Source organism: Artemia franciscana, chromosome 8 (genome assembly GCF_032884065.1).
Source record: "Artemia franciscana chromosome 8, ASM3288406v1, whole genome shotgun sequence".
Lineage (NCBI taxonomy): Eukaryota > Metazoa > Arthropoda > Branchiopoda > Anostraca > Artemiidae > Artemia > Artemia franciscana.
In genome coordinates this window covers 14326470-14398558 of record NC_088870.1, presented here as the reverse complement: position 1 = coordinate 14398558, position 72089 = coordinate 14326470, and the positions used below count along the sequence as shown (strand labels likewise).

At 33.7% G+C, this 72089-nt stretch overlaps 1 protein-coding gene across 1 annotated transcript; it reads left to right on the top strand.

Annotated features, from left to right (window-relative positions):
- Positions 1–20048: 20048 nt before the first annotated feature.
- On the top strand, positions 20049–40740 carry LOC136030626 (uncharacterized). Its single transcript, XM_065709694.1, has 5 exons — positions 20049–20145; positions 26931–27251; positions 35435–35580; positions 37168–37340; positions 40599–40740. The coding sequence occupies exons 1-5, from the start codon at positions 20049–20051 to the stop codon at positions 40738–40740; spliced, it is 879 nt and encodes a 292-aa protein (XP_065565766.1).
- Positions 40741–72089: the final 31349 nt, after the last annotated feature.

Here is a 72089-nt window from a genome sequence, read left to right as displayed (position 1 = left end):
AAGCGTGCCAAAGCTGGTAAAATTAATTTCAAATCATAGTTGAAATCGTGCATGTAAACCGGTAGAAACTATTGCTGCTTAACGTTTAAACTATAATATTTTTATACGGCCCCCGAAAGTTATTCCCGCCAACCGATTGAATTTCTTAAATGATCGTAGTCACAGACTGACATTTCCTCAATAAACACAACAAATTTCGTCTTGCAAACCCAACATATATCTCTATTTTTATTACCATTTCCTCCTCTGGTGATAGAGCTATTGAATAACTCCATGTTTTGCAGCTGTGATATTGACTTATTAAGTGTTTAAATAAGTGCTACCATGGCTGCCCCAACACAACTTTCTTAACACAATGTCTCAGATATCTCTACCAATTGCATGGAATCATTCGAGTCTCTTTGCCAGTGGGCAAAAGAGACATGAATGGTTTCTTGTTACTTAACACGATTCGAGTCTGATGGATCACACAAGTCCATGAGTTTTACCTCATTTCTAACACCAACTTGTCGCTCTGCATGAGCAAATTCTAAAAATTCTTGAACTGCAATACAGCATCGCTGTCTGAAACCATTTTCACTGAGTTGTAACCATGACGCTTACAGTACTTTAAGTGATGATAGAATCTTAATTCTGTGTAGAATCTAGATAGACACATTTGAAAATTGTAGCGTGAAGTTTGCTTCATCCCCCAACTCAAAACCCACTAGTATGGTTTTAAGGAAAGTAGTGTCCAATTGCAACAGAGTCTTTGGAAGGCTCATAAAGAAGCCATACCCAGTGTTTTACCAATTGAATGGACGGGGCAACAGAGTCTTTGGCAGGTTCATAAAGAAGTCATACCAAGTATTTTACCAATTGAATGGACGGGGCCACTAATAAAAATATTACTCCCTTTTTATCTTTAAGTTCCCCCTCTTCATGCTTCGTGTCATACTCTTAAACTGAAACCCCAATCTTTAAGTGCTCAAAAACGTCTATCCCCTTAAGTGTTACAGGATAATAACCCTTTACACAGTTAAATTCTACTGTAGGTAACTCTGTTCCCTCCCCACCCCTATTAACTGCAAAATTGTCTAACAGTGCTTTATTCACACCTTGATTCACTTCATGTTTATCCCCTGCGACGAGAACTGATTACTTGAAGCACTCTAAGCCTGTATCGAAACAGAGGGTGTTGTCCACGTATACTACCAATTAAATAAAAATTATATTTTACACTCACCTTCCCAGCCACGTCTATTAAAACAAATTTTCTCTTAAATATCGTTATATCTACATCTAACTTTTCTACAAACAAAACTTTTGACCAGAATTACACCCAACATTTAGAGGAATTGAAGGTCCGGTATCATGGTTTCTTGGGGCAGAGGTGCTTGCATTTTCGCCTTGCTTGGTGGGTACAGGCAGTGCAGGCCCTGAAGTTCCGGTATTCTTGCCTTGGGATTAGGGGCGGAACGGCCGGCATTCTTGGCATACATAATGACTTTTGGTCTTAAAGCCTCCGAGGGTATTTAGCGAAATTTGTTCTTATCTTAATGCGTGGTTGGACCAGGTCGTATCCTTGCCCTCTTTTGTAGAGAATACTCCTTCTGGCTGGGGTTTGCCTTTAATAGAATTTGCCTTTTCTATGAAACGAAATATATACCTTATTTGATTACTTTTTAGTATTAGTTTTTATAATAATGGACATATACGGATAACCTTATTTCTTCTTATTCCTCAGAAGAAGCCCTATTGATCCTCCTAACCACCTCAGCGTGTCTCAAAAGAGTCCTGTAATGATGTGGAACTACAAAAGGCAAATGATTCCCAAACCTTTTGCTCTGAGAGAAATTTAAACTTTAATAGGGTTTAAAGGGAGGTAAACCAAAAATGGAATGTTTAGCAGAACAGTTTTAATTAGTAAATATCAAAGACCCCAAGTATTTCCTCGTGCTTTATTCTCTCTATAATAAGTGATAGTAGAAGAAAACAGTATATTTTTCATTTGAGTTATAAAAGTTATATACAAAATCCTATAAATTTAATAAGCGAAATTTTTCTGAAAAAAATAAATTCAAATCTAATAAATCACCCCCTATGTCCTCATATCTTTGGTATATGCTTACTTCCCCCCTCTTTATCCTTGTCCAAAAGATATCGTCAAACTGCCTTCCAGATTAAATCGTCAACATTTTATATAAGTAATTAAGCTAAGAAAATGTTTTTTCGGCCGGTGAAGACAAACATAAAAATCACGAAAGGTAAAGAAAAAAAGTTAAAAATTGGCCTAATTCTGCTGCCTGAGAATTTTAGTGAAGATGAATTGCCCCAATTTATACTAATTTCTTTGAAGAACGATAGAATAAGCCTAGTATATGCTTCCAAACAGCTTCCTATGAGAAGTTTGTTGTCCTTTCTCTGATTGGTTCATTTTTCTAACCTAACCCCTATTCAAGATAGCAAAATGTGGCTAAAGCAGAATTTTTTTTATTGGATTTAACCGACTTTTTTTTATGAGAAATATGTATAATAATAGACTAAGCTAGAGGAAAAAGGCTACAATGTCATTAAACTTACACTCTGTCTCTTATGGTTATTTATGACCCCATTAAGATGGGGGAGAGGGGCTCTTTAATATAATTCACTATTATTGTCAAAAAGCGACACTTGTTTGCTATTTTTAGTTACAGTAAGGAAAGAATCATATCCACACCCTCATTTAATGACTTTATAAAACACATTTATGTAAATATATTGCACTAGAATTCAATTTGTTTTGGCTGATACTTTCCTGATAAAGCTGCTGTTACTGAAGTGAGTCTTTCGTCCATTTAATGAACTGTAAATATGGTACCTGTCCTACAGTAATTATGGCCTAAACTGAAATATACCCTAAGTATGAGGAATAATAATTAACTTGGCTTACACAAATCTGTAAGCTTATAGAATTTTAGGGTGTTGATGGAATGTGCTTGAAACCAATTTCATAGAAGTCATGGATCTATCAGTAAAGAATATTTTGAAGTAATAAAAATAAGATAAATGTATCACTGCAAGAATTTTGTAATAGCAGAAAGGAGGGGATTTTTAGTTACTATTCTAATATAGAGATTTATAGTAAGTTAACTTTGGGTATATACACCTTTTTTTTAGTTGGGGAAGGGGGGTATTTAGAAAGAGAATTACCAGTTACTATCATTCAGACATATCCATTTTTTAACTTGAGTTGTGTGAGTCTCAGAATAAAATACAAGACAGATGGGACAGTTCGTTCAGTACCAGTTTTTACACCCCTCATAGACAATAGAAAACTACTCGGTTCCCGTTAGAACATAAGCGGATCATTTGACGCTACTCTTTCCTGAAAATAGTGGTACTCGCAAAAGGTCTGTTTGGTAACAATTATGGAAACCTTTATTTTGATGGGCTCACGTTGGTTTTTATAACACTGTCTATTATGTAGTACTCGAACCCTATAACATAACAGCCATAGAAATTATGATTCGGCGTCACCCTGAAGGTTTCTTCCTACACTCTTAGGTTTTTTAATTATAAAATCTATAGAAATCTGGACTTGGCAGGGACTATAAAGGTTCCCTACACCCTGAGCCTTTTAATCATAACAATCAAGGAAATCCTGCTTTGGCAGGCCTTGAAGGTTTTTTAAAGAACATCCAAAGAAACTTCGATTTGGCCAGCTCTCGTAAGTGTTTTGAACACTCTATTAGGTAATTTAGACATGTGTCGTTTAGAAAACCCTCTCTATAACATAAATGTCACGTACATCTTATAGAAAACATTCCCTATTACGTAAAAGGTACCTGCGTCTTGCTCTGAGGGAGCCGTCTTTAAACCTTCTTCGTCATCTTAGGTTATTAAAGGAAGAAAAGAGCAGTGGCTATGGGTCTTAGAAAAACCATTGAGGGGATACTACTTAAATATACCTAACTTAAGAATTAACTTACATAACGAACTTCTATATTCGTATATTCTAATTATATGTATGAGGGGTCTCATCCCCTGGCCAATACGTTGGTCTATACGCTAAAGTCCAAACTTTATTCCAATTTTTTTAAGAATGACCCCTGAGCTACAAAGGGTTTAATTAGAATAAATAGCTCATTTGAAAGTACTAAGAAAATTTTGCGTAGAGGAGGAGGTATTGTCGAGGTGGTGAACCCCCCTCATATACATAATAATTTCCTTAAAAAAAACTAGAACTTTTAATTTCTGTTAGAATGAGCCCCTTGTGATATTCTATGACCCTTGGGTCGTATTATCGCCCCAGTGAAGAAAAAACAAAACAGAAAACAAATAAACACTCATCTGTGATCTTTCTTCTGGCAGAAAATACATAATTTCACATTTTTGCAGATAGGAGCTTGAAACCTCTACAATAGAGTTATCTAATACGTTGAATCTGATTGTTTAATTCTCATTAATACTATTTGACTTTTAGGGGGTGTTTTCTTCTGTCCAATAATAATACAATTATTCTCAGGCTCATAACTTTTGATTGGTAGGATAAGATTTGATATAACCTATATCTTTAAAATAAGCATAAAAATTTGATTTACTTGATGTATCTACTGGTATTAAAATTCCATTTTTTGGAGATTGTCTAGGTGTATTAATGTTTATATTATACAGCCTGATTAACTGTTTCTGGAATTAGTTTAACAAAAATTAAAAGAATTCTTTTCACCAAGATAAAAAAAATATCTGTTGGTTTATCTTGCGTCTGGAAAAACCCTAGGGCAGGGAAGCTCTTCCTAATAAGTTTTGTCTTTTCCGTATGCAGGATAAAAACTCTATCCAAGCTTTGCAAGGTCACTTCACAGACCCCCCTGAAACTTCATGCACATTTTGTATGTGCCACTAATGATGGCTGATTACTTTGAGATTACTTTGAAATTGATTTGAGATTAATGACTACTTCGAACGTTTCAGTATGAACCAGATGTTTAACTAATTAGAACCCATTTTCCAACAAAAATACATATTTTATGTTTGTAATATCGAAAGCTTAGCGAAATTTCATTCTATAGAAAGAGTTAGGACCATAGGCAAACTATTTAGGATCAATACTGTTATTTTTCTGTCAACTACTATTCATAGCTTAGTTTTAGTATAAATGATTCGGTGTTAAAACAAAAATGACAAGGTCTTCTATTAGAAAAAAAGGAATTTTTCATCGGGCATATATCTGTTATAAATTAATGGCCTGAGGTAAGTTCCATTACGGAACCAGGGATCACTTTTTATTTTCAAGCACATCCTAACGTTGCCTTTTCACCAATATCAGTGAAGAAACCTTTTTGTTAATTGCAAATGTGAACACAAAACGTCCCTCCGCCCATAACAACAAAAACTAGTTTGTAAACCTGGTCAGCCTTTAACAGAGCTTAGATATACAATACATTTATGAAGACTCATGTCTTGCCCATGAGAAGCTTTTGGTACAGAACTCTATAACATCATAGGCGGGAGCGTAATTTTGTTTTGGTTCCAACCGGCATAATTTTCACATAACAATGGATCACAGCTTTACGATTCTATTCAGGACGTCAGTCCAATTGCTCTAACCTTTAAATTCAGACTGCCAGTTTCTTGTCTCAAGCAGCTAGGCTCGTCACCACGCACTGTGTCCCAAAAATAAATCGAGTCTTCATAACAGTATTGCATATATAAGCTGTGGCCTTTATTGACTTCTTATATACGGATGGACGTAAGAGAAATTACATTGTTATAAATAGAAAAATATTGCTCTTAGTTTCATGTTTCGTCGCAGTTGGGGCTGTTATTGGCTTTACTAGATATGGTGAAAGTAAAATTTATGTTAAAGTTACCAAGACAACTGATTTTTGCTCTAAACCATGAATTATATAGTCTGCAATTAATCAGGGCTCGAGAGTTTCTGAATATCCATCTTGCAGGTGATGGCCCCCCGAGGTCAGATAAAGTTATAATTTTTACTTTTTTTGGTGATTTGACGAAGCAGAATACGAAAGAAAGGTTTTTTGAGCCGCTAAAGCGGACACTTTCTTCGGTTGCCATACAATATTATTACTGCAAAATTGCAAATTTTGGGCAGTGCCTTAGATTGGGCAGATCCATGCACTGGAATAGAATATTCGGTCCAAAACTGTCATTTATGGGAAAACTATATGAACTATATAAAATTATATAGAAAACTATATAAATATGAACCGTATTCAGTTTTTAACATTTCTAAGCCCCGTTCAACAAGACAAAAACACTTATGAAGAAAAACAAAATAGAATTTGTCCTTTAGCGATTTGTCCCTCCCTGGAATAATCAAAACCTAAGAGTGGGGGCTTCTACTCTCTTAAGAAGTAATTCGAAAGCAGTAATGAAACTTTCAGGAATGAATTCACATTTAAAATTATGCCGGTTAAGGTTTTTCCAAGCTCTTGTCTCAATATCTTCCCTATTTGTAAAGCTTTGAAAATTGTATAGGCCACAGGCCTATACAAATCGAATAATACATTCTCAAACATTGGAATAGCACGTTTTTCTTTGATCTGGGTTTGATTCTCTTTTCTTTTACGGTAAAAAATGAAACCGTAATTTCAAGAAAATAGCCAACTACGGGGACATGTCAAACGAAAAAAGTGTCAAAATACTAGCCTACAAATCTTCAAACTTTAACAAATGGCATTTTTTCCTGAAAAAAATGCTCAAGGTGTTACAATGATAGTTGACTAACAAAACGAGATACTTAGTAAAATATTTAGCGAATTAAAACCAATTTTCCCACAAAAATTGTATATTTAAAGTATATATATATATATATATATATATATATATATATATATATATTATATATATATATATATATATATATATATATATATATATATATATATATATATATATATATATATATATATATATATATATATATACATATATCCAACAGAGGAGACTAACGCTTCAACCCTCATTTAAAATCTCAACCTTCAACCCTCATTTTCTACATTGAAGTTTAATGCTATTATAATAATTCCTTTAGAAGCCAAATTTTCCCTGAAAAAATTTACTGTGCGATACCTAGCAGATGTCCTGGCTTTTGCATTTTATATAATTGGATCATATAGATCCATATTTTTTTTTAAATCTGTAATCGACTCCAGGATCATATTTTTTTTACTTTCTTCAAGACTGGCTCTTCAAATTCCCCCCTCCTTCCCCGAAAAAATTCCTGGTGGTTCTCATTATTCTCCCTCTCCACCTTTTGTGCCAGAAAGCATTGAAGAATATTCTTTTGTGTTGCAAAGAAGAATATTGCCTATAATGAGAGCAGCACTGTCGTCCTTCATTATCAATTTTAGAGAAATCTCTCAGAAATATTCTTCTTGAGGTTCAATTCTCTTTTATTAAAGCAATCATGTAGACAAGATAGAGCAGGGCTCAGGACTTATTACAAAAAACTAGATTTTTTTGAATTTCCTAGGAACTTCCTCTGCAAGTTACAAAACAATATACTAAATTATTTCCCCCCCCCCTAGAAAAATGGATATGAACCTGCATGAATGAAGCATTACTACTTCAAGAAAGCAGCATGAAACACTTGGAAATTATTTAAATTGATCTTGGAAATAGAGAACAAAATTGACCCTGTGGCACCATTGTAGTAAAGAGCAACTCATCAAAAGAGTAAAGATAAAATTTTAATAGCTTATTGGTAATGCAACAGTCTGTTCTATTTTTTACGAATTCTGGGGTGATCATTGCAAGTCGGAGATCGTGAAAAATCATAAGAGGGCTCATTAGAATAGAAATAAAAGGTTAAAGTAACGGTTCCAGGTGAAGATGAAGATAAGATAGCAGTATTGCGTTAACTGCACGAAAGTAAAAATCTTAGTCAAAAGGGCTTACGGCCTAAATGCCTGCAAATAATATTTTTTTTTTTAACGACCAGTCAGTCGATGACCATTTAATGATCTATTTCCCCCTCCAAAAAAAAATAAATTAGTAGTCCTTACAATTTTGTGATGTTGATTCAATACATCGTTTTGATGTAAACACTTTTTGACTTTTATTTTGGTTTGTATTAGGGACTTTAGAATTTTTCTAAAAGCTCTTTTAAAGGTTCAAATCAGCTAGTATTCCTAGAATCATGACTAATTTTTCTGATATATCCATCTCCACCCACGTATGTTAAAGGACCCTGAACTTAGATGAGGTTCGACCATATTTAACATTTTTCCAATATTTTCAAGTTTCTTAGGTTTTATCTATTTATGTATATATATATATATATATATATATATATATATATATATATATATATAATATATATATAATATATATATTATATATATATATATATATATATTAATAATATATATATATATATATATATATATATATATATATATATATATATATATATATATATATATATATATATATAGACATTTCAGCATCCAAGACCCTTAGCTGAAGGCTTACAGCACCTTGCAATTGAATATTCAGAAAAATCAAATTTTAATGAAGGTGACATACCTTGCGTATATATATATATATATATATATATATATATATATATATATATATATATATATATAGAAATTTCAGCATCCAAGACCCTTAGCTGAAGGCTTACAGCACCTTGCATTGAATATTCAGAAAAAATCAAATTTAATGAAGGTGACATACCTTGCATGCTAACTATTTTTCTATTTGCCTCTTAAGGTGTTGATCGTACAAAACCAGAGTTTGTGAATAGTTTAAGAGATTGTCTGGGTGACAAAGGCCTCTTGTTATTAGAACGATAAAGTATAATATAGTATACTTAATTATAACTTTAAAATGGTGATGTATTAGCTAAAATGAAATTACATTAGTTCTGTGAACTGTTAAAGACAGAAAGGGCTAGAAGCAGGATTGACATAGAACAAGTGAAAAAAAAATTAAAATAAATAGGCCGACCCGAGAAAATGAGAGTAATTGTCAGCCAGTGGACAGATAAGAAGCGAAAATGAAAGAGGAAGATATTTAGTCTGAGACTCCAACCCAGCCTTCATCAGAATTGATAAAAAGAAGAAATATTATTGTTCGAATTAACTTTAACAGAGCAGAAGAAAGACTGAATCAAACCAAACTAAAAACAAAGCCAGAATAATTGAAAGACTATTCATAAATTACATTTGACGAAAATTCTCTGCTTAGTGATTGACTTAGCATTTCCACAGTCCTAATTTTTCATTAAAAGTATGGACTGATGATTTTAAATTAAGCTGAAGAAATTTTTTTATTTGAATCCTTTAATTTTAAGTTATTGTAAATTAGATTTATAAGAATGTCTGCAGATTCTCTATTTAAAGCAAGGTCACTATTTAGGGATTTTTTCTTATATTTTATTTCCCTCCTAAAATAATGTGAAAAGCCATTTGCTTCAAAAATTAGAGTTGCCTCATCAAAAACAAACTACATGACCTGAAGTTTCAACAATGTGGAGGACCAAAGCATAATCAGTATCCTCATTTTACTTTAACTGTCAAATCTCAAAGAAATCTTGCATTCAAGCCGTCTTTTTTCCAGCGAGCCGGAATTTTCCTTCCCCGTTCTCTTGGGAAATAGCCCAACGGAATATTACCATTCCGCCCTGCGGAATATTTACCTTTTTTTACCCTTATGTAATTCCGTGGTTATCCTTAGAAGAATATTGAAATTTCTACTCTCCTGTTTAAGTCAGGGGTAATCTAAAACAAATTTTATTCTAGTTTAGCGGCCCTTGTGTTTCAGCAGATGTTTTGAAAAATCTCATATACATACTGAATTCGCTCTGAGGGAAAGACAATGGGAAAATGGAGGTAGAAATTGACGTATAATGCTCAGGGCCGTATCCAGGACTTTTATTTAGGGTGGGTGGGGGAGGGGGTTGATTCGGATCACACACATCCTTCTGAGTCGGAATCTAAATTTGACGAAAAGGAACCAGATTTGCAAGCATATTCTGTTAAATACAGACTAAATGACTTTGAAAGTGACTGAATGTTCCACTCTTATGATCAAGTGCTTAGTTAATCAAAGTTATCAGCGTGTTACAAACCTCTTTTCTAATTGCATTCAGTACTTTTATGAATAAATGATAAATGAATTGTGTATTATATGAGAAATATGGCTGATTACAGCTATTTAAAAATGCAAGAATGTTAGGGTAACAATTCGTTGGTTTAAATGTGGAAAAAAAAATGACTAATATGATTTTACTCCCAAATAATAATAGATTTGGTTTATTTTTACTATCCACTTTTTTATGAAATGGATGTCCAAAACCAGGCACTGTCCAATTGCTCTGGGATTACCCTAGGCACAAGATTACCAAAGGGAGAAACTAGACATTTGATTAAATTGATGAAACTCTAGATGAGGAGGCATCACCTTTTTTAAGCCTAGGAAGTTTCAGAATGATAACAAATTTCATTAAAAGCTGTGAGCAATCTTTGAAAAGAAATTCACAACTGGTTTTGTAGCAACAGTGAAGCTCTAAAATAACGATTCTGCCTGGTACTTACCTTGTAAACCTGTCGTTATTGCTGCTTCTGGAATGAAAACTATTATTAGAATTAACAGCAAGAGTATATTTCAATTAAAAAAATGTGGGGAAATTTTAAAAAAGCTGAAAACGCTGAGAGTCTCCCTTTTTTTGTTTGCTAAAATCCAATCTTAATGCCATATCTGGAGTATAAAGGTTTGAAACCATACAAGTTCTACCACTGAAATTTTCAAAATTGACAATCCTCACACTCCGGCTTTTAAAAACCCCCTCTTGATTATTGCCCTACCCTGTATTTGCGAGTGGAAAGCAAAAGAAGCTTTTGAAAAAAAACTACCAAGTAAAAAAATTCATGCGAATACAAAGCTGATTCGTTAACGATAGAAACTATTTCTTTTTCATTTCGATACTAAAAATTATTGGATATTACTAGATGGTGGTTGATACCCGAACGTGTCTTCTTTTACTTTCTCTTTTCCCCCAGCACTAGCCGGTAGCTGGAACATAAAAAAGGCACTAGAATGGATAACCTCTGAGGTTCTCGGTATTAGCGTGTTATTTTCTCCACCTCATAAAGGTTTGCATTAAATGATTATTAACATTTATATATAAATGTTAGATAGCATACTTCAGTCGAAATTTCCAAATGAAAATTCGATACACATTATACTATCACATTATCCTTATAGAAATTTGTTTTCTTCAGAAATCTTTAAGCCTATAAAGCGTTGGTTATTTCCCAATACCTCTAAATGTTCAAATTCTTTCTGAATTTTGTATTCCTAGACTAGAGATTACATCCTATTAAAATTTATCTCCAGTCAAAGTAAAAACTATTTCTAATCTTAGAACTGAGACATAAATTCAGCGACTTTTTATCCTCCTCATTCACCCATTGAAAAAATGAAAAATCTGACCAGGTACGACGGAAAATATTTTACCAATAGAGGAGGGGGTCTAAAATCAGCACTTGTTCAAACTTATTCTTGTGCCTTGGGTTGAGTCTTGTAAAACAAGGCTTAATTTAAATACAGGTGAGTTATATTAGGGTAAAGTTAAAAGAGGATTGATTGAAACGGGGGTCCAGTTGAACGAGGGATTAGTTAAATGGGGTTGAGTTGTAGCAAGTCAAACAAGGGATCACTTAAATTGGTTGAATTGAAAGGGGTCGGTTGAGTTTTTTCGTAAAGTTAAACGAGGATTCCGTCAGAATTGGCTTGAGTTGTACAGAAGTCTAGCCGCACGATTGCTCAATTAAATAGTGTTGAGTTGCACGTTGGTCCAGTTAAATGAGGGTTCAGTTGCACGCTGATTCAGCTTAATGGGGCTTGATTTGCACGGAAGCTTAGTTATATAAATTCAGTTACACCCACAAACCTTTTGCAATGTAATAACGTCATTGGACCACTTTCATGTTTTTGTGGTCTTTAAATGCATTGGAATATGACGCTATTTATATGGATAATGTTTTTCCCATTAATAAAGCCTCTAAAGTAAAGTCAAATGGTACACATCCTGCCTATGACCCACCAAATATTGACATTTCCAACCAATCAGAAATGTGCTCCATGCTTGAAATCACGGTTCTAAGCCGTGCTGAACTTTGATGAGGTTAGGCATAAAAATTTGTCTTTTCTCATAAAAAAAAATATAAAAAAAATTTCGAAAAAGAAGTTTTCATAAGATAAAAAAAGCAATATTAAACTTAAAATCAGCAGATATAAAAACGTATAATAATTCGAACTCAAAACGACCAGCAATTGCTTTCAAAGAATAATTGAAACCCAAAACGAACAGAAATTAAATAAACAATCAAAGCAAACAAACATACAACAGGGAGTAATATAAATGAATGAATAAATCATAAGACGAGTGAAACGTAAGTTGAAAATTCAAATCAACCTTAAAACAGAAAAAATAAATACATACATGGGTTTTGTTCCTACCCCCTTCAGCAACTGTAAAAGTTTAAAGCCTACTATGCCATTGGTGCTTTCCTCAATAAATAACCTTATATATAATTTAATAAAAAAAGTTTTTTAACCGAAAGTAAGAAGCGATATTAAAACTTATAACGAACAAAAATTACTTCGTAGATGAAAGGGGCTGGTCCCTCCTCAACGCCCAGCTCTTTACGCTAAAGTTTGAAACTTTCTCTCAACTCTACTTCTTAAAACAGTAAAAAAAACTTTAACGTAAAGAGCGGGGCGTTGAAGAAGGACCAGCCCCTTTCATATAAAAAGTAATTTCTGTTCGTTTTATGTTTTAATTTTGCTCCTTACTTTCAGTTTAAAAACTTGTTTTTTTTAATTTAATTTCTGAACGTTTTTGAATTAATGCATTTTTTTATTTTTGCTCTCCGCAGATAAATAATTAAAACAAAATTTGCATATTTATTTTTTTGACTAAATGGCTTTCTCATAGTTTTGATCGAATGATTTTGGGAAAAAAAGCGGTGGAGGAGGCCTAGTCCCCCCCCCCAGTTTTTTGGTTACTTAAAAAGGCAACTAGAACACTTAATTTTTTTAAAACGTTTTTATTAGTTAAAGATATAGGTAACTTAAGAATTAGCTTACGTAAAGAACTTTTGTATTCGTATGTTCTTATTACGTAAATGAGGGGGTTTACCCCCTCAGCAATACCTCACTCTTTACAACAAAGCTTAAATTTTGTCCCAATTCCTTAAGAATGACCCCTGAATCACAACGGCTGTAGAATAAATAATTGAAATTACTAAAAATACTTTAGCGTAAAGAGTGAGGTATTGAGGAGGGGACGAATCCCCTCATATGCGTAGTAATTTTTGTTCTTTTTAATGTTGCTCCTTACTTTCAGATGAAAAAGCTTTTTCATATTTATTTTTTATTGTTTTTTCAATAATGCTAGAAAATCCTGCGCTCCCTTCATGGAAATTTTCTTCCCCCATGACAAATTACTCCATGGAAAGTGTTCCCGAAATATCCCCCTATTCTCAACTACTCCCTCCCCCCCAAAAAAAAACAAAAAAATATCTCTGAAAATGTCTGTACACTTCCCAATAACCATTACTATATGAAAGGACAGGTCAATGTTTGTAACTTGTAGCCCCTCCCACGGGGACTGTGGGGGAGTAAGTCGTCCTCAAAGACATAGTTATAAGGTTTTTCGACTATGCTGAATAAAATGGCTATCTGACACTTGGGCCTTGCGGTTTTTTTCATCCAAGGAGGAAAAGCTGTTTGACTTTTGAATATTTTGCACAAGATGGCTATTCCAAAATTTTTTGAAGTAAATAAACGGTCATCTAATAAATAATTTGTTTAAATCAATGAATCAACAGAGGATGTAGTTCTTTGATTATAACAATATCACCAGAAAGCATTGAAAGGATAAACAACGAATAGGATCAAAGCCAGATTTTTGAATAAGCATACTATTTGAAAACTTATTTCATTTTTGACTTTGGTAGCTATCAATTTAGTATAGTTTTGAACAATGGAATTTAGGAAAAACTCAGGTTTTCTTTTTTACTGCACCCGCCTCTCCCCCTGAAATAGTCCTGAATACGGCCCTGTCTTCGGTTCCCAATTTTATCACTAAGAAATTATATCAAATTAATCTGTAATACCATACCAAGGAATACTTCTGGAAAAATAATTATCGGGAAAAAAAAATTTGTAATAAGAAAATATTTTGTATTAGAATAATTTAATTATATTTTTAAAAGGATATGGTTTCGATCAGCCACAATCTTCTTTAGCACTCCCCCCTCCCCAATGAAAAACATTTTATACAGTTTCTTTCTTATATAAATTAAGAATTATTAAAACTTCTGAAACAAGTGAGACTTATATATCTAGCTTGTCCTTGCTAATGAACAATTTAAAACAAAATGGTAATTATATCAAAATTATCTCAAAATTTAGATCGAATCCATTGGGGGAAAAGGAGTAAGGGGAGAGGGGTGCAGACTACACTCTGATCTGTTTTGACTCTTAAAAAGGAACTAGAGCTTTCTACTCCAAATCAAACGAACCTAATTTAGAGTTTATCTGACAACTCCTTCCATAAAACCATATATGCCCCTGGGCATAACTTACAACCCAAACCCTCGGGATCGGAGGGGTTATCTCAACCTTGTTGGCATTGTTATATTGCCTTTGAATTATTTTGGACAACAAGGCTATTTCAATATTTTAGTCGGCTGCAGTTGGGGAAAAGAGGACGTGGAAGACGGCTAGTTGCCACCCGATCCCTTTTGACTCTAAAAAAAGAACTATTTTGGTATAGCTTTTAATCCTTGCCCTAGGGTTCTAGGGGATTGTGTCAAATCTGGAGGCATTGCTATTTAGTCTCTGTACTACTTAGGACAAAATTGATATGCCAAAATTTCGATCAAAGGTATTTAGAAAAAATAGGGCATGGATATATTTGCCCCCCGATCACTTCTGACATTTAAGAAGGTAACAAAACTTTCAGTTTTCAATCAAATTAGCCTCTTTCAAAGTTTCTTATGGCTACCTTTTCCATAAAACCTTATATGCCCCTGAGCATAACTGACAATCTTTGTCCCCTGCAGTGGTGGATCTAGGGGGCGAAGACCCCTCCCCCCTGACTAAGTTGTGAATTTGTGGTTGGGACCACTTGCTCTGGTTTGGGTTGGTATGAAAATTATTTGTTTTTGTAATTGGTTTTTAATAGTTTGTTTTTAATAAGTTTTTTGATTATTAAGAGTTTTGAAACAAGGTTTTAGTTATTTTGTGCGGTCTCTGTTGGACTCTACTAAAGACGCACACCGCAAAAGTTTTAAATTAAACTTAGGTTTATAGGCTCATCAAAAGAATATGTCCGTATTAAAACAAAAACCAACCGGGAGGTGAAAAATCTTCATTTTGTAATAACAAGGAGGGAAAATTTAAAATCCTAACTTTTCTAAGCTGTCGAAATGAAATTTCATGATTGCGCTGTGACAACGGTGCTGAAAAGCAAACTATTTACTTCTTTTTACTGTCATAAATTTTTTTTCGAGTCTTGCTATGGCACTGAAGTGAGGAAATTAACATCATTACTATTTTGGCTGTCTGTTTTACTTGTTGTTTTTTGTTGTTGTTTTTTTGCAACACGGGGGGTCGGCTCAACTTTGTTGTTTTTGGGGGATTTGCATAGTATGAAGTAAATGTATGAGAAGTGCAAATTTTTTAATTAAAGTTTTGGATTTCCTTGAGCAAATAGTGCCCACTTTACTGCTTATTTTCATGTAATTAAAGCTTTGTATTATATGACGTATCACCTCCTCTGTTCATCTTAAAACCATAAAATAAAGGCCAAACTCTTTAGAACTTCAGTAAAGGTTTGTTTAAGTATATACTTTAAACTAAGTATATGAGTCGAAATTCTCCTTGAAAGGTCGGAGTAATCATTTAAGAAGAATAGATTTTCGAGAATTTTTTTTATAAAAGAAGGCAAACAATTATGTCTTTTTTTTCTAGATGGTATAGATAGGTCTCTGAAATCTTAGGTAGAATCAGTGGAATGGCATCGATTTTTTTCAAACATTTACAAATAAAATATTGATAGATAGTGGAAATTCAATCAAATTGAGGCAACCACGGAAACGGAATGCAACTACAGTATTACTTCAGAATTTCTCACTTTCTTATTTCCAACCATACACAAAATATAATTGTATTTTTATATAGGGGTTGCATATATTTGTCCAAAAAAGTTTGTACACTGCTATATATATCGCTAAAGATTTTTATACTTATTTTTATACATCTAATCAAATCTCTACGATTAGTTGTTTATAGATCAAAATTTTTACATGACAATTCTCTTTCTTAATGCTTAATCCGAGTGAAATTTCAATTTTTTTTGTGCTTAACTTCCATATTGAGATTTAAACGTTTGAATTGAATATCTGAAAGTCTCTAGATCAAAACAAAATTAATTAGAAATCTCCACAGTTTGAAACCCTGAAAATTATGTCACCAATCTATACCTAGACGTTCACCAAAATATTGAGGTAGACATCGAATGTGTAATAAATAGATATGGTGGGAGTGGAAATTGAGAAATAGACTTTTCCTTATAAAATTGTGATATCTGCAATTGAAGCGAAATATATCAGACTTTAAAAAGCGGAAATATACGCTAATCTGTTATGAAAAGTAAAATTTTGAATAGTAAATTTTGAAAATTTTTTGAGAAAACGGTGATTATTTATTGCTTTATTGCCTAGAGTTAAAAAACTTGTTTTAAATGTCTCATGTGCATTTCAATCTCTTCGTTCTGTAAATTCTTGTTACTCCCTTAAGAGAACTAGTATTTAATGTTTAATATACCTTTTACGAATACAAAAGTTGTATCTTATCCTTATCCCCTACTCTTCATTGCTATCATAGTTACTAGGCGATGCCACAAAGTAAGGTGACATGCTAAAGGATTTGACCTATGCAATTGGTCAGAAAGAGTGCAAGACCCCAAGAAATGGTTCAAGACCCTTTTTTTACAATAAGAAGCTTAACTCATTCGCTATAGTGGTCAGAGGTACATAGGCAAAATAACATGCAGTAAATATTAAATATCATCTTTTCTTTATAGACGATGAACGGCTGTTTTTAAATACAGGGTATTTATAACTTACTATTTGTGTTTCAATATTTTTATACTATTTTAGTTTCAACAGATTTATTAGAAATTTAACCCTCACTAGATTTTAGATTAAATTTACGAATATTTCCACTAACTATCTACGACACATAATTGTCGACATCCTTTTGAAATTGCGGGCATTTCTTTGTTTGTAGTTTATTGAATTAACCTATTATGCCCCCGCCCCAAAGAAAATTCTGGATCCGCCTCTGGTCCCCTAGCTCCAATGTGTTTTGTCAACGCCGAATGCATTTTATATAAACTTTGGACTATTTTGAACAAAATTGCGGTCTAAACATTCTGGTCGGATGTATTTATTGAAAAAAAGGGAGAGGAGCTGATGCCCTTCAATCTATTTCGACTCTTCAGGTAGGAAACTGGAAATTTGAATTTCCACTCAATTAAGTCTCCTCGAAGGTTTATATGACCACCCCTCCAATAGAAACCATATTTTCCTGGGGCATATCTTACAACCCATGCCCCCCAGGCTCTGGGTGGCCGTTTCAACTCCAGAGGCATTGTTATATAATAAATGAACAATTTTGAACAAAATGGCTATGTAAAAACTTTGATAGCCCTTTTTGACGCCCTTCAGTCACTTTTAACTTCTTAAGTCACTAGAATATCCGACGTCCAATCGAATGAGCCCCCTTCAAAATATTGTTTGACCACCACTTGAATATGAAGTACCTCTGAGGAGATAAATAATAAAACGTTGATGTCTAGCATTAACTCTGATTTTCAAGTTACCATAATATTCAAACCTTAGGGACTTTGTCTCCTTAGAACCTATTTTCAAACCTATTCTAAAACCTGTAACTGGCAAAACCTCTAAAATTTCATTCATATTGCTCACATTTTCATCTAGGATGCTTAAATCATCAGCATAATCTAAATCCAGGAGATTTTTTCCTCTAATTTGATTTTGTGGTCTTCCATTGCCTTTCCTGTGCTTTTTATGACAAAATCCATCAAACTGGTCCATATAAAGGGCGATAAACTACAAAACCAGCTGCTGGCCTCATTTCCTACCCTAACTGCAATGTTATTCTCGTACATAGCACTATTGACCAATATATTTGTCTGATATACCATATAACGGTAAAACCTTTGCTTAAGCTCTTCTATCAACAGAATCAAACGCTTGCTCATAATCTATAAGACTGAGGACCAAGTTTGTCTGCTATCTCAGGCTCTTCTCGACTATTAATCTAGAAAAGAAAATTTGATCGAAACATCCTCTACCTTTTCTTAGAACCTCGCTATTCTTCTCTTAAACTTTGTCTACAGCATCTATTAGTCTAAGAAATATCATATTGCTAAGTAATTTGCTACCTACAGACACCAGATTAATTCCTCGACAATTATCAAACTCACTCTTATCGCCTTTATTATACAGCGGTTTAATTAAAGTTTTTCTAAAATCATATTTATTATCTTCAGCAGCTTATTTTTAACATCAGGGCCACCATATTTAAGAAACTTAAATACAAAAATATCAGCACCTGCAGTCTTGTTATTTTATAATCCTTTTAGTACTGTCGCTAACTCTTCCTCACAAAACAAATCTTCCTTCACGTCCAAATTGTCACAAACTTTTCATTTTCCTCTATATCTTCCTGTAACACTATCTCCATTCAAACAATTCTCAAAATGTTCTGCCTATCTTTCTTTGACCCTTTCCTTATTACTAATTGTGGCCCAGTTATTATCTTTAACTGGTATAATTCCAGACTGACTACTCCCTTTCAGTTTATTTATATACCAGTACAATATTTTATTACATTATTCCTTCTAACTACATATTTGCGATCCTCGACAATTTTATCCATGGCCTCGAATTCATATCTTTGTAATTCATATTTTAAATCTTTCTCCACTTTCTTTACATCACTTTTGTTTTTATACGATATATCACTCAGATAATTCTTTTGCAAGACTTTCCTCCTGTTAATCATACAATAGACTTTTTCACTATTATTCCTAGCTGTGGCCCTAACTCTCTTCCCATAGACACCATTAACAACTTCACAAATTGTTTTCTTATAGTTATTCCATACATCTTCCACATTTTCTAGATCTAAACACTTGAGTTTAGCATTAAACTGCTCATGCAAAGTAATTCTAAAATTCTCATCGTGCTGGTCTTTACTTTTAACATCAATAATAGCACCCTCATTCACTCTATTATCTTATATTGATCCTGCTAGTCTTCACTTTACAAAAACATAATCAATATGGTTTGCTGTCTTGCCATCACGTTATTACCATGTTAACTCATTGGTCATTTTATGACCAAACACCGTATAGGTTATAACCAGATTGTCATACCCACAAAATTGTAACAGTCTTTAGCCGTTGCTATTTTTCGTTCCTACACCAAACTTACCTAGGTCAACATAGCATCTATCTCTATTTCTACCAACCATGGTGCTAAAATCTCCTAATAAAAACACTATATTTATACTTGAGAACCTGTCTATTTGCTCCTTTAACTGTAGGAAAATTTCATATGGATCACTAGTATCTCCGTTGGCCGGCTCTTCACTGGCATATACTACTATAACTGATCTTCTGAATTCTTTAGTCGTAAAATAAGTGATTAGTATTCTTATATTAATGCGTTCCCAGCCTAAACAAGACTTAACAGCTTCCTTATTTATCAAAAGCTCTAGTCCCTATCCATGTGCCCGATCCTTCCTGCAAGAGTAAATAAATTCTATATCATCTAATTTCTTATAGAATAACAGTTATAGAAACGATTTTATTTGCACAATCTCTCGTAGTCATTAGACTAAATGGTGCTTGTGCTTACAAATAAAGGATTGAATCAAACGACGAAACAATCAGAAAACAAATAGGATTAAATAGACAATTGTTATACTTTGATACAAAGAAATGGATGAATGAGTTGGAAAAACGATCTATGTGTGAAGGAGGTGATGGTAATCTGTCAATGTTCTTCGACCCAGTACTTCGATGTTTCACTAAAACTGGTGGTAGTATCGATCTGTGTTGATCACTTCTGAGAAGATATTGGCCAAATTCAAGGATCAAACTTAGACGATGCTCTTGAAGAGAGGGAATTTGTAAAGTGGATAATGCTAACTTATATTTAGTAAAAGCATCACAGAATATTACTTTGACTGCTCTTTTTTGTATTGACTCAAGCTAGTCACTTTGGTAAATAGTGTTATTGACTTGTGGGCCCCATACGGGACATGCATACTCTAAAATTGGTCAGATGTAAGTGAGATAGGCTATGCTTAGTTGTGCCACTGAGAAACCAAATCGACGCATTAGAACAAGTGTCCGCAGTGCACTATTTGCCTTTTTGAGAATTGTATTGACTGAAGCCTGAAGGAGCAGTCGATGATAAACTTGACACCAAGCACTACTGCCGAAGATTCACTAGGATAAGGAAGAAGAGGACAAACAAAGTCTCTCTTCAGGGGATTAAAGCGAAGTATTTTAGTCTTTCCTTCGTTGATTTGGAAGCTGTTCGCAGTATATAGTTGTTGATTATTTCGTTACAGAATTGGGGAACAGCCTCAGACTTTTCAACAATGTACTTCAGTAGGACTAACAAGTCGTCTACATACTTAAATCTTTCTTCATAGCCGTAAAGGATGAAATTTATCACTGCCAAAAACAGTAGACTAGCAAGCTTAGTACCTTTTGGGGCTCCGCATGTAAGCTTGACCCATTCGGAGTCGGTATCTCCTGGGAAAAGACTGTAAACGCAAGGTGATAGCAGGCTTGTAAGAAATTGTTCACTAATAGGAGAATATGTTTGTGCGCACCCATGGTGCGTAGATTTGCGATAGCAACGAAGTATATCTCGGTGAACCTAAATTTTATCTCAGCATAGAATCAAGGTACTAAATAAACCTTATGATTACATTCTATTGGTTCTCAATCAAACTAAATGTGGCCTAGGAAGGCTATACTCAAACTTGGTATAGACAGTGAATTCATTAGTCTTCTATTTGAGCTTTGTTTAAATTTAACTGGAGGCAATGTTCAACTGCAAGCAGTAGCTATGAAACAGACAAAGCAACATCGTTCACTTGTACGTTCCCTAGCTTGCAAAAAGAAAAGAAAATATTTTTAAATAGAACGAGATTTTCAAGCGGGTTGTCATTTTTTTTCGTTGTTACTGCAAATAATCATGGGATTTGTGATTACTATTCTTAGATGATTACACTATTCTTTAGATGAATAAACCCTATAGATTGACACCAATTAACTCACTGTTTCACAAACAGAGCATTTTAAAGATAATCTTGATAAATCAAAAAGTTGTTAGTATTAAGAAGTACTTGTTACTTTTAAGATAAAACATATTAATATTATGAAAAAAACTTACTACCATTATAAAAAAAACTTATCATCATTAATAAAAAACCGTGTTACTAATAAGAATAAAAATTTGTTACCACAAGAAAAAATTTACTTTCTTCGAGAAACTTGCTAATGTTTAAAAGATTTTTGTTATTATTAAGAAGAACGTTTACTATTATCCCAAAAAAATTTTCTAATCTTAAAAAGATTTGTTAGTATTAAGAAAAACTTGTTACAATTAAGAGAAACAACTTGTTACTATTATCTAAATCATGCCAATCTAAACAAAAACGTTTTGCTATTAGGAGAAAACTTGTTACTGTTAAATGAAAAAACTTGCAAGTATTAAGACCAAACATGTTACTGCTAACAATAATTTTTAGTATTAACAAAAGACTTGTTGCTATTCAGAAAACCCTGTCATTACAAGAAATTTTTGTTAGTTTTAAAATTAATTTGTCACAATTAAGAAAAAAACTTTTACTATTATGAACAAACTTGCTAATGCTATAAAACACTTTTTGGAAATATGAAACACATGTTACTATTTAAAGACAATCTTGTTACTATCCTGAAAAAAACTTGTCGCTATTTAGAAAAAATGTTTTTATCAAGAACAAAATATAATTATGACTCGTTACTATTAGAAAAAATTTGTTACTATTGAGAAAAACTTGTTATCGTTAAGAAACAACTTTTACTATTGTCAAAAAACTTGCTAATCATAGAAACAAAAATTGGTATTAAGAAAAACACATTGTATAGCAGAAAAAAAGTTGTTACTATTCAGAAAAACCTTTTGGCATTATGAAGAACATATTACTTCTAAGAGAAATACTTGTTACTACTATCGAAATCATGCTAATCAAAAAAAAACTTGTTGCAATTCGAAAAAGTTTTTACCGTTCAGGAAAAACGTTTTAGTATTAAGCTAAATTTGTTACTCCTAAGAAAATTATTTTAGTTTTAAGAGAAAACTTGTTGCTATGAAAAAAGACCCTGTTACTTCTAAAAAAAATTTAGCATTAAGAGAAACTTATTAACATTAAGGAAAAATTTTTGTTATTATAAAAAAAACTTTTCTCTGTTATAATTTTGTTTGGCATTGTGAGAAATATTCGACAATTAAGAGATAAACTTGTTACTACTAGAAAAAAATACTTTTATAAGAAAGAATTATTAGTATTAATAACAAACTTGTTTCTATTGAGAAAAAATGTTTTTATCAAGAGCAAAATGTTATTATTCCTTGTTAGCATTAGAGAAAATTTGTTAGCATTAAGAAAACTCGTTACCACTAAGAATAAACTTTTACTATTATCGAAAAAACCTGGTAATCTTAGAAAAAAAATTCTCAGTATCAATAAAAACTTGTTACTTCTAATATGAAAACTTGTTATTATTATTGAAATCTTGCTGATCTTAAAAAACGTATTGCTTTTAGTAAAAAACTTGTTACTATTCATAAGAACCTTTTTTACAACGAAAAAAATTTGTTAGCATTAAGAAAGACTTCTTGTTATTATGAAAAAACTTCTTAGCGTTATAAAAAACTTTTCAGTATTATGAAAAACTTCTTACTATTAAGGGATAAATTAGTTACTATTAATAAAAAAAATTATTGCTATTATTAGGAAAAATTTATTGGTACTAGTAAAAAAAAACTGGTTGCTATTAGGGAAAATATTTCTTATTATTACTTGTTACCATTAGAAAAAAACTTGTGAGTATTAAGTAAAGCTTGTTACCATTAAGAAAAAAACCGTTACTATTATCAAAAAGCATTTAGTATTTGCTAATCGGAAAAAACATATTACAACTAAAAAATAAATTGCTATTGAGAAAAACGTTATTACTTTGGCGATTGACAAATTAAGAGCTAGTTGAAATAATATCAAATTGATCATTCCACATATATTCACAAATCAACGATTGCTAAAGGTAAACGCCTATACACCGATTCACTCTTTTATAAATGGTGAAAAAATTTCAAAACTTGCGTTGGCATTCTTAAAAAATGCTAGTGTCTTAGGATAAAGGACCACTTTCATTCCTTCTATGTAAAGTAAATGGAATTCCAATCTGCAATTTATCCTTTGATAAATCCTAAGGGACCCTATACAAATTGACGATTTAATCCTTGGATCGAGATTCACAATTATATGAAAATGGTATAACCGAAGAAGTGTTTGCAAAAGCTCATGGTATCATTGTATTGGATTTGCCCGGTACTCAAGATATGAGTATTTTCCAGACGGGCACGGTACGTTTAAAGTGCACCTTGGCAGAACCATTGGAAGAGAGTATTGCATCAATCTCACTAAATCAATTTGGAGCTTATTGGGAAATTATCCCTGATGGTAGTGTTTTATTGGACTTGGCATAATCCAAAGAAATCTATCAATCAATATAGTCAAATTCGATCCTTGCACGTCCAATTACAAATCTTATTGCATACCCTCGGATTTCCTAGAGCTTATTCATAATGGCAACAATAGCTTTATCATTTGTTAACAGTAGTCCATCAGCTTTAAAGACGGGGCATTGTCTATGAATCTTTCAAACAGCGAAGAATATTACATTTTTTGATCGTCTTGGGACTATGCATGCTACACGCCTCACATTAAAAAATGGAAGCGGAAAATTGGAAGCGAGTACAAAATGAACCAAAACCTCAACACTATTATGCACTATTATACACTATTATATAGATTCCGTACACTATTATATTTTATCTTTCGATGTTGAAGATATACTTAAAGTGAATTTCTTAGCATTTATGGTGGCAATCTTCGATTGAACGATTTCTAGTTGAAAATACTTTTTTCTATCTGAATAATATAAATTGTAGTGCCCTAAGGGTGAAATACATTAAAAAGTTCGTGAATTCGTTTATTAATAAAACTTGTATGTACAGAGCTCCCCTGTTCGTTGGATTTTTTTCTTCCTCATATAGGTAATTGTCGGAAACAATTAGTAATGGTTGCTCAATAGGATTCAACTTGTATTCATCTTGGCCAGCAAAGTCAAGGCCAAATTTTCTCCAATATAATCTACCTTCATTTTTAATATATATGTTATTGTAAAATTCATAATATATAATTCACGTTTTTCAATTTGTTTATTTGAATCAATTTTACACACGGAATTTTCATATGAAGAATCACTTTCTGTAACGGCCAAATTAAAACCAGTAGGTTTATAGTCACAGTAGTCGATATCTTCACAGTGATGTCGTGAAAACCAGACTGTCTTATTATTCCAACAATTGAACCTTAGAGCAGGTTTTTCCTTCCAAAAAAATTAAAACCACGACGATGCCAGTCTCTTAAAAATAAACTGAAATCACGTTTAGGGTTTTCATGCAATAATGCCAGGGTAAGTATTTTCCCATTGATTACATTTATCGCAGTGACAATTGGAGCATAGGATACCTCTAGTGCAGGAATCACAAACATCTTCAAGACAGGAATTACATTTCTTAATTTACATTTCGTGTCATCTATGCAATTTACATGGATTGAATAATCTACACTTTTCATTATAGTCATCAATAATAGTACAAATCTAAGAGAATGGCCATCTGCTCAATGTTTAGAAACACAATGGACATGTGTAAAAAATTTTAAATGTTGACTGCATCATTGCTAAAATGAAACTGACTCACGATTAATAAAAGGAATGTCAACTAGGAGGAGGAGGAGTAATCGCGTCGCGTCACAAAACTTTTCGACTATAGAAAATTTTCGACTTATTTGTTGTCACCTTGCAAAATAGCCGTCTAGCTAGTGGTGAAAAGTATATTGACAATATCCTTTTGTTCTGGTTCAATTAATGCATACATAAATTGAGTAAATGCATCTGGGCCTTGATGTGAAAGTTTCATGCAATAGTCCAAAGATGGAGACTAATTTCTCATTATATTATTAAAAATTCTTTGAAAAAATATTTTCCTTTGAAGAGATAATTGTAGAAAATTATCATTTAGAATCAAATGTTTTTCCAAAGTCAAAATATTCCGTATGACTTTTCGGTTCTCAAATCCAGGCATTCATAATCCTGATACCGTCACTACTGATTATAGACTAACGATGGTTCTTTCTCGCTAGTTCCAAACTTTCTTCTTTTTTATAGATTCATTCAGATCATTGTCTTCAGTATATTTCACAAATGTATTTAATATGTCTTATAATCTTTGTATATGCATTATCTTCCCCTTTGATGGAAAGTATAACTGGTCTTTCGACTTGAATTTGCTTAATAATATTACATAGGACTAAAAATTTTGTCTAATTGTAGGGTTAGCTTACAACCCCTTGTAATTTCTACTGCTACATTAGGTACTATAGACTTCATTTCAACTTTGTTAGGCCTTCAGTATCCAATAGATTAAAAGTGTCCATTAATAAACGATAACATCCTCAATGTTGACACACAGAAGTATTTTTTAATACTTAAGCAAATCTAGCAAGTCCAGCACGATTGCGTCATATTTGCCTGTAAATACTAGGCCATGATAATTTTTTTTTTAATCGGAACTTCCCCGCTTGACTAGCGGTCTCTGTTAAGTTCTATTACGTAACAATCAAGGAAATCCTGATTTGGCTGGTCCCTAAGGGATCCTGCCCCTCGTAAAACACACTGTTATGTAAAACCAAAACCCCATTATGTAAAAACCAAGGAAAGAATGATTTGACGGGGCCCTCGCAGATTTTTTAACACTCTATTAGGTAATTAAAACCTAAATATTTTAGAAAATATTCCTACAGGCACATACCTCTCTTAGAAAACACGCCCTATCATGTAATTGACACCTGCATCCTTTAGAAAAACAGTCCCTATTACGTAAGAGATACCTGCGTCTTGAAGAAGGTTTTTAAAAAAGTGTCGGAACTGGGATTCAGAGGGAAAGAGATATCACCAAAACCATGGAGTTTTATTCTGTATACTATTCTGACATCAGAATTTAAAGAATAATAAATCGTAGGTTAAGCTCGTATTTAAAGATCGTAGGTTAAGCTTCCAAATTATTAGAATTGACAGAATTACAAAATTCTCGGAGAAAAATGTGACACCAATCCTCTGTCTTACCAAACTCAACCACAATAATAAGTATAAATAGCTTGTAAAGAGAAGATGACTGCACTTTCTAACCGATAATAAAATAAATTTTCTTAACAATTTTAATTTTTTATCTATTGTTCTGAATCTATTTTTTAAACAGGTTTTCAAAATTTCACACATTTTCAAAGCCATTATATTTTAAAATTATTTCAACTTTAAAATCTGGCTAATTCCTTTTGAGCAGAGCTTTTGTCTTAAAAACTCTCAATTCCCCGAAAAATCAAAATATCAAAAATAAATTTGCAATAACCATTTAATTTATAAAACAGTGTCAAATGTCAAAAAATAAAAAAAAACTCTGAATTTTTTGTTTCAGGCTGGGAGATACGCATTTATTATCATCCTAATATTCAGCAGGTTGTAACAAGTCTTTCTGATGTAAGATTATGCAATGTTATGGCGCTACCATTCACTGGGACTCATTTGCCAGCCAGTCACATTGATTTAAGCGGTATTAATCCGCGAGTATGGCGATTTATGCCTCTTTTGGATGATTACGTGAGCATATTCTTGTCAAGAGACTCAGATTCGATAATATTAAAGAGAGAGGTTAGTGCAGTTGAAGAATGGCTCAGTTTCAATAGGTCATTTCATGTTATGAGGGACCACCATAGCCATCGTGCAACTATCCTAGCAGGTAAGTAAACTTAAAGAAAAAAATAACATTTAATCGAGTTTGTGTTGCTTGAGCCAAAGCATAATCTTGTAGTTACGGCTGAAAAAACATTACACACTAGAACGTCACAAATAATGTACTTCCTGGGTTATTTTGCAAATTGAGCTAAATTTAAATTGCAAACTGAGCCAAATTGAGCTAATTGAGAAAATTTAAGGCATCATTTTTCGTTTAATAGAAATAGTGGAAGTTTGGAATAACAGTTTGGGTATCTGAGTGACGAATACAGCACAAGATACAAAGATATATTTCTGGTAAGCAAGTTTTTGAACAAAATGAGTGTTTTTTTTTAAATTCAGTTCTATCTGTTTAAATTTCTCGCCTTTACAATTTGAGTCTGGCAGTAAATCGTTGAAGAACAGTGATCAGTTATGAAACTTGGCATTTTTTAAACAGATGTAACTGATTCTCTTGATGGAGCTTGTTGCTTCAGATAATTCTGCTCACCAGTGTTAAGAAAACCAGTTCATCAGTGTGGGATCAAAACCTAACTGTCGTTCAGCACTTGGACCGCGAGACAGCTTGATTATAATGATATTATTACATTTTAGTCTTTACTTTTGGAAATTTTCTCTCTTAGAGGCTCTTTAAACCCTCTTCCAAAAGACTGCTTAAAAAGATAAAAAGAAGAAAAGAATTACCTTCATTTGATTTTTTATGGCACTTGGTATTAACCAAGTGACATATAGCGATTGCAAATTCTGTCGGTCTGTCTATCGGTCTGTCTGTTGATATGTTCCGGCTTTGCTACTTTAGGCACTTCTGGGTAGGCTAGGACAATGAAATTTGGCAGGCATTTCAGCTATCGAACCAGATTAAATTAAAAATAGTGTTTTTCCCGAGTTGACCATTTGTGAAGAGTGGGGGACCCATTAATTTGGAAAAAATAGAAAAAAGGTAGTATTTTTAAGTTACGAACAGGTGCTGGTATCTTAATGAAATTTGATGTTTGGAAGAATGTTGTGTCTCAGGGCTCTTATTTTAGACCCCGAACAGATCAGGTGACATTAGGGGGAGCTGGAGGGGGAGGGAGCCTAAAATCTTGGAAAACGCTTAAAGTGGAGAGATCAGGGTGAAACTTGGTGTTAAAAATAATCAGAATTCCTAAATACGTGATGACATTCTCAAACTACAGACCTATTTCTCTTCTTCCCGTCATCTCAAAGGTTGTTGAAAAAGTAGTGTATCGTCGACTCTATTCATTTGTATTTAGTACTAATTCGACTGCTGGAAATTCTCTCATCACTAACTATCAGTATGGTTTTCGTCCCTCATTCTCTACCTTGTATGCACTTACTGATGCAGCACAGTTTGTGCGTGTTAATCTGGACAAGGGCTTGTGTGTTTTGGGTCTATTTCTTGACTTTTCAAAGGCCTTTGATATGGTTGACTACAATGTTCTTCTGTCTAAACTTCTCTTATTTGGAGTGCATGGGGTCCCACTAGAATGGCTTAGATCCTACCTCTCAGATAGATCTCAGTATGATTTGGTTATACGTACTTCTTCCTCTCCTTTTCCTGTATTGAAAGGTGTCCCACAAGGCTCTGTGCTTGGACCACTTTTGTTTCTAATCTACATTAATGATCTTTTTGATGGTCTTCATCCCCTTGTTCACCCTGTTCTTTTTGCTTATGACAGAAACTTTTATCATTGTTGCGGTGGACCTGTCATCTGCCACTTCTATAGCTCAAGGTCTTCTTGATAAAGTAAAGGATTGGTGCTGGTCAGATGGTATGGCTCTTAACAGCCGAAAGAGTACCATTGTCAACTTTAGGACCCCTTACAGTGTGAGAGACGTACAGGAGCTAATCACCCTGACTTTTGGGAATGATATTATACCACAAGCTACTATGGTGAAATGTCTTGGTGTGTATCTTGACTGTTTTTTTTCATTTAAACCGCATATAACTCACACCCGTTCCTTAATCCTCCGCCAGTCTTCAATGTTGCACCGGATTAAGTCATTTCTTCCACCTGATATTATGGTTTCTCTTTATTATGCTTTTATTTATCCTTACCTTTCTAATTGCTGCTCTGTCTGGGGCAATACTAATAAATCTCTTCAGTGCTCATTTCAAAGAGCCCAAAATAGGGCAGTGAAGGCTACTTTTCTTCTCCCTCTGATTTACCCTTCCTCTGATCTTTATAATGATACTGGATTAGCTCCGCTGGATCATATTATAGTTAAAAGTACTCTTTATTTAGCGCATTCTGCTTTTCTAGGTAATCTCCCACCTAGGTAATCACCTTGCAGCAGTTTTTCTCTCACGGACAGTCTCAGGTAGGTACTTTTCTTCTTTACGTAATTCTTCTCGACGATTTATTTTACAAGAACGATCCTCTACAGCAGCTCAGAGGTCTCCTGTATATCAGTCGATTCTATTGTGGAACTGTATCCCTTCGGATGTCCATCTTATTTCTTTCTGCAAATGTATTATTTCGTCGGGTCTTTCCAGTTCAATAATTTTTGTCTCTCTTTTTAATTCTATCCCAATTTGTATGTCACTTCTCTTCTTTTAAAATAATTTTCAGCTATATGTTAAATCTCCTTCTAAATCTTCTATCTGTTAAATGTCCTTTTCTTGTTCCAGTGTTTTTTTTTTGTTTTTTCTGTATAAATTTTAAAGAAGTATTTTATTCTTGTTCTCTGTGGTCCAATTACATGCAAAGCTTCTTGGGCCTAGTAACCACTTTACTTTTGTAATAGTTTTTCTTTTAGTATTATAAATTGATTGATTGATTGATTGATTGACATAACCAGAATGGCTCTGCTCTGTTTGGGGGAGTAGGGGGGAGAGTTAATTGTTAAAAATTAGAAGAAAAAGAAGAAAAATTAGAGGGTTAATTCTGAAAAATTAGAAAAAATGAGGTATTTTTAACTTACGAAGGAGTGATCGGATCTTAATTAAATTTGATGTTTGGAAGGATATTGTATCTCGGAGCTTTTATTTTAAATCTCGACTGGATCCAGTGACACTGGGGTTAGTTGGGGGGACCTAAAATTTTGGAAAACGCTTAGACTGGAGGGATCGGGATGAAACCGGATGGGAAAAATAATCATTAGTCCTAGATACGTGATTGACCTAACCGAAACGAATCCACTCTCTTTGGGGGAGTTGGGAGGGGGGGGGGGTCTGAAAAATTAGAAAAGTGAGGTATTTTTAACTTACGAAGGAGTGGTCAGATCTTAGTGAAATTTGATGTTCGGAAGGATATCATGTCTAAGAGCTCTTATTTTAAATCCCGACCGGATCCAGTGAAGGGGAAGTTGTGGGGGCGGAACCTAAAATCTTGGAAAATGCTTAGATTGGAGGAATCGGGATGAAGCTTGGTGGAAAAAACACAAGCTCTAGATATGGGATTGAAATAATCGGAACGGTTATGCTCTCTTTGGGGGAGTTGGGGGAGAGTGTTAATTCTAAAAAAATCTGAAAAAATGAGATATTTTAACTTACGAAAGAGTGATCGTATTTTAATGAAATTTCACGTTTAGAAGGACCTCAAAACTCAGATCTATTATTTTGAATCCCAACCTGATCAAATGTCATTAGAGGGGGGGGGGGCGAAAATTTTGGAAAAATTTTAAAGTTGAGATATCAGGATGGAACTTAGTGGAAAGAATAAGCACAAGTCCAAGATAGGTGACTGACATAACCGGACCGGATCTGCCCTCTTTGCTGGAGTTGCGGGGGGGGGGGTAATTTGGTAAAATTTGAAAATAATGATGTATATGTAACTTACGAACGGACTATCAGATCTTAATGAAATTTGATAGATAGAAGAATCTTGTGCTTTAAAACTCTAATTTTAAATCCCAAAAAGATCCGGTGACATTGAAGGGAGCTGTATGGGGAAACGGGAATTTTGGGATAACGTGAAAATCGAAGTATCTTACAAATGGGTGATCGGATCTTAATGAAACTTGATATATAGAAGTATCTTATGTCTCGCACGCTCCATTTTCAATTCGAATTGGATCTGGGGCCATAGAGGGTTGGAGGTGGGAAACAGAAATCTTGGAAACCGGTAATCTCGGGAAACGCCTAGAGTGGAGAGATTGGAATGAAACTTGATGGAAAGAATAAGTACAAGTTAAAGGTACGATATTGACATAATTGGTATGGATCCGTTCTCTTTGGAGGAGCTGGGGGTTGTTAATTTGGAAAATTAGAAAAATTGAGGCATTTTTAACTTAAAAACGGGTGACCTGACCTTAATGAAATTTGATATTTAGAAGGAACTCATTTCTCAGAGCTTTTATTTCAAATCAAGACAGGATTTGTTGACATTGGGGGGAGTTGGAGGGGAAAACCAGAAATCTTGGAAAACACTTATAAATGTCGTAGATAAGTGATTGACGTAACCGGATTGGATCCGCTCTCTTGGGGGAGTTAGGAGGTGGGTTTCAGTGCTTTGGCGAGTTTAGTGCTTCTCGACGTGCTAGGACGATGAAAATTGGTAGGCTTGTCAGGGTGCTGCACAAGTTGACTTGATAAAGTCGTTTTCTCCGATTCAACCATCTGGGGGGCTGAAGGGAAAGGAAAAATAATAAAATTCGAGGTATTTGTAACTTAAGAGTGGGTGGTCGGATCTTAAGGAATGTTGATATTTAGAAGGACCCCGTGACTCAGAGCTCTTATTTTAAATCCCGACCGGCATTAAGCCTCTGATTTTCATTTAAAGCAATCTATTGATTCTTAGATTTTTGCTAGAGCTCATACCATATGAGCTTTTGGGTCTTGGCTCTTCCAACCTCGTCACAAGTGCCATATGAGCTCTTAGCTCTTGTTTTTCTTTAGAATACTACAAAACAGTTTAATGAGTGCATAAATTAACACTTTCTTAGAAATTGATATTTTAGTAATTATGTGCAATTAAAAGAGGTATCTGAGCAGCTATAAGATGGATAGGATGGTTAACGTATCAGGTTTCTATGTTTTGCGTTATCCAACCAAGAAATAGTCATTATTTACTACGGTACCTGAATTAAATCCTTCAGATTCTTATCACCTTAGGGATAACTCCAGTTTTAAATACTCTTTCGCCTGTTTATTTTAACTGCCTTTTATAGAAAGGTTAAAAACTCAAAATATACTTTCCAGAGCACCGTATTGTCTCTTCGGCAAAATAGGTAATATCATAAGTCCCATATATTAAGACATCATGTAAATATTTTGATAGTACAGCACATAAAAAAGAACAACACAAAACTGAAATTCTAGGTTTCTGGACCAGACCTATAAACCTCCCAAAAGAAACGTCTTGCATGATTTTTTTGTGCTGTTTATTACCCTCCACGTAGTGGATTTAAGAGTTTGCTGAAGGCATATCTCCAACTTTTTACTGACAAAACTCACTGCAAGTATCCTTATATCGCAATTACATTGTGTGGTGATTTTAATAAGCAAGACCAAAATTGGCTTAGCTCCGCTCTTAGTCTTGATGAAGTGGTCAAGTCACCTTCAAACGGTGATAAAAACCCTTGATTTGATTATCATCAATATTGTAGGTTACCAATATGACCCCAACATGGCCCCTCCATTAGTGGCAAGCGACAATCTATGCGTTATTTGACCCATTCTATCATCCTTTCCCTAAATCAATTTATCTGATATTCATATAGACCCATTATTGACGAGAAGGTTGCCCATTCCAAAGTAAAACTCAGCTCCAAATCTTGGGCCGATATTTTATTTCTTACCAATGGCAATGAAATTGCTTCCAAGTTTTCAGTAGAACTTAACTAGCTGTACTGTGACACCTTTTGAGTGAAAAAAGTTAATCACAAATCCAATTGTGAGCCATGGAGAATTAAAAAAATTACAGTAAATGAACACGATAGGCTCTTTAAGGAGGTATTTTCCAAGAATCTCGGAAACTTTGAAACGCTTTTGTTATTGAAATCCGTAAGGCAGGGAAAGGGGCTTGGTACTCACGTGTTCAATAAGTTATTGTATTCTGACTCTAAGAAATTCCACAAAAGTTTTCAATACTTCATGGGCAAGGTCTCTTCGAAGTGTTTATTACTGGATGGTAATGGCGACCCAGTGAGTGGGGATATCATGAATGATCATTTTGCCTCAATTTGTAACATTCACCCGCTAATCCGATGTATGATGGCCAGCAGTTCAGCTAGTGATATTCCTGTGAACGAAATACATCCGACCCAACTTTAATTCGAAATTCCTGATACAAATGCGTCTGTATACCCGGGTGATATCCCTACCAAATTGATTGTGAAATATTCCCAGTATTTAAGTGCACCTCTAACTGCTATTTTTAATCTATGTTTTGTAGATGTTATTTTTCCAGTGTGTTTTAAACAAGCTAATATATCACATATATAAAGAAAAATTAAGACCCCCAAAGCTATCTCTGACTTAAGAACAAAATAAAAAACCTCTATTTTTTTAAATTGAAAGTTTTATTTAGAATTTTCTTGTTGACGATGTTCAAGGTGTAATCAACCCAAATCAGTCTGGCCTTAGGCCACATCATTGCATCATGCATCTCTTAATTTATATACTGCACACTTGTTTTGGTGATATTAGCAAAACCTTCGACAATTTGGATCATCAGACGGTAATTGATAATGCAAGAGCCTTAGGTACCAGAAACTTTGTTTTGCGTATCGTAGCTAGTTTTTGTCTGACATTGAACAATGTTCAGTCCTCCCTGACTCCCTAAATCAACAGGTTTTTTCTCGATTTTCTACTGAGTCCCTCAAGGGACAAAATTAGGTCCTTTAGTCTTTTTAATAATGATTTAGCATGTTTTGACCACTCTTTTAAATGCGCTGATAATTTGACATTGCTTAACTCTTGTCGAACCACTACTACTTTTTACGTTACACTAGACTCACTCATTTACAATTCAAAGAATGATATTTATAATGTTCAACTCAATTTAAGCATACCCAAAAGCAGTGTCACGCTATTTCCTTTTTTATAAATATACCACCTATTGATACTGATCTTTGAAGACCAAAATTAAATACGGTTAAACCACTTGGTGTGCAGTTTGACAATGACTTCAAATTGATGTCCCACACTTCCCAATTATTTAAATCTTTAATTTTTCTCTTTAAATCTCTCTCTCTTCTCAAAAATGTATCTATATGAATCTGGAACCTTGAAATAATTTATTGTTCTTATATAAGACCCTGTATAGAATATACTTGCCCTGTCTGGCACCCTGGGTTGACCAAAGGCCAATGTTCGAAAATTGAAAGTATTCAAAGAAGAGCAATAAAAATTATAATAGTGACATCCTATGCTACATATGGTTTGGGTTTGACACACTTGAACTTACTACATTGGAATAACGACGTTACATCCATACCATGAATCATGGTAACAAATGTCCTAGTTCTGTCTGTCATCGATGTCCCCCCCCCCTTAAGGAAAATCTTTCAATCCTTCCAAGTACAAGACTCAAGGCTCACAGAATTCCAAAAGCTTTTGACTTGTCCCTGAATATTGATTATAAGGTAAAAAAAACTCTTGTTTTGTTTCCCATCTTGTTAATTGGTACACTTTTTTTTAGGTTTTTGTTTTATCACTTAAATTTTTGACCTGCTTATGCCCACCTTTGTGCTATTTTAGCAATTAAATTGTATTCTGTTTTATTATATTTTCATTGCCAAGGCTTTTAGTAGCCTAATTTCATAGAATTGCATTAGCCTAAGTTAAAAAAATAAATAAAAAAATGCAAATCCAGTCCCGATTCTTTTACGGCACGAATTTTTAGTCTTTTTAGTAAGGTGAATGCCTTCTCCTTTGCTGTAGCATTCAACTTTAAAGTTTATCGCCATGGCTCGGTAGCTGTTAGGCTGTTTCAGAGTAAGTTTGACCTCTAGACTACATCTTACAGTCCATGTATAGAAAAGACAAGGATAGTCCAGAGCTATTATTTTAAGTTGTTTGGTCTTTATTATAGTAGTATGTGGTGAGCCTGCCACCCAAATTCATTGCAGTGGGAATCAAACTCCTTGTTACAAAACAAACAATGTGCTCTTACAGGGCAAAATCAAACAAAACAGGTTTTTAATTTTTATTTGGATAGAAAATTCTCATAACAATGAAATTGCAGTTAAAAATATCAATTTTGAATAGTCTTTATATTCGTACATTTTTTTTTTTAGGAATGTGGGGAGCCCGGTTGGATAAACGAGGAAAAGAAATAAGAGAAGCAGCAGTTAACATGGTTTTAAGCTCACAGGATGATTTAAAAAGCACTGATCAAAGACAATTAGCCTACCAAATTTGGCCATTAGTTAAAAACGACTCTGTAAGTTTGAAATGGCTCGAATTTCACCAATATGTTTTTTGTTGTTTTTTATAGACCCATTCTGAGGTTGATGTTAACTGTTATTTCTTGTGGATATGTTTGGGTGTCCCTTTTCCATATCGTGTTTTGTCACATAAAGGGGATTTTTTTATGTTAAGTCTCTTTGTTAATAGTTTATTCTAAATTAAAAAACTAAATAAAACAAGATTTTGAATAATTTCCTGACAATTATAATTTCGCAATATTTTGGACAAAAAAAATGTTGGACATTTTGGTTTAGATTTAGTTGTATGTAAATTGAAATTCCCCTACAAAATCTCGCCCTGACTAAGCATAATGAATGTAAATAGGTCAGGAAACAGCAGTGACTAGATCTGACATAAGAAAGAAAAACAAAGAAAGAAAAAACATAAATGCAGACCTGGGTCTCAATTAGACAGTAAACAGACCTTAATTAGTGTTAAAAGAGATGAAAGGCCTCAAAGAAAGTGTTAAAAGAGATGAGCAAAACATTTCAAGGACATAATAAACCATGTCAAATTTACTGAAAGAGATATAGGAAAGAATGAAAAGGCTTATGACTTATGACCTGGAAATGAGGTTAATGGCTTGTTGGAGATTGAATCAAGCATTAAGTAGGGTTGTGTTCGATGCACATTAATATCGACCATTTGGATAAGCTTTATTTTAGGGAGCATAGCAAAAGCTTTGGGAGTGCATGAAATCAAACGGAAAGGAAAGACTCTCTGAACTCAAATTCTGCAGAAGATATGAGTATCATAGACACATATACTGGGAATATGAATGAATTTGTGATGGTTTTGAGAGTTCAGGATGCAAGAACAGATTCGAAAACTAATGTCAAGAAGAAAAAGCTCGCTTAGACTAGTATAAATGAATTTGAAGAAGTGATGTAGAGTAACAAGTTTAATAAGACCAATGGCTTCACTTATCTGGGTAGTAATGTAAAAGATGGTAGATGCAGTGAATATACAAAAAGTACAATATACAAGTTTTATTGCAATTTTTTTCAACGTTTTGAGGATTGGAAGAATAAGGAGGTGTTTCTGCGAACAAATATTGAAATATGGAAAGCTACAGTTTTGTTACAAGGACTCTATCAGAAACAAGCTATAAAAGAAATGTGAGTCTGTACCACTTCATAGGGCTATAGTTAGAGAATGGTTGAGGTAGCTAGGATATGATTTACGGCTAACATATGATAGATTGCCGAATATCATCCTTGTTGGCCTAAGTGGGGAGGGAAGGGGTCGTAGGGATGTTTTTTAAGGAAATTTTAGCCTCTTGGGAAATGGTAAATCTGGACGTATTGAACAGACTGGGATGTAGTAGCAGTGTTTGCAGCTGTGGAGGCTTGAGACGGTTTGATGCTGAAATTAGTTTTTAGTAGTAGTTATTGTAGTCGTTTTAGGAGCCACTTTATTTTCTTTAGCAGTATGTAAGTATTGTATTATACTGTTTGAGTGTCCGACTTACTTTTATTTTAATGATTATAGTCTGCTAATTTTGTGTTCACTAGTTCTAATACTTTCGTCGGCAGTTTAATTTATACATTTTCTTCTTTAGGTCGTTCATGATTCATATAATTGCAAAAACCACCATTTGAGGAGCTGTGATATAACTCTTCCTTTTCCAACTAGACGAGAAAACTTAACATTTGTTGGTCAAGTGGCAAGTGGCAAGTGGCTTTTTATTGAAGAGTGTCCTGAAGAATGTAGACCGATGGAACATAAGGAGTGGTACTTTTGCTGATTTAATCAATTGTAATACACAATTGTGTGCGTGTTTGTTTTTCCCTCTGTGTGTTAATGTCTCTCCTCCCTGCCTATGTGTGTGCTTGTGTGTCTGACTTTTTGTGGTTTTGTGTATGTGTTTGTGTGTATGTATGTTTGTGTGTTTGTGTGGAATTGTGTGTTTGCGTGTTTTTTCCCCCTATATGTTCTGTGTCTCCGACCGTCCTTGTGTCTATTTCTCTTTTTTTAATAACATTGTCTTTCTAAGGAAAAGTAAAATAGTATTTTATACATTTTGATTTATCAAATAGTTCGTGGGAACGAAGTGTATGTAAGGAGTGATGCGACTTAATAGTAACTGAAACTCTAAGAAACTGAGAATCATAATAACAATAAAAACTCTATAAAATTGAATATTAATTCTTGTTCAAAGTGAAAATACAATCAAGTTTAATGATACCATCAAAAGTTGAGTATAAAAATTGGTAAACCATCAAAATTTGGATTGGTAATGTTGTCAATTAAAAATTTAAAATAATTTTTGAAAAAGGAGGGAGACATCCTTAAGAAATCAAGTGATCACAACAAAAAACACCCTATTTTATTAGGAATATCAAAAAACCTTGCTCTATTTGTATCATACTCCCGTGCACAAAATCTGAAATTAAATTTTTTTTTGTGAAAAGATAGATCTAGGAAGTTTGTTAATTTGTTGTTTTTTTCGTAAGATTTATCTCATCAAACCAGACGTGGATCGAAAAAGAACTTATTTGTTTGAAAATTAAATGTTATAGTTCTCTTTTTGAGCGACCAAATATATTGCGGGGTAGTATATCTCCCTTTGCATCTCTCATTGGTACTTTATGGGTCTAGTCCATTGAAATTAACTATAATTACTTTTTAAACCTATTTTTCGAGGGGAGATAATTTTGGAGGGAGGGAAGGCCTGAGAATTATTACAAAGTCGAATTGTTTCATGGGGAAAGGACATTCTCCATGTTGAGAGCCGGACAAGTAGCACTATTTTTTACTTCTCTAAATCTAGTATTTACTATTTGAAAATATATCACTGATTTTAATGAGAAGATATTATATTGTAGGGATTATTACTTGTTGAAAGATAATTTTGTGGAGGTAATTTTCAGTGAGGAGGAAATGTTATGGGGAAAGCTTCAAAAGTACAAGAGGAATTTAAGCTAGTATGAACATTTCGAGGGGAAAATTATTCATGACGAAGGAATTCGTAAGAGGGGGAAGATAATTTTTAAGGAAGATGGATATCTATGCAGAATTGGATATTAACGATTTTTTTTTATATACAATCTTAGAATTGATGTTTACAAAATATAAATCAAAAACAGCTCTAGCAAGCAATTCAATTCAAAAATAAATTTTGGCTAAAAGTGAAAAGCATCATTAAAACTTAAATGAGAAGTTTATTTTGTAGAAATATAAACTTCATACAATGGTAATGAGAGGCGGATTTGAAGCCCTGAAAATTATTTGCATACCAATCGATAATGTATGAAGGGAATGTCTAAATCAAAGTGGAAAAAAATTATTTTCATTTTGATCTTAATTTTGCTCCTTTCACTCAATGTTGCGTATTATCAGTCGGAATCTTTTTATTAATAGTTTACAGAAAGTATTTTTACTGTATAGTCAAAAACCAACAATATCTAGATTTCCACTTTACTTAAAAGTGTTTATACCTTTTCCTCTCTTTTAGACCTTCAGTTGTCTGTCCCTTTATTTGTTTCTTTGCTATCTGTATCTTTATCTAACCTTATATCCATCTGTTCTATAGTTTATATATATATATATATATATATATATATATATATATATATATATATATATATATATATATATATATATATATATATATTTAACCCTTTCAAGCTCCAATTGAATGAGCCTTTTTTGAAATATCTACGACAACAAATGGCAAATTAAAAATTTACATCTTACACCCTTTGGGAAAATAAGAGGTGTTGGGGGGACCAGACCTCCCATCACTCTGAATACTTTCCTCTTAAGTCCTCTCTCTTTACTCTAAAACTTTACTTCTCTCCTAATTCTTTAAGAAAGAGCTCGAAAATATTGGGGTCGTTAAATTGGAATAAAAAGCTTTGTAAAAGTAATAGAGACTTTAGTTTAACGAGCAAGGGATTTAAGAGGGTACGGCCCAATTATATATGGAAATTTTTTTTTAATTATGCTCTATACTTTAGGTTGAAAAAACCTATTTTTTTTTTTTAAATTTTTATGATTGATAATCAGATCACACCAGAAAATTTGCATCGCTCAAAGTGGTTTAAACACATCAGCATCCTCTCCTCTCTCCAATTTGCAACCACCGACACTCTTTTATACTGGATGATTGAAAATTACGCCTTGATTTGCACAATTTCAACAAATATAACCTGAGTCAACTTGGTCACTCCTAGAGCACCCCCCCCCCCCCAATCTCAGCACCAATAATAAAGGTCTACACTCAAAATATACTTGTGAACTAGGAAGAATTAGACAAGAAGTCCCTAACAATTACTTACATTAATTACGTATATGAAAAGGGTTACACCCTCCTCAAGGCCTCGCTCTTTACGCTAAAGTTACTATATAATAAAAAAATGCCTTATTATTCCAATTATACGGCCATTGTGTTTCAGGAATCATTCTTATAGAATTGGGACAAAAAGTCAAAACCTTACCGTAAAGTGCAAGGCAGCCTCTTTCATATAGGTAATAATTTCTTTCCATTTAAAGTTTTGATGTCGCGCCCTACTTTAAGCTTATTTTTTCTTATTTCTGATCATTTTTAAATATTACCAGGAAATCCAACTCCCCACCATTCAGAATTCCTTTTACGTAAAAACAATTCCCTCCAGGGTAAATCTCTCATATAATTTCATTCTAGCTGAAAATTCTACCCAGAAAATTTCTTGGGGACGATTTCGGATGAAAAACTTTTCTTAGCGCACTTTCGTTTGAGAAAGACATCTGGTTGTTAATAAAATCATGCCAGTAATCCCCTCCTCCTTGCAAAAGTTTCCGGAAAAAAGCCAGAAAAATACATTTTCCAGGAAAGGCTTTTTTTGGGAGGAGGGGGGAGGCTATAAGGAAAACTTTAAAAAAGCATCAAAACTATGATGATTTAACCCACTCCCTTATGATTTTTGGGAGTATTTTTGGTCTACGCTGTTATTATGAAAGTTAAGAGTAACATTAAAGCCCAAAATGCGCATAATTTATTCTTTACAGGAGAAAGAATGCCCCTTCCTCATCCAAACCTCCACCTCAAGGTAACAGAAACTTTGAAGTGTCATCATTAGATCAGAACTTGAGAGAGTTAAAGTCCTTTTTTAAACTCAATAGGAATTGGAGTCCAACCAACCACAGTTGAAGGTATTTTCCTTTTTTTCAGGCAGAAAGGGGTAGTTTTCTGGGGTATATTTTACGAGGAGGTTTTCTGAGAGGGAGGGGGTAAGGGGGAGTAGATACTAGCCAGCGTTCTCTAGATTACTTATTGTCCAAATTAATTTATGCTAAACATTTTTTTTTCTTTATTGTTTACCCAATTAAACTTATAGAAAATATCATAGATAAAGGATTAAAACAGGAAAACATTAAAATAATAAAAAAATTCCCTTTATTTAACTACTCTGGCATTTGAAAACAAGACTTTTCCCACTATACCTTACAATCCGAAACTCAACGAAAAACTTGCAACAGTTTTAAAGAAACATGATCTCTCATTTTTTTCAAAAATGAGCTTAAGGCTGAGTATTTTTTTAATTCCGAAAATAGTACAACTGAACCTATAATGAATTGTGTTGTTTACACGGTCCCTTGTTCGCAAGGGAAGTTTCAAATTGAGAAAACCCTTCAACAGCTGTAGGAGTGACTGCTGGAACTCAATATTTCAACAGATCAATCCCTGATATTTGAAAGTAAAATAAAAATAGCGATTTTGATTCTACTTGCCCACTACATTCTTGAAAATCCAAATTATTTTGTTCTTTTGTGGAGGCAAATTAAATATCTAAAGCAATTGGCTTACCCAATCTTCTTAAGGACGCAATTAAAGTTAAAATAAACCCAAGTGTAGTTTTTTAATAAACCCGAGTGAACCAACAAAAAAAATCAATGAATATAGACCTTCCATTAAATAAAGAAACGACTGATTTTCCTATAAACCCGGATTAGAATAACTTAATATTAAAAGATTCAAATGAGTTTTCTCTCTGTTTAAATTAAGATCATCTGATTGCAGTTTTAATGAAAATGGGGTTAATAGATAAGCTAAGTTAATCAATAAACAGAGAATTATTTCACAATATAATTGGTGAATAGGCTTTCAGTTATTCCGGCTGTTTTTTGTTTTTGTTTTGTTGTTTGAGTTTAATTCAGTTTTCGCTACTCTTTTCGTATTTAAGCTAAAAAAAATTTTTTTGCACATTGTCAAAATTTCTGCTTATTTTTGCTTCCTTTTGTTGTGCTAGGTGAGTCTAGCCTACTTTTTCAGCTATTTATTTTTCTTGTTAATTTTTTTCTTTGTCAAACGTTCTTTCTTTATATTTGACCCAATTTTATTCTTTATACTCTCTTTGATTTTCCATTGCATATCTAAAATTTGACCATTAATAAAAAACCATCAAGGCTTTTGTGAATATTCTCAAGTCTGCAGTGCCTGTGAAAATGAGGCTCCTGTGTATTACTGTCCAATAGTCTACACATTTTTAAGATATATTAACAAGTTTGAAAAAAAAAACTCTTGCAAGAATAACTGTTCTTCACAAGTCACCTTCCCCATGTCTCATTGTTACAAATAATTTATCATGTTAATTTCAATCAGAATTAGGAAAAACTTACTTTTTCAATTTCATTGCTCGTCCGTGGGGATATTTTGGTTGGTGAGGAATATCTAAAGACGAAAAGTCTACACACTATTATAGAACAAATTTTTCAATGTTAAATCACAAGTAATTTTTTTAACAATAGTAAGATTTTCTGCTTAAAGTTAGATTAAAAATCTCCGAATAAAAAGTAATGGAAAGTGAACGCTTGATAGCCAAAACTGATTGCCAACGCTGTGTATTTGCAGAGTATTTTCTAACATATCTACAATATATTTTCAAAACAACGGAACCTTGTAGCCAAAGTGTTAGTTTTTTTCATTCTAGAACTTGCAGATAAAGATATATGAAATTTATACATACTACTGCTGTAATAATTAATGTTGCATGACGTTAGGGAAATGTGAAAGAAACAATAATATTCCTGGTTTCTAAAAATAATTTCAGCATGTCCTAACCCATTTTTATAACGAACAATAAAAGAATATCATATTTTGGAATCGTTTCACTTGGGATCTTCTTCATCCTCAAGTTTTTTCAGTGCCTAAAAATCCTGTTCCTACTTTTACCAGTACAATTTACTTTTTATATAAAACTAATTTTTTCATACAATCCAAAAACTACTTATTCCTATTATAGTAACAACAGTAGATTAAATAAATATTTTGCGAAACTATAGTGTAAATTTTAGGCAACTTAGGGTCTCAGGTCATAGGAACCGTAGAGTGGTTCTTACCATTCTTTTAGTTCAGCATATTTGACTAAACTCATGTACTCGAACACAAAAAGGTGAAATATGAACTGTCAGGAAAGAAATATTTTCAATAATTTCTAGTCATATCCTTCAGACAAATTTAGATGTTAAGAACTAAGAAAAAACCTTTCAAGAAGGACTCTTATAACTTTAAAAGATTTTATCTTTCCTAGCGTGTTCTTTTTTTGAAATATTGATGATCGCTTGAGTTATTGATGTAAAACTAGTTTTTACAGGTAATCAAACTCCGTTAAGTAGCTGTCGAAAAATATATTTTATAAAATATATTATATGAAAAACTAACTGAAAGTAACTAGCCACAATAAAAACTAAAGTGAATCAAAATTACTCCATATATGAGGGGGGATTGCCGATACGTCAAGCCTTGCTCTGTATGCTACAGTCGAGAAGTTCTTTTAAACCCTTCTCATTCAATTTTCAGTTTGTAGTTAAATATATATTTTTAAAGATGTTCTTGCAAAAACTTAGTGTTTAGCGTAAATATTGGGGGTCCAAGAAGGGGCAGCATCCTTTATATACGGTATAGTTTCTGTTTGTATTAAGTTTCAATGTTATTCCTTACTTCCAGTAAAAAAAAATATTATCAAATTGATTTTTAACCAGTTTTTAAATCATTCCTAGAAATAAATTTCCCTGCCTCCCCCCTGTTTGAAATTTTTCTGGAAAATCCTTCTAAGAAACTTTCCTTCCTTAAACTTTCCCTCTCCTTATCTTCCATGACCGTTAGTTCGATTGGATCACCCTAGAGAATATACTATTAACGCATTTCCGTAATCTGTCTTCTGGTAAAAGATACACAATTATAATATGACTAGTGCTGACAACCCTCATGTCTTTTCAAGACCGATACCTAATTTGCATTTCACTAAAAATGACAGTTGATAATCAACTTAATTTCTTATTAAAGTCAAAAAGTAAAGATATTTATAATATATTTTGTTTTCAGCAAAGTGCAAATCATTTTTTGACCTTGAGAAGAAACGAAGGTGCTCAGAATTTTTTTTAAATTATTGGTTAATTGATGGAAAATCATGAGATGTGGGCGAAAATATTTTCTTATATTTAGTGGAAGAAGAAAATCTATTGTTATGGTGGCTTTCAAGAGTTCAAATAAAAAATATTATAAGCAGCGTCACATTATAAAAACTGGCAAGATCATTAAAACTTTTAAAGGAGCTAATTCGATGGAAAATTAAACGTTCTCGTTACTTTTTCAAGAGTCAAAAGTGATTGGAGGGCAAGCAGCCTTCTTAAGCCTTTACAGTTACTAAAACCATTCAATCAAAATTGTAAACAATCATTTGTTGAACACGGTTCAAATTAGAAATTACGATAAAACTGAATTAAAAACAAACGAGCAGAAAATATTCTGAATAAGAACAGACTTTAAGACTCGTAAGACTTTAAGAAATAAAGGAAAAGTATGTTGGAAACTTAGTCTGTTGGAAAAGTATATTTGCTTTTTGCAATATGATACAGGTTATTTAATATTTGGCTCTTAGCAATGATGTTGTTGTTTTTTTTGTGCTGTGTTGTCTTCTTTATTCTGTTTTGTGTTTATTGTGATAATGTTAGTCAGATATTAAATGTTCAACGATTTGGTTATAACATTGATAATGATTACGATTCTGTATGGTATATTTGTTATGATACTAATATATTAGTTTATTTCTTTTTTTCTTTTTCACTAATTTGCAATCTTCACGATATACTAATCTGAAATTTTACGGTCAGTTTTATGGTACTTGGTATTTACAAAGTGATAAAGCGATCGCAATTTCCGTCAGTCTGTCTGTCTAGCGGTCTGTCAATCCCGGTTTTGCTAGTTCGGATGCACTGAGACTAGCTAGGACAATGAAAGTTGGTAGGCTTATCAGGAACCAGACGAGATTAAATTAGAAATAGTCAATACACCGATTCGGCCATTTGGGTGGAAGGATAGAGGGTTAATTCAGAAAAATTTGAAGAAATGAGTTATTTTAAATTGCGACCGGATGATCGTATCTTAATGAAGTTTGATAAGAAATTGGTGACATTGGGAGGAGTTGGAGGGGGAAACCAGAACTCTTTGAAAACACTTAAAGTGGATATATATGGATGAAAATTGTTGGGAATAATGAACATTAAGTCCTAGATACGCGATTGGAATAACCAGATCCACTCTCTTTGGAAGAGTGGGGGGACTTTCAGTGCTTTAGCGATTTCAGTGCTTCTGAACGTGCGAGGACGACGAAAATTTGTGAGCGTAAAAGGGGCCCGTACAAATTGACTTAATAAAAGTCGTTTCCCAAATTTAACCATATAGAGGGGGAGGGAAGGCTGAAGGGATGAGAAATCGTGAAAATTGAGATATCTTTATCTTACGAATGGGTGATCGGATCTTAATAAAACCTAATATTAAATTATTAATATAGAAAAATCTTATGTCTCAGATACTCTATTTTTGATTCGAGTCGGATCCGGGGATATAGGGGGTGGGGTTGGAACTGAAATCTCGGAAACCGGAAATCTTGGAAAAAACTCAGAGTGAAGATATCGGGGTGAAACTTGATGGGAAGAATAAACATAAGTACTAGTTACTTGGGTTTTTTTTAGTGCTTCAACGAGTTTGGTGCTTCTTGGCATACTAAGACGATGCGAACTTTTAAACGTGTCAGGGGCCTGCAAATATTGACTTGATAACAGTGTTTTCCCCGATTCGACCATCTGGGGGACTGGAAGGAGAGGAAAAATTGTAAAATTGCGGCATTTTTAACTTAAGAATGGGTGTTATGATCTTAGAAAATGTTATATTTAGAAGGACCTTGTGTTTCAGAACTTTTATTTTAAATACCAATCGTATCCGGTAATATTCGGGGGAATTGGAGAGGGAAATGGGAAATGTTGGAAAACGCTTATAGTGGAAAGATCGAGATTAAACTTGGTGGGAAGAATAAGCACAAGGCCTAGATACATGACTGACATAACCAGACTGAATCCGCTCTCTTTGGGGGAGTTGGGGGTGTTAATTTGGACAAATTAGAAAATTGAGGTATTTTAACTTATTAACGGGTGACTGGATCTTAATGAAATTTGATATTTAGAAGAAACTCATGTCTCGAAGCTCTTATTTGAAATCTTGACCAGATCTGGTCGGCAGTTTGGGGGAGTTATTGGGGGAAACTGAAAATCTTAGAAAACACTTAGAATGGAGACATAGAGATAAGAAATTAGTGGTAAGAATAAGGAAATGTCTTAGATACGTGATTGACATAAACGGGCTGGATCCGCTCTTTTCGGGGGAGTTAGGGGGGTCCAGTACATTGTTAAGTTTGTTGCCTCTGGACGTGCTCGGACGATGAAAATTGGTAGGCGTTTCGAGGACCTGCAAAAACCGATTTAACAGCAGTAGTTTTCCTGATTCAACCATCTGGGGGTGGGGCTGATGGGAGAGGAAAAATTAGCAGAATGAGGTATTTTAACTTAAAAATGGGTGATTAGATCTTAATGAATTTTGATATTTAGAACGATCTTGTTTCTCAGAGCTCATATTTATAATCCCAATTGGTATCAAGCATCTGATTTTCCTTATTGGTCAATCTATTGATTCTTAGAATTTTGTTAGAGCTCAAGCCATATGAACTCTAGTCACTTGGCTCTTCCAACCTTGTCACAAGTGCCAAATGAGCTCTTAGCTTGTGGTTTTTAGATAATAACCAACTTTAAAAATATTCAGTCCCAAAATATACGACTCCTTGAACGAAAATTTATGGGATATATGAAGAAAAACGTACATTTACTTCTTGTACCAACATTTATACCAACAAACCTGTTGGTTTGTCCCGTACCAACAAACAGATAGGAGACCAGTTGCTCTCCAATCTGTTTGATCACTCAAAAATAGCACTAGAACTTTTAATTTTCGTTCAAATGCACCATCTCTAGATTTTTTTGACCATTATTTTGATACGATCACCCCTAAAAAAAGAAAAGAAAAATAAAAAATAATAAATAGACCCGCATCCGTGGCATGTCTTAAGGTAGAAATAGCAAAATTCATATTTTTTCAGATAGTGGCTTGAAAGTTCCACGGTAGAATTGTCTGGTACGCTGAATTTGATTTCGTGATTTTTATTCAGATTCCTTTAGTTTCAAGGGGTGTACCCCCTGTATAAAAAATCAGGCAAATATTTCAGCCTGTAACTTTTCATGGGTAACACTAAACTTAATGATTATTATATCTTTGTAATTATTATAATAAACTAATTCTGTTCATGTATCTCTTGGTATTAAAAGTCTAGTTTATAGAGTATCGATTACTATTGAGCCGACTAGCTCCTTACTTATGGTTCTTTACCACAAACTGTTCAATTAGTCTTGATTGGATTACCCCAAAATGCTCAAAAAGTAAACATTTTAAGCCTATAAAATTTTTATGCATTTTCTATTGCTACATTATTGATGAAACTTGATACCCTAAAATAAGATATATTATCAGTGAGTTCCCTCATAAATACAGGCGATAACAGGAGAAGGTCCGGGTATAGATACTTAGATTTGGATTATATTCATAGTAAATTTTAATACAAATTATTTTTTTCTTGAATAAATTTTAAGGTTTTCTTTTCTTGTGCATACAGATTTTTAAATAACTGCATGCTTTCATATTAAAACTATTTTTAGCACAATATATTTTTATCTATAGTTCTTTTTATAAAGACCAAAATGAAGTAATGAGACTAGCAAGACCGAAAGGGGGATACTCAGTGTGCCAAAATTGCGACAATCTATCTGCATACTGCGTGATGATATTTATTCGTGAAGTTTACTTAATGAAGTTTACTTCTGATAAAAATCAAGGACAAACTGACGAAATCAAGGATAATATCTAAGAACCAGGACCAATCAAAAATGCGGACTAGTGCATTGAAATCCACACCGAGGTGTAGAAATAAAGATCAAACTATAAAAATCAAGGTCAATCTTTAGAAATCAAGATCAATCCAAAGAAATCAAGGGTAATTTCTAAAAATCAAGACCAATAAGCACGAGTCATAGCCACACCCTAGAAATCCAAACAAATTCACAAAAACAAATTAAAGATTTCAAGGCTAATCTCTAAGAACCAAGAAGAATCCGAAAAAAATCAAGAGGTTATTATGTAGAAATCTAAAGCAACCCCGAAGAAATCATAACCAATTCTTTGAATTGCAGATGAACTCGCAAAAATCAAGAGATCAACTTGCAAAAAATCTAGAACAATCCTTAGAAATCCTGACCAGTGCATATAAATACACACCAAGCTGTACAAACAAAGACCAAACTCTAAACATCATGGTCAATCTCCAAAAATCAGGACAATTCGAAGGAAATCAAGGGCAACATCTAGAAATCAAGAACAATACATACAATTCATGACCAAACCATAAAAATCCCAACGAATTCATAAAAATAACCACAAATCTGAAAGACCAACCGTTCATCTCCATGATATTATAATCTCATGAGGTAAAATTTAGTTTGAGCTATGAAAAATCTCATAGATTCTCTGTTTTGGCTTCACCTCTAAGTATGAGCTGAGAGGCATTCAATATTTTTTTCCCCATTGTAATAAAATGTCATTATAAAAATAAACTTTGGTCTCTGAAAAATCTAAAAAGCTCCTCTCGTCTCGGTTTGCCCTCTTAGTGTAAACAGTGAGGCATTCAATAGTATTTCTATTCTATGCTATTAGAATATCATTAGGAAAAATTAAACAGTGATCCATAAAAATTAAAAAAAAACTCTTCAGGTCGTGATTTCACCTCTTAGTGCAAACATCCAAGCAGTAATAAAAGGTTTTGTTTCTCATATATGGAACAAGTTCTTTTTGTCTTTTGTAGCAATTTAGCTTCTTACTTTATAGTTAAAGAAACAAACTACAAGAAATCTCCCATTGTTACATCTCTGACATATGATAAATCTCCAAAATTCGTCTGATCTGGGTTTCACCTCTTAGCGTAAACAGCGAGGCTTTCAATCGTATTTCTATTCCATGCTATTAGAATATGATGAGGAAAAATTAACACTGACCCGAAAAAATTAAAAAAAAACCTCAAGTCTTGATTTCACCTCTTAGCGCAATTATCCAAGCAATAATTAAAAGTTTGGTTTCTCATATACGAAACAATTTCTTTTTGTCTTTGGTCTCAATTTAGATTCTTACTTTATAGTTAAATAAACAAAATACAAGGAGTGACCCATTGTTGCATTTCTGACATATGAAAAATCTCCAAAATTCGTCAGATCTGAGTTTCACCTCTTAGCGTAAACAGCGAGGCATTCATTAGTTTTTCTTTTCCTCGCTGTTAGAATGCCATTAAAGAAAAATAACCTCTGGATAATGATTTATCTAAGAAAATTTCACTGGTCTTGGTTTCATCAAAGGACATTTAATAGTCATTCTACTCCAAAAGGGGTGCCTTAGCTTCGCCTCGAGTTAAACTGAGATAGACGCTTGCAATCACCTCAATTGACCCAAACCAAAACCAGTTGACGTTCGCATTCGCTTTGATACAGACCAAATTAAATAATGAGTGACAGTGAAATAGTGATTGGAATGTTGGACAATTTAGTTGATGAAGATTATGAACATGGAAGGCGATATAAAGCTCATTCGTGTCGCAGAACACTCTCAAATGAGAGTGATAGTGATCATAGAATAAATAATGGCTCTCAGAGCCCAGAGTTTCAAACTCATGCTCGATATGGCTATTGGAGCCCTGAAATAGGTTCTAGAACCACAAGAATTGGCTCTGTGAGCCCCACAAAAATCCATGACAGAAAGTGGAAGGCTTCTCCAGAAAAGCGAAAAGGTAAAAGATTGAAAGAAAAAAATGTCAAATGACTCTATTCAAAAAGATTTCTGAAGAACTGTCCCAAGATCCATAAAAAACTTGCCAAATTTGCCAAAAGAGCTTTCTCCAAACCTTTGGAAATAGGGAACCTGAAAGATATATTTGAGCGACATCCTAGGCCCGCGAATACAGATAAAATTGTTGTTCCCAAGGTGAATAGGGAAATTTGGGCTACTCTCTCAGCACGTGCTAAGCAGACGGATGCTAAGGCACTTCAAGTGCAGCGGACAATTGTGCACTCAACCTTTTGTGTTTTAGAGGCAGTAAATGATATTCTTGAGCTCGAAAATGAGCATATCAAAGAAAAGGTTGTTAAAAGCCTAACAGATGCAGTTCACATGCTTGGCCTCACCAATTATGATTTAAGTCTAAAAAAACGCCATGCGATGAAATGTAAGGTGGGCCCAGATCCCATGGTAGCATCCACTTTATGCGCTCCCGAAGTCAAAGTCACGGAGTTTCTTTTTGGCAAAGATGTTGCCAAAACAACGTCCAAGGCCAAATCCATTGTGGATATGAAAAAATCATTTGGAAGACCAAAAACGTGCAAGGGGGGCCTACTGTTATCGCCGATGGCAGAACGAGGCTCTCCGCCCATTTTATTGCAAAAACAGCACCAGGACCGTCAGGAGAGGCCAAAATTCCTGAACTTTCAGAAAAGGGATCGCAAATAGCTAGTATGTACCATTTAACACACCATGGCCTTGGTTTTTATGATTTTGTTGTAAATTTCAATAGGCAGTCAAAACATTTGGTATATTATTTTAAAGCAGGAAGAATTAGTAAGTTTATCTCAAAATGGCAGTCAATAACAAGTGATTTGAATATTGTGAATATTTTGGCTTCAGGCTATAAGATTGAATTTGAGAAAAGACCATTAAAAGCTTTGGTAACAAAAAACAAAAGTTTTGCGTCTGAAGAAATGCAGGCTATACGAAAAGAAGTTGATATTTTGTTGCATAAAGGAGTTATTATTAAAGTACCCGAGTTCAGAATAAAAAAAATACGTTGTGTTTCTCCCATTTTTACGGTCCCAAAGAAAGATGGGTCTTCTCGTTTTATTCTGAATCTTAAAAGCTAAACGAAAGCATTAAATATTACCATTTTAAAATGGAAACTGCTCAGTCTGTAGTTCTTTTAATGACAAAAAACTGTTATATGGCCTCTGTTGACCTTGTCGATTTTTATTATTCATGCCCTGTTGATTTTGATGATCAAATGTTGAAGTAGATTGTTGTTATGCTTTCACATCTATGCCAAACGGCTTATCGTCTGGCCCAAGGGTTCTTACGAAACTTATGAAACCCGTTTTCTCCCTTCTTCGACGAAAAGGTTATTTGTCAATTGTTTATCTAGACGATACCCTTCTTCTGGGAAGGTTATTCTTAGAATATCAAAACAATGTTTATAAAACAGTGAAATTACTGTCAGAGCTGGGGTTTGTAATTCACCCGGGGAAGTCAGTTCTCATTTCAAGTCAAAGAATAGAATTTCTGTTTTTTTCTTGCTAGATTCGTGATTAATGTGTATTTTCCTCCCGGAAAGAAAAATTAAAAGGTTCTAGATTTAGTTTCAAATATTCTTCATCAAGAATCGACTACGATTGAAATTTTGGCCGAAACTCTAGGTGTTCTTGTTTCAACCTTCCCAGCAGTGGAATTAGGGCCTTTATATTACCGAAAAGCGGAATCGTTGAAAACTCAAGCACTAAAGCACGCGAAGGGTGATTTTGCGGCTAGGTTAACTTTAATATCCGATGTAATTTCGGAATTGCAATGGTGGTTGAATATTGCCAATCATGCTTCTATGGCAATTGAGCCTAGGTCAATTGACAAATATTTTTGCAATGATGCATCCAAATTAGGCTGGACTCTCGTGGATGAATATTCCATGAGAACAGCCACAGGTGAATAGTCCTCAGAAGAGAAGGGATTTGACATCAATGTTTAAAAAACGAAGCCCGTTTATCTGGGATTAAAGTGTTTTGCTCAGGATATTAAAGACACTCATTTTCGGCTGCGTTCAGATAATATAACCACAGTAGCTTATATAAATAAAATGGGAGACACAAAATCTGAATTTTCCAATTATTTCACAAATAGGACCTGGCAGCTAGTATTGCAGGGTAAAGGGTGGATATCTGCAGAGCATGCGCCAGGAGTTGGTAATATCGTGGACAAAGCATCTCGAAAATTTGATAATGAAAAAGAATGGGAATTGGATTCTAGAATATTCATTATTTTGAATTCGTTGGTATGTCAGTCGATAGATATTGACCTTTTTGCAACTAGATTAAACCATTTGTTTCAAGGAAACCAGATCCTGAATGTTTTTTCGTAGATGCATTTGCAATGAGTTGGGAGCTTCATTTCTTTTATGCTCTCCTTCATTTAGCTTACTTCTGAGGACCCTTCAGAAGGTAGAGATAAATCAGGCAACTGGTATTTTGATTTTCCCAAACTGGACCACACAAGTTTGGTATCCCTTACTATTAAAGCTCTTAATAGGAACTCCTATACTTCTACCAAATGATACTTTTACTTTGTCAATTTCACAGAAACCGACCTTACACCATACATTGTCAAAAACATTACGCCTAGTGGCTTGTGTCGTCTCCGGCAAGCGCTTAACCACCAAGGATATTCTCCTTCCACAGTCAATTTTATCATGGATGGCGGGATTCAGCTAAGCGTCAGTACAGGGTTTACATTGAAAAATGGAACGACTTTTGTGGAAGAAACACAATCCAGGCCTTGGAGGCAACTGTACCGGAGACTTTGACCTTTCTTACGGAACTGTTTCACTCAGGTGTTGGATACAGTGCTATTAATACTGCGAAGAGTGCTTTATCCGCAATTTTACCAAGCCTTCAGTTAGGCAGTAATCACATTACCAAGAAATGTGAAATGTGAATGTTATCATATGAGGTGTCTTTGATAGAAGGCCTAGTCTACCCAAGATTTCTAGTATTTGGGATGTAAAATGCGTATTCGATCTATTTAGATTGCCAGCTTGGGATATCAAAATGTTAAATTAAAGACGCTAACACAAAAATTAGCAGTTTTATTGATTCTATCGGCTTGTGAAAGAGTTCAGTTTTTGGCTAGTTTGTCACTTAATAATATGAAACATAATGGCAATGGGAGTTTCAATTTTTAAATTAATGTGTTATTAAAATCAACGAAAACGGGTAACCACAAATCAGTAGTTAAATTTCGACCTTTTCAAGAGTCGTCCCTTTGTCCGGTGACGCACCTAGCTGGGTATATTAGGATGACGTCATACCTGAATAGAGACGACGCACTTTTTCTTGTACGCATTTTTTTGCCTTATACCGCTGCGTCTAAATAATCTATTTCTAGATGGATAAAAGAAATGTTATTTCTTGCAGGTATAGATACCAGTGTTTATGGTGCTCATAGCACACGGTCTGCCTCAATGTCACACCTTAAAGCAAGAGAAGTTGATAAGGACCAAATCATAAGATATGTAGGCTGGACAAATGCCAAAACGTTTGCCAGGTTCTATAATAAACCAATTGAATGTGGAAAACAGTTATCTGTCTTTTGAAGTTACTCATCGCATTCTGTTATATTTGAATAATCATACTACAAATGAATTTTTGTACAGCGGCCTCTTTTTATTGAAAAGAGCTATTATTGGTCATTAGTGTTGGTTTAGCTCATGCTGAACTTTAAATTCTCATTTTAACTCGAGGCCAAGCTAAGGCACTCCTTTTGGAGTAGAATTGATAAATTAAACGAAAACTTACCAAGTTTGAAGTTTGATTGTAGTTCTACTCCAAAGAAGGAGCGCGAGCGCAGCTGAGAGTTCAACTGCCCTCCCAATTTTCCTTCCCGTTGAACTCTCCGCGTTTCATCATGAGATTAACCACAGCATACTACAACGACTTTAAAATACTGGTTTTGGTTTGGGTCAATTGAGGCGAATGCAAGCGTCTATCTCAGTTGAACTCTCAGCTACGCTGGCGCTCCATCTTTGGAGTATAATTACAATCAAACTTCAAACTTGGTAAGTTTTCGTTTAATTTATCAATTCTTCTCCGTGTTATTAAAATGTTATTAAGGTTTTGATTTTCTAAGTAAGAATATTGGAAATCCTTAATGACGGAACACAACAACAGCGCCAGTGGGCCTTTGCAGTTAGCGACACTATTTTTAATTGTTATGTTGACTCTTTTCAATCAAAGACTAAAAATAGAATAAATTTTATAGGGCATTTGAAAATCTAAAAAAAAAACGTTAAAATATTCTAAATCACTGCACAGACTTTTAATACTGCTCAATTAAACATTACTCCACCTGCCCTCCTTTAATCCATCCGTTTTAGAGGTTCAATCTTTCTGTTTTAGAGCCAGCTTGTACCAATTGATCTCTTTACCATTGAAAAAGCTAGCAAGTACTGCCTACGGCCCTTTATGAATGTTTACCTTAGCTTCTTCGTAAGTTATAAATCTTTGATAGACAATTTAATGTATTTTTTCAATTATCAAAATCCTTGTTTTATATCACAAATATACACATTTCGAGACATTCAATACCCTGAGATCAATTCAATTCTGTATCTTAATTACATGGAAAAGAACGCAACATACTTTATGCGTAAGTAATTGTTGATAAGCAGGGTATAAGAGATTATATCTAGAATACATTGATAATAATAATAACTTATTTTTAACCCATAAAGTATATGAAGCCGTGGAGTAAACACAAAAAAAAGGAAAAAACAAGAAAAAAACATAACAACATAATAACATAACATTTTAACACCATAGAACATAAATTAATTACCTCAATTCAAAAAATGGCCAAGGACGGTCAGAAACACCAATCATTTGCTGAGTTTTAAGAGATATATCTTCAGTTAAATGTTTCAGTCGTGACGGCACATCGATGATGTCAAATTTAGAAACAACTGTATGATTCCGATACCACCACCAAAACAGAAGAAGCAAATACTTGCAATACTTAAAATATCCTGAGCGTATTTTCTTTGTATCTTTCTTGCGAAGGAGGAAAGCGAAACTAGAAAGATAAAAAAGCCCAGAAAGACGGCATAGTCCTTTCGGTTATACCGACCACTATTTGGTGATTTTTTTTTTCTGTAACCAACCGGGGTACTTTTCAGCGCGCAGGACATAATAGAGGAGCATGTAGACGAAAGTGACATGAAGAAAAAGAGACCCAACTATTTAATACTTGCTGAATATGGTGTAGTTGAAGAACCCAAACAAAGAGGTGATGCTGGTGGAGGGCTCCTAAAACACAAAAACTCACATTTCGGGGCATAAACTAAAAGTCCTACTGTGGATAGTGTGGCTGAAAGCGGTCAAAGCTGGTAATTAGACTTTGTTTTGTCCGGCTAAGAAGCAGGACATCATCAGCATATGCAATGTGACTAATGCCTTAATTATCATCGTAAAAAATTAATGGTTGAAGACGTTGGAGACACGAAGCTAAAACACATTTACATATGCTCTGAGACAACACGGCACCTTTCCTAACGCCTTTTTTTCACAGAAATTTACTCCCCTACAGTACCATTCCAATTCACCATAACTGAAGAATTACCATACCAATACTTAAGCGTGGAAATAATAGAAAGATTAACACTTGAGCCTGCTAAGGAAAACAAAGCATTTGAATGAATTATATTCTCAAAATCACTAGATATGTCAACAGTCAAACAGTACAGGGGATCTTTTTGAGTAACAGCTTGTTTCATTAGCCGACATACAACATTGTGAGCTTGAATGCAGCCTATACCATTTCTAAAGCCAAAGTGGAAGGGTGTAAAGTTGCACTTGGAGTTTAGGGCCGGTAACAAGGTAACACACGGTAGCCGGTATGGCACACCAAGACACAGTGATAAGACGGTAATTAGAGCAAGCACTGGGATTCTTAGCCCTCTTAACTATGAGAGATAAACAACCGAACAAAAAACTATCTGACACAACGGACTGTGCCAAACACATCTGAATCAATAACTGCAAATGCTTCAGCAGTTCAGGACAATCATAAGCAAAAAACTTGAAGCAAAGATCGATAGATTCCGACTTATTCTTCTGCTTGAGAGCTCGGAGCATAACACCAGATTCCACCGATAGCACTTGAGATTGGTTGGTACGAATTGGGAGAATTGAGTTGACAAGCTTTGTAAAATGATTTTGGAAATTAACATTAATGAAAGCAAAATATTTTTATTATGAGAAACAAAGTCACGTAGCCGAAGGGACGAATTACTTGGAGGTGAACACTTTACACTGTTTATAACACAATCCCAGTATTTCTTGTCACATTGACCATCCCAGGCGCTCAGTCTCGCTCTACACAGGGAATATTTTTACTCTCGTTTGGTTTTCTGTATTATTTGATGTACTGAGACAGAGGGAGGACGATCACAGGCTATCTACCTACGGAGCCAGATCTCAGCTTTTTATTTAGACATTTTCACTTTAGGATCAACTTTCCAAAAAGGATTGCGAGTACCCATTCGTACGTGCTCAGAGCGAACAGCTTTTTTAGCGGCAGACTTGAGACAGAACACTACTCGCTGATAATACGAGTTGATATCTATCCGAGTTGAAGTAGTATATACAGATGTTTGCAATAAGAGGAAAAGCACTTTAATAGATGATAATAACTGGGAAAGTGTCAATACATAAAGTAGAACATTGGTATTTTCCCAACTTAACTTTGAGAACCACGTGGGAGAGTTACGTTGCATAGAGCTCGCCATGGAGCAAGATAGCTTGCACGCGATTGGTAAATGATTTTCGTCGATTTTAGAGCCGTTTACATGAACTATTGATGAAAGTAGAGTTAAATATGACAAAATTGCATGATCAAGGCTGGAAGTAAGACCACCACGATTGTGAATATAAGTAAATAGAACATCTGTAACCACAAGATGGAATCTTCCAGGTACTGAATCGAGAAAGATTTCAGATCGGTCAGGATTAGATAATAAATCAGTGTTTATGTCGCCGGCGAGTACTCATTTGGTATTCTGTTTTGAAAGGTCACTAACTAGTGTTCGTAGGCGATTACAAACTTGTGAAAAATAGACAATGACTGTAAAGTCTTCTTATTACTGGGGAAGTAAATGTTTATAAATGCGGTATCACCACATTTATATGCTATGATATTGATGTCACTTTGCAATAATATCGGCTGAGTCTTGTGTCAGAAATAGATGGCCAGACCTCCTGATGGTCTACCAAAGGTTTTTTGGGTGTTTTTCGAAACGATATAATGGGTCGGAAAACGCTTTAGGCTATCGACATTCACCTTAGAGAGAAAGTGCTTCTGTAAAAACATAATATCATTTTCAAGCAGCTCACTAATCAGTAGATCCTTGTCTTTTGTATTATTTATATTAAGGAACACAAAGTTAAACGGAGCTTGAGTATTCATTAATTAGTATTGCTGAGAGCCGATCAGAGAACTTTGCATTTCAGACTAAAACCTACGTGTTCTATAGTGCAATTTGCACATTTTGGAGAGGCTTCGCAAGGGTTTTCCTTGGAATTCTCATGAGGGCCAGAACATCCGGAACAATTGGGATGTGACTGTGAGTGGGGACAAGCTCCAATCAGGTGATCAGTACTTTGACAACAAAAGCGTCGAAGTGAAATGGATAGACAGGGCTTAGCGCGAAAAATTTTGTACCCAATACGGATTCCCAACTCCAGTACTGCCTTCAGAGCGACTATGTCGATAAAGTTTAGGCAAAAAGTGAGAGAAATGCCGATTTGATTCGACTTAATAAGTACCCCTACTGAGGCCTCTAAATCAGCTCTTGAATAGTTATGGAGTATTTCACAGAATACTGCTAAAGGATTTTTATCAATTCTTTGGTTTCAAAGTTTGGAATGGAGCTAGTAACAGCTGCAGCCAACGTTTCGGCTGAGCGCTTGTAACGTAACACCACAACCCAGCTTCTGCAGTGCGGCTTAGATTTTAGAGTCACGGTCCGATCGTGAACGTCCCACGTTTCGAGCTTCTTTATGCGAAGGATAGGGTCGCTGAGCTCCGGGGGTGGGCTTCTTCCATCGACAGGGTAGAACGGTTTTTTCGTATTTTTAGTAGGGGCTAAAAGCTTAGACAATCCCTCAGTAGCCTTAAACGCAATATCACGTAGCTGTTCAGGACAAGAGTTCATCTTGGCACTGAGAGTACTGAAGGCATCAACAGAGATCATTGGCACTTCGCTAGGAAATTTGATAACAAAGTCCGGAAGCTTCATGTTCTGGGAATCGCATTTTACAGGCAAACAAATAATGTCAGAAGCACACTTCAATGCAGCATTGGCTCATACACGCTTCGATGGGACTTTATTTGGAAAAATCTTTAACAAAGCAATTAAGGGTCTCACAAAGAGAAGAAGACTCGAAGAAAACGGCCATATACTCATTTATCGTATCGGGCGACACAACTTTAGCAAGATTTTTCTTCACAAAGCACAGGATAGGATTGTAGAAAAGTTCATCTTCACACCAGCTAGCAGTTCCAATTTTCGCTAGATTGATGATTCACTTGCGAGAGAAGTAAGGGAAGCGTTGGAGGCTGTATACCCTGTCCGTGCAATTTAAGAGACAAGCCTGGCGGGTACCATGGGTCTTGCAAACAGCTCTCCCCCACCCTTCTGCTTACTTCTCTCCTCTCACCTTTATTGTAACGCAATTGTCTATAATATCGGAAATTATAATTATTTTTGCAACTGCTTAATCCTGACATATATCATATATAGGTCACGATAATATTAGTTTAAGAATTCACAGTTCCCAAGGAAATTTTCACTCAAGTTTGAAAATAATCCACTTAATTATTTATAATTCTTTGGTTACTGAATTAATCATTTTAAAAATATCGGCTATGGGTCAGGTAGTGACGATATTCCTTTACCAAATAGTAGTGATAGGTTGAATCAAAAAAGAGGCCCTCACACCTTGAACTCTGAATCAATACTGATTCATTCATTATGAATCATAATGAATGAGGATTACAATGAACTGCACTCGGTGCATATATAGCATTTGCAAAAACACTTAATAGTAACATATTTTTCTTCTTTGTTCCAAATCAAATTAGTTCAACTAATGGTTCAACTTGTGGATTGTGTGCAAGTATTTGCTAAAACAAGTTAAAAAAAATTCCCAAAAAATAGTAAAAATGTGGCATTGTACTTTGATTAACTTTGCTATTGGAAACCAAGACTGTTGTATCATCTTAATGCCGCACAAGACTAAAAATATTGGAAATAAAAGATATTTTGACGAAAACTGAACAAGATTAAAAACAAAGGGCATTTAATTGTTTTTAGGTAAGCTATATGCTAAATATGGCTAAGAATTATAAAATTTAGAGACAGTTTCCTTATAAATGCCAATGAAGACTAAAACATAGATATTAGAAATATATTCGGCTAAAAGCTAATTGAGAATAAAAATAATGGACATTAGAGGTATATTTCAGTTAAAAGCTAAACAAGATTAAATATTTTTGACAAAGTAAGACGAAGAATAATGAATATTAGAGACACTTTTTTGGTTTAATACTAAACAAAATTAAAAAATAATGGGAATCAAAAACATTTTTGTACTATAGGCTAAACAAACTAAAAATAATGGAAATTGCAGACATTTTTTTATTAAAGGCTAAAAAAGACTAGAAAACTGGACAATAGACAAAAACAAGACCAAAAAAGGACATAAAATTAAGAACAATGAATATTAGTGACACTTTTTGGTTTAACGCTAAGCCAAACAAAAATAACAAAATCTACATAATTTTTTTTTAATAAAAGCTAAACAAGAGTAAGAGTTAAGGACATTAAAGACGTTTTTCAGCTAAAATATAAACAAGACTGAAAGTAATTGACATAGGAAATATTTAAATCTTAATCCTAATCAAAATTAAAATCATTAATATTAAAGAAACATATTGGCTAAGGGCGAAACAAGAATAAATATAATGAGTCAGAGACATTTTTAGTCTAAATGCTGAACAAGACTAAGAATGATGAATATTAAAGACTTTTTTTTCTAAAAGCTAAAAAGGGTAAAAAATAATTAATTTTTAATAGCAGAAACATGCAAAATATAATGTTTTTTTCAATTGTAAGGCATGTGAACAAGTTATTTTTTTATAAGTCAGAGTAATGTGAGTATGAATAACAGGGGTCTTGCCAAAGTCTGAGAGATATGAACATGATTTTATATCAAGGATAGACACGTAAAGAAAATTTTCAAGGTCCAAAGACGCGTCATTAGATTTCTTATAAGTCAAAGACCCATTATTAGGATTTAAGAAGTAAGAGAAAAATAAATTGGTGCTATTTAAAAGTCAGCGACACTTTAGTGGAAATTTTTGGGGTTTATACCAAAGACTGAGACGTAAGAGCAGGATTTTATAACCAAGTCATAAACGTGGAAACAATTTTTTTCAAAGGTCGGAGAAGTGAGCGAGATTTATGTTTTGAAAGTCAGACACAAACAAGAGATTTATCATAATTGCCATAAAAATATGCAAAATATGTTTTTTAAGTTATTTTCGTCAGGATATTGCTTTCTTCAAGATTTGTTTCTTCAAGATTTGTTTCTTCAAGATTTCAAAAAAAAATGTCTTCTATGTATTTTTCTCAAATATTTGTCTTAAGTCAGAAAAAAGTGAATGAATTTGCCTAAGAAATAAGAGACACAAAAACAGCTTGTCACAAAAATAAATAAAAACAGTACAAAACAAAAGTTCTTTTTCAAAAGCAATTGGTACATGGTTTTGACATTTTTTTAATACAGAAAATACATTTTTTAATAAAAATATCCCAAACAGGATGATTTTTGGATAAGTCACACAGTTAAACAAGTTTTTTTTCAAAAGTTAGAGACGCATGAATGTAAATAAAACAGTGTTTCCCATCCCCGACTTTTGAAAAACTTCCCATTTATTCTCTCTTACTCTTGAAAAACCTCTGAAAATCGTGTATATGTGTCTCTCATTTATAAAAACTCTATGCGCGAGCTTGATATTTGTATGTTTGACCTTAAGTATGTTTGCATGTCTGCATTTTGAAAAAAAATTATTCTGTTTTAATCTTTTGAAGACTAAAAAATTCTTTTTTTGCTTGCTTTTTAACTTTGACCAAAATTCTTTTCATATATTTCTTACTTGAAAATGAGTCTCATTGATGTGCCTCTGGCGCTTGAAAACATGTGTTTATCGGGTTTTTTACCTTTCTGAACAAAACTTGTTCCTATATTTTAGTTAAAACAAACTTATTCACGTCTCTGACTTAAGGGGAAAAAATAAGTAATAAAAAGATAATAGTGCAACAAGTTTGAAAGCTTACCGTATTTGGTAATAATAAATAAATAAATAATTTCGAATCACAAAATTAATGCAGAATAAATCTTGAAGAAAAATAATCATGAAGGAACAAATCTTGAAGGGGGAAAATCTCAAAGAAAACTAAATTGTTAAGAAATAATAAAAATATGTTTCGGATATTTAAATTTTTTGTAAATAAAAAAATCTTTTTCAAGTGTTTGACCTTTGAAAAAGAGTATTGTTTGCATGTTTTTAACTTTGGAAAAAATTCTGATCATGCATTTCAGACTAAGGTAAAAACCACTGAAGATTCCCATTTACCTCTCTGACATTTTACAAACAAACAATTTATGTTTCTCAAACTCCTTAAATCCTGTTCATATTTCTCAGAATTTGGTAAAAGACCTCATGGCATTTCAATTCACGTGTCTCTAAATTAAAAAAAAATCATCTATCTTTTTCAGTTTCCTAGAATCCTGTTAATTCGTCTGAATTACGAAAACTCTTTTCACGGGTCTCTGACCTTAAAACAAATCTTTATACGTGTTTGACATTTCTATAACATAATTTGGTCACGTGTCTGACTTTCCCAAAAAAATATTTTTGTGCGTTTTCCTCACTTTGAAATTGTCTTTTTGGCTTGTTTATCTTTTAGTAAAAAATCTCTTCACTATCCATTATTCTTATTGTTGTTCAGTACCTAACCGAAAATGTCTAACAACTATCATCTTTAATCTTGTTTTACTCTTAGCCAAACAATATCACTAATATCAATTATTCTTAGTTTCGTTAAGCGTTAACACTAAAATATCTCTAACGCAAATTCATTTTAGTCTTCTTTAGCGTTTAGCCTATAACATGTCCCAAATGTCTAGTATTCTTAGTCTTGTTCAATTTTTTGTAAAACATGTCTCTGATGTCTTTTATTTTTAGTCTTGTTTAGAAATTGGTCAAGAAATCTCTGAAAACTAACATTTTGTTTTCTTGCTTAGCCTTTGACCGAAAAATGTCTCTAATATCCATCATTTTTAGTCATTTTAGCTATTAGTCAAAATATGTCTCTAAAGTCCATTATTTAAAGACTGTTAAACTTTTTAGTTGTAAAGTGTGTCTAATGTCCATTACTTTTAGTTTTGCTTAGCGTCAAGCCTGACAAAAAAAATTCCATCGATGTCTTTTATTTTTTGCCTTGTTTAGTCTTCAGCAAAAAAAATGTTTTTAACGTAGATCATTTTTAGTGCTAATTTGTTTTCAGCTTAAAATTTCTCTAATGTCTAATTTGCTTGTATTGTTTCGCAATTAGCCAGAAATTCTCTCTGATTTTTATTATTTTTATCTTTGTTTAGTTTTTGCCAAGAAATGTATTATTTCTTCTCTTGTTTAGCTTTTTGTCAAAAAAATTTCTGATGTCGATTAGTTTCAGCGTGTTTGCCTTTTGCCAAAGCTCTGATTTTCATGATTTTATTGTGTTGCTTTTGTATTCCACTGCTAAGGAACTTTTCTTAAACAAATTCTTAAACAAATACGCAATTACAACCTCTAAAGAAATATATTTGGATCAGTTAAAATGTTTTGGTTTACACCATTTCTCACAAAGGGGGCACCTCAACGTTGCCCTGAATAAATGGTAAAATCAATTGAATCAACATTAAGTGGCTTTGTTTTTTGCTTCAAGAAAGAAATAGTATTCTCAAACTGATCTAAAGAAAGTTAATTAGTGTGAAAACTGAAAATTTCCTGTATCTATATCAATCCTACCCTTACTAACATGAAATTGTTTACAAAAAATTCCTAATCTTCGAGTTTGTCTAATATTATTAATAAAATCAAAAGTATTTTAATCAAATGTGATCGTGTTTCTGAAAAATAAAAACTCGAGCTCTTTAATAATTCAATACTATTAAAGAAAATCAGATGTATATTAACCATATGCGTCGTTATTATTAAAAACTAAAATTAAAGTTTCTTAAAGAATTTAGAGAATATGCGGATATTTCATCTTGCCAATTGGGAAAATTACAAATCAATACCCATAATCACCTTTGTCAAAAGTCTATACAATTTTTATGGATTTTTGCACAAGAAACTGTTTGCAAAACTCCTTATGGAACTTTTAAGGAACCTTCAAGAGGTATTAGTTAAAACAAACGATTTGACAGCTATTTCTGTTGGCCTGTCGTCCAACTATGCTTAAGAGATGGAATCGAATCCTATAGAAGACAAATATGTAATAAAAATTTTCCTAAGTCTTGAAGAAAAATTCATTGGAGAGTAGAGAAGGGAAATTGAAATTTTTGCTAGTAAGTACCGTCAGGGGCATATCATTACATGGGAGATGACAATAATCAAGGATTAGATATTCTGGCAATAAAAATATTCTCTTCCAGCAGGATAAGTATGGAGACTACGTGTTATCCAGAGGGATAAGAATCTATACGACTTGTTATTCATCGGGAAAGGTATTGATACAACCAGTCCTCCATGCTGGATGTTTGGATCGAGGAAATATTTTTCTCTAGGTATGGTCGGATTTGCCTAGGCCTCTAGTATGATACAAGGAAGTAATTTTCCCTAGATGGTTGGTCGTATAGACCAACTTACTACTCCGGTCCGCTCAAAAGTTTTAGACATCTTTCAATATTTCATCCATATTCCTTTTCCCACACATGCCCGAAAGTCTGAAATACTTGACTTCTGCACAGATGAAGGTGAAATTTTTTCAATGAGATGACAACCTAAAAGACTCTGATGAAGATGAAAAAAAAACAGTTCCGCTTATCCAGACGAATCCCACCTAAACTTATCCGAGAATACCCCCTGTTGTTGCAAAACCATTCTTAGTGCTGATAAGCCTTTGCTTTCGCATTGGGATCTTTCCTTACTTCATTTCCTACCTTAATCGCAGCGGTAGTTCAACTAATACTGCTGCTAGTTCAACTAATACTACTATTACTATTACTAATTCTATTACTACTACTTTTTACTAATATTCCTAATACTGCTACTAAAACTCCTAACGGATACAACTTGTTGGACTAATATTATTGATACTAATACTAAGACTAAAACTATTATTTTTTCTTCTTCTACTACATCTGCTACTTTTATTATTACTTCTGGTACTACTACTAAGACTTCTACTAAGGCTGATGGTATTAAGCCGAAGATTGTGGGAATACTGAAACAATAATGAACGAAGATACTTCAAGAACGGTTTATGGTATTAAGTTAGACATTTCAGCCTCTTTTAAGGGGCTGAAGAACGCCAGAGGTGCTTTAACCTAATTACTACTAATCTTACTACAAAACTAATACTACTCGGCAAGCTAAACGTATTAAAATGAGTTGCTCAAGAAATAAATAGGTCGAGCTACATCATTTAGCTCATGCAGTGACCTTCAGTTTGTGCAAAATTTATTACTAGACTTTTGATGGTCTCCATTTCTTATGTGAAGGTTTTTTAGTTTGTTGAAATGTTTATATGGATAGAACATGGATAGAACAAAACCATGTTTAACTCCTGATTTAATACAAAACGAGCTGCTTACTTCATTTCCTACCTTAATCGCAGCGGTAGTTCAACTAATACTGCTGCTAGTTCAACTAATACTACTATTACTATTACTAATTCTATTACTACTACTTTTTACTACTATTCCTAATACTGCTACTAAAACTCCTAACGGATTCTACTTGTTGGACTAATATTATTGATACTAAAACTAAGACTAAAACTATTATTTTTTCTTCTTCTACTACATCTACTACTTTTATTATTACTTCTGGTACTACTACTATGACTTCTACTAAAGCTGATGGTATTAAGCCAAAGATTATGGGTAATACTGAAACAATGCTGAACGAAGATACTTCAAGAACGGTTTATGGTATTAAGTTAGACGTTTCAACCTCTTTTAAGGTGCTGAAGAATGCCAGAGGTGCTTACACCTAATTACTACTAATATTACTACAAAACTAATACTACTCGGCAAGCTAAACGTATTAAAATGAGCTGCTCAAGAAATAAATAGGTTGAATTACATCATTTAGGTCATGCAGTGACCTTCAGTTTGTGCAAAATTTGTTACTAGACTTTTGATGGTCTCCATTTCTTATGTGAAAGTTTTTTAGTTTGTAGTTGAATTTTTTTTTTTTCTCAGTGGGTAGAAACAAAACAGTTAATAGAAAACCAGTTTAAACAACGAATAGTCTATGCTTACTGAGCCCCTCTCATTGGTAACCTTAGCATACAAAATTAAAGTGTCAGAGCTCTTTTCAACAGGAAGCTGTCAGAGGGTCCCCGTGGGTGTAAAGGGTAGCATAATATTAGAAAATTTGATTTTGTAAAACAGATGAATCCTAGTATCCTAGCAGCTGGGTAATGCATCCTTCCCTTGTGTAAAATCATACTGTGCGTAGCTATAATAAAAAGTATTCACCAATCAATTAATATAGTACATAAATTTTACTACCAGTTGTAACTGTATTCTGACATGAAATGGTTAGACTAAAGTAAGGCATTATCTAACAAATGAAAACCCTCACATAAAAAATGGAGCCAATCAAGAGTCTAGCAATAAATTTTGCTAAGTCTAACGATCATTTCAATGTCTGAAGGATTAATAAAAGGAATATATGTTAGTGAAACCTTTGCTTGATAAATTCACTTAGCGGCTGTGACGTTAGTGACATCAGGAAACACAGAATCGAGTAATTTACACTGGCAAGAAAACCAGAGTCAAAGTTCAAAAGCTTACTTTGACAGAAAAAGCGCGTAGAATTATCTAGAAAACGGATATAAGTCAGTTGGAGGTCAAATAAGGCGTTCTTAGTAGTTTGAAACAAAAAAAAAATCCAATTTTAGCTTAAAAAATCTGAAAAACACTGCACAATTGATCTAGAACTTGAATCTGATGCATCAAAAAAAAAAAGTATGTAGATTCCACACCGATCGGTATTTGCAAGCGCTTGTTTCTATTTGTTTCCATATAACTGACTTACAAGGAAGTACTATCAATAGATATGTCAACTAAATAGAATCAAAGTCTTTAAAATCAAATGGAACTTCAAGGGTTTCCTATGGTAAGGAAACGTGCGTCTTCTTTGTCTCATTATTTTTTCATTGTTCAATTAACTAGAAGCACTTCCTGTGAAAAGTTGGTTGTATAAGCTTCGTAGGGACTTCTTCGAATTGACATAAGCAGTTCTAGAGCAATAAATTGTTATTATTATATTACTAATTCATTATAAGTATCATTTTTCTGTTATAATTATTATTAGTATCAAAATTTTGATAGAAGCCTGCTTGATTTAAAATAGAAGTTCTGGCTCTCTTTTTTAAGAGTCAAAAGGGATCAGAGGGCAGACAGCCTTAACACGGTGTTTTTCTAAAATGCATCAAATAAAAATTTTAATGTAGAATTTCATTAAATATAGTCCAAAGATCAAGTAGCTCTACTTTCCAGAAAAAATCCTCAAGTCATTGATGCAAGGGCTGTTGGTTTTGCAATTGACCCACTTTACACATAAGAGGTGCTTAATATTAGGGAAATCGTTTGAACTTTAAACGAGTTCATTAGAAAAGAAAATTGAGATTTCTACAACACTCTCTAGGAGTAAAGAAGCACTAAAAGACATAAAACCTCCTTGCCCCATTCTTCTTCAATACATCAAGTATAAATTTTTATGTATTCATTTTGTTCAAAATGCTCCAAAGGCCAAACAGCTCTGCTTTGAACGTTGTAAAGGTTTATAAATATTGTACATTGTCAATTTTTAGCATACAGGACAATTACGGAAGGGTCTTGTAAGAATCTTCTTATTAGATTTATGGGTTGTTTACCAGGGATTAAATCTCTTCTCGGTATAGCCTTGGAAATGTTTTTGTTTGTACCAATTGATTCTTGCTAAATAACAAATGTGAATTGTAATCAAGGGTTTTATAGAGGGACGAGAAGGATTTTGGAAAAGGGTAGTTGGTGTTGGGAGCTTGGCGAGAGTGGGTAGCTTTGCTTAGATATGAGTAGAATAATTTCTTCCTTCTCAATCTCATAATGTTAATTTACTAGTTTCCACGGCGTGACTCGATTCTTGCTGACATATTTTAAATACCTTGGAATATTTAGTTTGCTCACATATTAGTTAGTAGTTAGCTCATTTTAATATCTTAAAATTCTTATTTCAGTACGAAGACTGTGCAAGATTGTACTTATATTACAAGTTATAAAATCTTTTGATTTTCTTGATTATCTTTTTAAAACGAGACTATTCAAACCAAAAACCAAACTTCTTTTAAAAATAAAACCTTTGCTCTTTTTTTAACTCTTGTGTTGCGTTCATTTTATCTCAAGTATTAGGCATAGGTTATTTCTAGCACTTCTTATATATTTATTTATCTTCTGTTATATATTTATTAACCGGCAGAGTTTGATGTCTCCACGCTGCTTTAACTATTGTTAATTCTCCAAACTCTGTTTAAACCTTTTACAAAATGGTGGCAGTGACGGAGATAAAACCTTCCTCCTAATAAAATTTATAAGATTCATATAACATTTAAAAATTTTTACGCTTCGCTTAAAAGCTTAAGACCAGAATCTTTATTATTTCTACGGTACCATGCTTGTCTTTTCTTCTATAAATTACCTTCTTTTTACTTTTTCGTATGCTATTAATCATTTTTTGCATAATTGCTTGCTTATTTGCACGTTTGTTCTTTTTTTAGATATAATACGACTACTTATTGTAAGACTGTTTCTTGTGGTTTCCATTAAGGATTATTCACAAAGTTCCGGGTAGGTCTATAAAAATGTCTTTACCTAGTGTCGCAATTAAAAATAATGATCCAGGAGGTTCTAGTTTACCCCAGCCTCCTGTATTTCAACATGTAGCCTATAGTGTTATTGACGCTTTTTCTACAATTAAAAGATTAGTAAGACTGTCACAAATTAGCCTATGGATAAAGGATTTGAAAAGAGTCAGTAGGCTAATGGGAATTAGCAAGTCAATTATGATCAAAAAGTATGCAGCTTTAATGTCTGACGAACCATTTAGTAATTATAATGAAAAATATGTTGACGCGACAAACTTTGCTAGCTTGAAAGAGTCTCTGTGTTCTGCTTTTCTTGACAAAATAACACCCGCCGAAAAATTACAACATATAATGACAATTAAACAAGAGCCAAATGAACCTATAGTAAAATTTTTCATGAGAATTACGGGTGAATTCGAGGGATATGCTTAGTTGGTTAAACAAATCGCAGGCACTTAAAACCTCTTGTTGGGAATTGACATTTTGAAGCAACAAGCATTTGAACAAGGATTGCATGATGGCATTCGTAGGTTCATTCGTGAAAGAGGGGCTTGTGAGAATATAAGAGAATCATTTAAAAGGGCTAAATTATACGAAGAAGTTAATGGTATAACGGCAGGAATTTCCTCTCTATCTGGTGACACTCTTTCTACCATTCATGATGGTCGGGGTCCAATATTCGAACCGAGAGGAACTAATTTTAGGCCCAGAAACTTCCAGTCCGGGTATAACCCCGATCCATACAGGGGCTGTGGAAATTACTATTCAAACTTTAATGCTGGATCGTATAACGGTTCCTCAAATAGAGGGCATTTCAGGAGAGGACATCCTGGAAGATTTCCGTCTCCTGGTCAGCATTACAGGGGAAACAGAGGATAAAGCTACAGAGGGTACCCTAGACAAAATATCCAAAAAAGTGTGCCACTTGGTTCCAATAATGATTCAATACAGAATAATAGTGGTAATTTTGGCGTTCCAAACGCTAATGCATCCACATCAATTGACGCTATTAATAAGCAAGTTTCAAGGAAAAGTGTTTTTTGTGTGTTGTGCAAGTCTGATACACATCACACTTATATTTGTGAAATAGTTTTAAAGGGACGTAGAGCAATTGATCAAGAAAATCTAATCAGGGAAACTAGATAAACCAATGACTTCAAAAGAGTATTCTTTGGCAATTATTAATAGTAAATCTCTTCAAAAACTTTCGTTTGTTAGTTTTCGAAAAAATTCCTCTGAATTTTTTCCATTGTTTAACAGGATAATTATTTGTGGTGTAGAATGTAACTCCTTTTAAGACTGTTGCTCAGAGAAGTCACTCATACTAAATGAATTTTTTAACTCTTTATCTATAAATTATAAGAACTCTTTAAAACCTACGGCAATTGTTATCAAGTCTCTCTCTGGACATTTCTTACCAGTGCAGGGTTTAGCAAAATTATTTGTTATAATTCCAGGTAGCAATAAAAAAGTGAGTTTATTTTGGGATTTCATCATTGTTGAAAACTTGTCTTTTTCAGCCATTTTAGGCTTTTTCTTTATGGAATGTCTAAACTACTCTTTACATTTTTGGAAAAATTAAACTAGAATTTGGACATGCCCCTTAGAAAGCACAAATTTATGACGACTCTTGCGCATACGACAGCCTGGTGGATAGAACAGATTTTACTATCGATCTTGGAACTTTTAGAAATGTAGACTGTAAATTAATTTATGGGGAGGAAATCAAGATTGACTATGGTGACAATTTAATTGTGACGCCTCCAGATGATGAATTAGGGGGGGGGGGGTGATCAATTCATACTAAAATACATATTTATTAGATCTTTCGACTTTGCTGAACAAAAGGGAACGACTGGTTTGATATTTTTTGAAAAAAATTCAAAATTTCAGATTTTGTGTATGGGAACAATATACTGATATTTTCTAAGTATCCGAATTCCTTCTAGAGACTAGAACATAATTTTCAATTTACTGTAAAGAACATAAGCAAAAACACAAATAAAATTAGAGCTCAAACATAAAAAATTTAATATTTTTATTTTAATAAACATATGCTAATGTTTATTTCTTAAAGTCTCAATATTTTCTTATTAATTAAAGTCACCAGACTGAAAACATTTCAGAAGTACTTTCTTTTCAGAAAAGTGCAAATTATTTTTTGGTCTTGAAAGAAGATGTAAAATTGCATTTGCACTTAGAGAGTTATAAACCACACTTTAGCACCAATAGATTAAAAAAAAATTAGAAAATTTATTATATGTAACAACAGGTTTCTAAAAATTAGAAAAAAAAGGTAAAACCTCAATAAAGTTTTCACTTTCACATCCAAAAAATAAATATTGTATGAAAACAGGTTTCTAAATTATAGAACAACTTGTGAATAATTTAAAATGTCACTTTCATATCCATATACGACAAAATATTAATTTTATAATTTTATATGGAAATCTTAATATTATCGTTGTCAGTCTATAGAGCAAAAACATTTCTTGTAGAGTATTAAGTAAAACAAGAAATTCAACTGAAAATAAGCAAAATTGAGTAAAAGGAGCAAAATTAAGATTAAAAATGTATAAAAGTTATTTAGTCTCTAATTTTCACTTCCACTTCATACACTTTCGACTAAACAAAGGACAAACGACTAACCCCTCACATACCCTTCATAGAAACACCCATCGGTATGATAATATTTTTAGTGGCTCAAATAAGCTTCTTATCAGAATTACATGGTTTATGTTATCCAGAATTGATTTTCATAGACTCGGACCAGAATTTGCAACTTTGGAATAAACTGATAGGATGGAGGAAGAGGCATGTAGTAGTGACACCATAGTCACTTTAAATTCACCCATTGTCGCTACTTCTTTCTGCCTTTAAATATTTAGGTTGAACGGCAATACCCTGAAGATGCAAGGGTTATTAGTTTTTTAAGAGATGCAGGTGCTTGTTACGTCATAGGGAAGGTTTTATATATAGTTGTTATGCTTCAAAAACCTAAGGGTGTGTGGGAAACTTTCCGGGGCTTCTTTGCTCTAGAATTACTTCGGTTCTACCTAACAGAGAATCTTTAAAAAGCATTCAAGGGCTTCCTTACTGCAGGATTACTGTGATTACCTAATAGAGCTTAGGTGTAACGTAATAGGGTTTGCATGTTACCTAATATGACTTGTTAGAGAGAAAGGATAAAAGCTGTTACGTAATAGGATTTATTTACATTCGGTTGTTACGTAATAGGACAGGAAATAAGCTGTTACGTATTAAGGCTTGTTAATTTTTACTTTTTACGCAATAGGACTTATTAGAGGGTCAGGAAAAAAGTTGTTACGTGATAGAGTTTGCTTACTTTTGGTTGTTATATAAAAGAGTTTTGTTTAATTTGGGTTTTATGAAGACATTTTTCTTCAAAACTTTTTTCAAGAAGTTTCAAAACATTTTAAGAAATTTTATTAAGAGATTTTCCTTCAAAACATTTTTCAAGACGTTTCAAGTCATTTCAAGACACTTTTAAAACATTTTTCTTCAAGACGTTACAAAATATTTTAAGACATCCCAAGACGTTTTTTAAGACAATTTTTCTTCAAGAAGTTTTTTCAAGACGCTTCAAATTTTCCAAGATGTTTTCTAAGATATTTTTCTTCAAGACATTAATTATCCATGGTTTCTTCAGTTCTTACCTAAAAATTTTTCTGATTCTTACAAAATCTACGAAGGCAAGGTGGGGAAAACCTTCAGGGTCCACTAGTGGGGGAGCCTTCAAAATACCAAATGCCAAGCAAGCCATTCTACCAGGCTTTCTAGTATCCAATTTTATCGGACCCCTATCCTAAGCTAAATAACAGGACCCCAGCATACTTTTTCACTGTAGAGGGGGGGGGGGGCTCTATCATCCAATTCCATTAAAGCTTTAGCATTCAATTTTATCGGACCCAAAACTCACCACCAAAACCAGTGTCTAATTTCACTCTGGGCCCTAAAATACAACTCCAACGGAGGGACCGAACTTCCAATTTCATTGTTAACCCCCTAACCTAAGCACCAGGAGGTGGGGAGAGGGAGCAATTTCACCCAACAGGCTTTTATTACGAAA

Coding starts and splice junctions, on each gene's coding strand:
- LOC136030626 (XM_065709694.1), top strand. CDS start 20,049: ATGAATGAGTTGGAAAAACGATCTATGTGTGAAGGAGGTGATGGTAAT. Junction 35,581..37,167: donor CATTAGTTAAAAACGACTCT/GTAAGTTTGAAA, acceptor TTTCTTCTTTAG/GTCGTTCATGATTCATATAA. Junction 37,341..40,598: donor CCGATGGAACATAAGGAGTG/GTACTTTTGCTG, acceptor TATTCTTTACAG/GAGAAAGAATGCCCCTTCCT.